Genomic DNA, 60948 nt, shown 5'->3' with positions numbered 1-60948 from the left:
GGAATGGGTGTGTGGATTTGCTAGAGCCATTAGGCACACCGCCAATGTGGCAACGGAACTATGGGCATTGCGAGATGGCATTAATTTGCGTGTTGAGTTAAACTTGCCAAATGTCTTAATTGAACTAGATGCCAAGCTGGTGGTTGAGTTATTGCAGAAGGATGAAGGTAGTTCTAATAGCAATGATACTATTATGGTTGAGTGCAAGGCTGGTCTACAGAAGATCTAGAGAACTAGAGTTCTTCACTGCTATAGAGAGGCCAATAAGTGCGTTGACGCTCTTGCTAGAAGAGGAGCTCTACTTGCCAATGATTTTGTAATTTATCATACCCCCTAGTGATGTTTCTCTTTTGCTCAGCCTAGATACTGATGGAACAGTGTATGAGTGTAAATGCTCAGTTGTTGATGTTTTTTAGTTAATGATATTATCCTGATTACCCAAAAAAAAAAAAATTACACACATATACACTTAAATTGTGTTTCGTTTTTGAGACACATGCCTAGTGTACAATGAAAAGGACAAAAAGAACCCCATGTACCCCATGTATTTACTATTTAATGAGTATTGAATTAAAAATCTACTTTATTTGCTAAGAATTTTGGACAAGATGACCAGATAGACTTTTTTTGACAAAGTGCTGGACTAAATTAACCAAAATAAGAGTTGGGTTAGAGGAGTCGTGATTGAACCTAGTGGATATCTTCTCTCTCTACAACCAGTTGTTACACTTTCCTTGCACCAAGTGGTTACCATCTATTAAAGACTTTGGTAATTTGCATAATTCTCATTGAGTTTTTTATTACTATTTTAAATTAAACCCTAAATTTTAAATGAAAATTTTTAACCAAAGTCCCAAAAAATTTAAAATACCACTTCATCAAAAACTCAATTATTAAGTTTAAAGAAATCTAGAAAAATTTTAATTATTTATTTTAAATTAATTTATAATTCATGAGTTTTTTTAAACTAAAACTTGGTCTTACCCAATATAAATTCTTCATGTAGTTTGAGGTACTTTTGTTCTTTTATTTGTACCATCTATTTTATTATTTATCTTTAATTTTATTAAAATATTTTCTTTAGTTTATATATGATTCTTGATTTGCATCTCACATATATGATTCTAGAAATATATTTAAATATAACCTTAATAAATAATTACAACTAGATTCTAACTACACTATAATTTTGTGTCAAGTTCCTCTCCAATTTAAAATTACTTTAGCTCATTCCGCTTTAACCTCATTAACTCAAACTACCTTGCCAAAACTTATTATTATTTAAAGTATAAACGTGAATGAAAAAATTACCATATTCTAAAATTTGTATTCATTTTCAATATATTTTTATAATAAATCAATCTTCATATATTATTTGAAAAAAATTAAACATTATATAAATTCATTACATCACCATAACCAAAATTACGTTAATGAGTACAAATTAAATATATACTTCTTCTTCTTAACTAAAATGGATCAACAAAAAATGGATGATTTGCATACTCTACTAAATATTATCCTACAATCTCTTATCGATACTATTAAGTTTAGGTACAAATGCTAATATGTATCTAATTGTGTTTATTTTTAAATGCATTCGTGTGTATCAAGGGATAGAAGGCAATTACAAAGAAGAATCTCTTGAGGGTGGCTCAGATATACTAGCTAAAGGTTTTGAATGCTAATTAGAGATTTCAAACCTAAGATTTCATAGATCTCAAGAGATTTTGAAAACCACTATCTCAACATCTCAACCCCTTGCAGTCATGAATTCGATACACCTAATTCTTTTTCCTTTCCTTTCCTTTCTATTGATATCAATAAGAGATTTTATTAGTCGAGTTAACAAAAAATAATCTTTTATTATTTCATATCAAATATGTAAAAGCAAATAGATTTTCACCATACAATAGTAATCATCTAATGATTGATTATTACCTTATTGATCAGGGCAACAACAACCATCATTATATTCTATCACAGTTACCATTCAAATAATTGTTTTTCCCTATAAAAAAAAATAGTTTTAGACCTCTTCTAAGCCTATGATTACTTAAGTTTTATCAAAAAAAATTTCATTCTAAAAAATATCATTTCACTTATAATTTCTGTATGGCCTAATAGCATCATTTCTCTTATAAAATAAATTATCTTGTTAATAATAATTTACCCTTGCAATTAATATAGCAATAATAGTATTGCACAACTTGTTGCGAGTCCCCATATATTTTTTTTGAAGAGAGTCCCCAACTCCCCACAATTAATTATGATGATTAAACGGATTTTTTTTTTTTTTTTGGCCATAAAGAATCCAAACAGTACACCCAATAATTCTAATTTGTCAGAATATTTTTAAAAAAATTATAATTTGTCAAAAGTTATTAATGCAACTCATAAAATAATGATTTTTTGTAGTTGCCTTTAGGAAATTGGTTTAGAAATTATTTTTAGAAACATTTTGTTGTTGACAATTTTTTATATTTTTCATAAAAATAACATAAAAACTTTTTTATTACAGTATATTAACAATTGACCTAAGGTGATTCATTAACACGACTATCTACGGTAAATCTCCGTTCATGCCTTGAACTGCGTACACATCTTCAGCCTTTTGCTGCAACCAAAGCCCATTCAAAGTTGTGCTGTGCCGCAACATTATGGGGTTACCTTATGGCATTTCTCACTGGCAATCCAATCCAACCTCCCTTATCATAAAAGCTTCTCTCTTCTTCTTCTTCTTCTTTCTTTTTTTTTTTTTTTTTTTTTTTTTTTACAAGTTAGAATTCTCCTCTAGTTTAATCTAAGTGTATATGTGTGTGAATATCCTTCCTAGAGACTTGAACCCCAACCCTTTCTCTTCACACTTCACAATCACTTATACTTTTTTTTTTTTTAGAAAACACAATCACTTATACTTGGGAAGTGACTATCGCACCAAAGGTGTATGGTGGTCATAAAAGCTTCTTTCTACTTTCTCTTTTATTTATCAAACAAATTTCACAATTTTTATTTATAATTATTAAGTTGAAACTTAACAATTATTTAAAAAATAAATAAATGTTGTAAATGATGAATAATAAATCTCATATGAATGTGATGTAATACTAATTATCATAATTTATCATCTTAATAAAAGTTTAACTGTTAAAATACGAAGAAATTTATAGTGTTATATAACACATTAAATTTATTTTTCATTAAAATTTGTCATTACTTTTTTTTTTTTTTTTTTGGAGAAACAAAATTTGTCATCACTAAATATGTGATATCATCCTTATCTTATCAGATAGTGCCTTTTCTTTGTTGGTGGGGTGGGACATATAGTTTGGACTTTGGAGTAAGGGACGGTAAAAAGAAAGAAACCAAGCATACCCAATTATTATAAGCAAACCCAATAAATTATATCCCACGTAGCCACATTCTTGACTTGACCCTTCACTTCATTTGCTCTTTCCTTTTCTTTACACTTCACCTCTTGAATTCTCTCTGGGTATAACTCTGATTTCCTTTGTTTCTTTCCAAACAAAGGGGCTGATCCTCAAATGGGTTCTCTTTGAATCCCAAAACAATCACTGGGTTTTGATTGAACATTGAACAACCAAAACAAAGAGAGAGAGGCTGAGAGGGAGAGGCAATGGCAGTGCCATGGGCCATGACTCTGTGGATGGCAAAGATGGTTTGGATGGCTCTGTCTGGGTGGGTGTCTTCCTGTTTGACTGTTGCTGATGAGGTTGCTGGCTCTCTTAGAAGCGGTGATATTGGAGCCTTCCATGTTGGCTGATTGGACTGTCAAATTCACAACTCCAAAGCTTTCTGGTTTGTCTCTAAAAACCATGCTGATCATTTGTGATGTACTGTAATATATCTTTCTCTGTCTCTTTAATTACTATTGCACTTTTTTGATCCTTGCAAAACTATAATTGTTTGGTTATTACAATTTCTTATATTTCTCTATCATGCTGATTATTTGTTGTGTACTGTAATATATCTTTTTCCGTCTCTTTAATTCCTGTTTTACTTTGCTGATCCTTGCAAAACTATAACTGTTTGGTTAGTACAACCTCTTATATCCCTCTAAAGTTGTGGGCTTTCCCTATAATTGTTGTTGTATTTGTTTTTTCCTATGATGGGTTTGTCGAATTATTTATGGATATGATCATCTCATCAGTTCAACAGCAGTGGTTTTTGACTTTTTGTCTGGGAACTTTGCGGTTCATATATGGGATTTGCTTAATTGCAAGGAGCAAGTGTTTAGATGAAACATAAAAATTTGGAAAAATTGTAAGCTTTCTTCACTTTTCAATGACATCTTGGTAACTAAGTGGAGCTATACAATCAATTTTTTGTTCTTGAATTGTTATATTTTGGACACAGTGACAACTAACATATCTTAATGACAAAGGGAAAATAATACCAACCCAGAAAAGAAAGGAAAAGATTGAGTGAAATAAAAAGAAAAGCAATGAGCAAAATGTTGATGACACCTAAGAAGAAATTTTAGTGGAATCCTTAGTAGTGCATGAAAGACAGAATCTAAAGGATGTAGGTTTTGTTGGAAATGAAAGAATTGACTATTCTTTTACTAATAATTTTTCATGCTTATTGTTGATTGTGAAGTTTGGCAAAGTCATTGTTTTGAACAACTCTGGTTTTTGGCTTGTAACCATTACTGATGATACGCGTGTGCTTAATCAATTGGAAGTTTTAGATGTTGTCGGCTTTGTAAACTTTGAGTCCTGTAGTGGGAATTTGAAATTGGCTGCTGCCTTCTTCAATAGGCAGTTCTTGAAATTGCATGATGATTTTGAGGTAAGCAAATGCTGTGGCAACAACTTTATTGTAGGAGATTTTAGATTCAGAGACAACCTTATTTTTTATTTGTGAATTGCTCAAAGAATAATGATTCTTTTGTCCAATACATGAAGTTTGAGTTTAATTGTGCAGCAGCACTAAAAGCTGTCTGGGCATCAGGAATGATTGAGATTAATCTTAAGAATAAGCATAAATATACTTATGCAGCCATTGGAAATAGATATAAATTGAAGAGGGAAAAATTGGAGATACATTATTGCTGTTGTATTATTTGCCAATGGTTGAAAATTGTAGGGTACAGGGTACATTAGTGGTGTATGTTCCACGGAATACTTTAATATGTGTCCATCTGATATAGGGCAAAATCTATAGTCTGTAACTGTAAAAAGTACTAATTCTACATTATGGTAATAGGTACCTTAGTGGTGTATATTCCCTGGAGGACTTTAATCATTATCTATCTGATAAAATGCAAAATATATAGTGCAATTATAAACAGTACTCATTCTATGGGTTTTAACTTTTGAGAGACAATACAATCTAGGCTAATGAATTAGAGTATGGTCTAGACTTGTGGGATAGAGAACTATCAATCAATTTTGTTGTGATAGACAAATATTCTACAAGTTACATTCGCCCCTTTATTTTTACACTCTCAGTGGCATACACACACTTGCTTCATCTATAATAGTATATATCGGGATTCTTTTATGTTTTGAAATTCTATGCTGCATGAGAGATGATTTAGTGTGCTACCAATTGATGTGGTATGAAATTTTTAAGTACATGTCTTCTTGTACATAGTCTACCATGTTGAGGTTTGAAAAGGATAAGAGCATGTTGGAAACTATGACTTTTTTTTTGTTGCATTATCCAGCTTAAAGGCATTTGATATAATAAAATCAACACGGAGGATTGAAGGGTGTGAAGGAGATTTCAGTATGCATATTTTGTTGAATGCTTAATGTTTAGGTATGTGCAAGAATGCACATTGGCTTCCAGTTATGATCGGGTAGGTAAGAATTCATTTGTGTCCTAAGTTTGTTAGCTTTATGTCCTCTTTGTTTATTTATTAACTTTCTTTTTGAGAATGCAACTACCACCCCTGTGGTATAGAGGTACCCTATGGTATGTTTGTGATACTTCACTCCCCTATGCTTAGATCCGTTAGTCAGTTTGGTTAACTTAAGTGAAATTTGATGATGTGGCAAGTGCTTGAATCCCTCGTGTTATAAGGGCATTCCATGTGGCAAGTGCTAGTGATGCGGGAGACGCAAGAAGATTATTATTTAGTATTATTTATGTTTGCAAGCCAATTGTATTTTTATGTTTTACGTCCTATTAGTTTATTGGGTTATTAGTATTTTAATTTAAAAGCAAGATTATTTTTGTAATAAGGTAATTAGGGTTTCCTAGCCAATTAGAACTAGGGTTTAGCAATTCTTTATAAGCAACCTATTGTACTCCTTGAGGGAGAGTTGATATTTTGATGAATGAAAAAAAATGGCCGTTTGGTCTTTCTTTGGTCTGGTGCCGACTCCAGGTCTACCCTAGGTGCTGACTCCTAGGTTATATCTCTTTATTTTATTGTTGTTTTAGTTTTGTTCTGGTTGTCCTGCGTCATATTTGGTATCAGAGCAAACATCGATCTGTTGAAGTATCGCCGCAGGAAAGAATTAGAAAAATCACACACACCCCCCCAAAAAAAATTCCCATCACTGCCGTGTTTTTCACCACTAGAAAGTTGTCTTTGTCATTTTCTTGCTCAGTACCAAAAAGTTGTCCTATAGTTGTGCTACCCATCATAAGACTAGATATTCATGCCAATCAAAGACTCCAATCCAAAATCCCACAATCAAGTCTCCAAATCCCTTGCAACCACAAAGACAAAGAGAAGAGAAATAAGAGCCCATTGCTGCAATCGTGCCACACTACCACCAACAAACTACCACGTTCAGATTGGGTTGAATCCTTTCACGATAGTTGCTATGCATGCCACCACCACCACCTCCATGAGCCGCCGCTTCAACTAGTTGTCCTCACCATCACCTTTTTTCCGTGCCACCATGATTTCAGTTTTGCCCAATGTCACGAAACTGCAATCTAATCAGTCTCCATCGTTCAGATGTCATGAGGTAACCCACTAGCCTTGTCTAAACCCATTCTCTTTATTTTTTAAGCCATCAAGCTAACCCGACCCACTTTTATAACCCAGACCATTACCTAATCTGGCCCATTTATTAACAAGCCTAAAGCCCACATTTTACAACACAGGTTTTCTTTAAAAAAAATACAAGACCCAGCCCAGGAAATCTAAACCTGTCAACCAGCCCAGTCCCAGCAACTATTTTAGAGAATAGTCTTAGAAGCCTATTCCAACGATCTGTTCAGAGAGCATCACAGCAACCCAGGTTCTTGTTCCAACTTCCAACTATTTTAGAGAATTATGGTAATATTAGAAGCACCTTATTTTGATGGTTGTAAAACTAATCCACGGGATTTTGTCAACTGGATGACTGGGATGAAGCAATTCTTTAAGCAAGCAAATTTTGCAGATAACAAAAAGGTTAGGTATGCAAAGTTGAAGTTAAAAGGTGGAACACAAATGTTTTGGGAGAATCTTGAATATTTCCGCCATATAAAGTATGAACCTACCATTAGTGTGTGGGAAGATATGAAAGAAAAGTTTCGTGATGAGTATTAGTCACCATACTTTCGAGCTAAGTATCTACCCTAATCTCAGTGTGGCACTTTTCAAGTTGAAGCAAATACGATGAATCCTCATCCCATTTCATGTCCTCAGCGCTCTTTTGAACAATCTATCAAGGAATTATCTACCAAGGAATTAAAGAAATTATCTGTAAAGCTCATGAAAGATGTTCAAGACAGAATTGCTCAGATGAAGCAAACGAAGACTCAAACTGATTCAATTGGGAAACCAAGGGTAATTGATCACAATGAACTTATTGCTGCCCTCATAGAAGACAAAATTGATGATGATATCTTGGTCGTGGAGAATCCTCAAGCAACACCAAAGCCTAATGTTGACATAGACGTACATGCCTCGACAAGTGTTGCTTTAACATGCGTGCAAGGAAATGAATTTATTGAAAAGCAGCAAGGTGAAGAGATGGTTTCTAAGGAGAGTATTATGTTAGAGGTGCACATGATGTGATATTCGAAGCTAATGAATCTACTTTTGATCAGCCTTCCATGGTGCATTTCCATGGTGCATGAAGACAAATAGTTTGCTAAAGTGGAGCAAGTGGATAACATAGTACTTCCAATGGTTCAAGATAAGATTACGTTGATTCCACACATTGATTTTGTTATTTCAGAAGAGTTTGCAATGATGGAATTCAATATTTTTCTTTTCTCTACGCTCCCTAAGGTGATTCCAGACTTGAAGCAAGTGTTACTTGTCAGCATCCTAGTCCTTCAACACTTTAGAACTTGAGGTCGAGTATTCTCCAACTAGAGGAGAATGATGCGGGAGACGCAAGAAGATTATTATTTAGTATTATTTATGTTTGCAAATCAATTGTATTTTTATGTTTTAGGTCTTATTAGTTTATTGGGCTATTAGTATTTTAATTTAGAAGCAAGTTTATTTTTGTAATAAGGCAATTAGGGTTTCCTAGTCAATTAAAACTAGGGTTTCCTTTATAAGCAACCTATTGTACTTCTTGAGGGACAGTTGATATTTTGATGAATGAAAAAAATAGTCATTTGGTCTTTCTTTGGTCTGGTGTTAACTCCAGGTCCACCCTAAGTGTTGACTCTTAATGATTTCCCCGCTTGGTACTGACTCCAAGCAAGGCCTAGGTGCTTACTCCTAGGTCATATCCCTTTATTTTATTGTTGTTTTAGTTTTGTTTTGGTTGTCTTGCGTCAGCCAGTTTGTGGTTTTGTGTGTTTCATCATGAACCCTAAGAACTAAAGATCAGTATAAAAAGGCAAGAAGATTTTCAACTTATTAGTTTTATTGTCACAATATATTGAGTATAGCTTCACAAAAGGGGGCTCTGATCACGTGATCTTACATCTTATGTTTGCTTCTTTAGTCTTGAAGGACTTTTGTCTGCCCCTACAACTTTGTGTTCATGTTAGCTAATAGTCATACTATTCAATCTTTGATGGTCCTGATAGCTGCCTTTTTAAAAGTAAGAATGTTAGCTGGTCAAAAATCATTACTGATTTTGGCTTTCAGTCTTTGTGGCTATTATGTTGCAAGACAACTAAAACTTGTTTTTTGCTTGAACAAAGTTAACCTCTAATAGTGCTTAATTTTCTCATCACGGTCTCTTACAAAATTAGCCTGCAGTATACTTCTGAACCTCATAACACTCTGAAATGTAGTTAGTTATGACTTGAAAAAATAGCTAGTAAATGCTACTTGGTTTAAAAGACAACTTGGGCATAACATTCATTTTCCATCTCTACTATTTTTCTTTCCTTGTACTAGTCCCATTATTTCTACATCTTATGACAAATTGGTCCCCTTATACATTAATGCGTCCATCCTAGATGCTACTCATACCTCTTTAATATGCACAATAAAACAATTTCCATTTTTATATGATCTTAAACATGTCTTCTCATTGATGAAAATGAACTGTGTAAAAGCATACTGGCTTGGTTGAGATCTTATACAGTTTTATTGTGAAAATGATGTGAAAGGGATGAATATTGAAAACAATGCACGTGCTTTTTATGTTTCACAAATTGAAAAATCTGAGGATCTTCTTGTATGGCCAAAAACCGGCCTTAAGTTGCTTCACCCCACTACCTTATTATATTTTGATTTTAAGTTACATTAAGCTTCCTCCAAATAAATCATATTGAGAAGTGAAGTATTATTTTGTTTTAAAAAAAATTTCGGTATGAGTTACTATGACATTGTGTGCATGATCTACAATATATTTGAATTATCCTCTCTGTCCTACGATGTAAAGACAGAATAGTTCATTGTCTTTCTGATTGATAGCCAATAGAAATGATTGGGACAAATGTGAATTTGGATTTATTATCATTGAAGATAGAATGCCATCGTTTAGAAGATTCTTTCAACCAATAACTGTACTTGTATATATGCATGCCTTATCTTAGTTATATGAAAATTTATATCCTACTTATTTTTTCACTCCCCATAAACATGTTTATTTAAAATATGACTTATAAATTCTAAAGTCAAACTTACGGTTGCTGGTTCTGTCATTAGCTACTTAGGCATAATGAAAGGAAAAGAAGGTGAATTTGCTACATGGAAAAAAACTACTCTCAGTATTTATGACTGCCTATAGTGATTAAAAAGGTTTTGCTGCTAATATTCTAGCTTTCTATAGTTCTGTTGATTTAGTTGAAATTTGAGATGACTGATTGCATTAAGTATAATATTTTCCCCTTTTCGTGGACAGATCAGCTGAGGCTAGTTGGAAACAAGAGAGGAGATTGAATACATGGTTTGGGTTTTTAAAGCCCTCTCTAAGTTCAGTAGTTGAATACTCTGTGCAAATCTTCTTAAATGGTTTATGATTCATTTTCCATTTTAAAACAAATTGTAAAGCTTTGACATACTTTATACAAGAGGTTTGATATTTGTTATTGGGATGGGGGAAAAGAGGGAGAGAGAGAGGGGGGGTGGGTTGGTTTGAATTGGTGTGGTGCTTTAGGTTTGACAAGTTCTGTAAAATTGACAAGGTTGTATGATAAAAATGAAACATAAATGTTTGGATTCCAAATAAAGGCCTAATCCTTGTTTTTAGTCATGTTTGATATTTAGGGAATGAAAGTAGTTAGTATGCCCTTTTTTTTTGAACGCAGTTAGTTTGCCCTTTTTAGGCAGGGTAGGCTCGCCTTTTCCCTCATTTTGGTTAAATTTTTATTGGCTTTGGTGTTTTCACAATGCCTTGATTAATAGCTTTGATCATGTTAGCCTGAAGTGGTTAGGAATTATGGATTAACATTGGGTTTATGCACTGACTTCCTAACATAATATTTCATCTCTCTTAAAAACAATTCTACACAACCATGGAAGAAATGCACTTGACTCTAACAAAAAACAAAGTAAATCATCATTCTAGGTCATTGATTCTTTTGATTAAACCTAATACTTATACCACCTCTAATGCTTCGTTACTCGAAAGAAAGTACAAGCACTACCAGTATAAATAGCTGCGCCCAATGGATTTGTCAACTATAATATATAATTCAATGATGATTTCATAATCTACATCAACTTTCTTTGAGGCCGAGGCTTCACAAAATGATACTCCCTAAAGTTTGAACAAACGTGATACTTTTTCCTTGAGGATTTTAACTTTTTATAAATACACAATGAGATTTCTTTAGCGAAATATTTAATTAAAAAATAAATAAAATACTCTCTCTCACTTGTATAAGGACTTAGTTTAGGTCTAGTGCAGCCAGTATACTAGACCCGGTCAGATAATGACACGTGTCTAAAAATGGACACATGTCATCATCTCAATGGGTCCTTCAACTTCTCAATGTAAGATAAAAGATTGTATTTCAAAATTATTTATGTTTAGTTTGTTTTGATGAAAAATATTTCACAAATTTTACTATGTTTGTTTAAGCGTAAATCTGGCCAACTGTAATTTTTTTTACAGTCAAAAGGGGTAAAATTTTACACTTTTTTTTTATCTTTCATACAACTCTCCCGCTCTCTACGACAAACACTGCCCCCTCTCTCACTCTTCGCTCTTCCCACACAAACCAGACCACCAAGCCACTCATCACCGGCCACCCATCAATTCGTCGAAGACACTCATCGCCTAATCCACCTCCGCCATAGTGTGCTCCACCCACACAATCTCGGTTCGACCCTCCGTCAGTTTTCTTCTTCGTTTTTGGATGGCTTTCGGATTGCGGTGGGTGGCTGGGTTTGTGGGTTGCAGTGGGTGATTGGGTGGTTTGTGGGTTCGCAACGGTGGCTGGGTTCGTGGGTTTGTGACTGTAAATGAAAATATTTTACTTCGTAACAAACAGAGGAGTTACTTTTTGCTAAAAGCTTTGTAGCTTGAAATGTTAGCATTTTTTCATGGGATACAGTAATAGGGATTATTAGTTTCTAGCTTGAAATGTTAGCAATTTTTCGAGTATCAACCAATGTGACAGTGAGACAATTCAGCAATATCCTTAGATCACCCATTTTCAACTGTTGTGTCCAATATGTTATTCCATTACAGTGCAATCTTAGTATTTTTTGTGGAAGACCCAGAATTGATCTTTATCACTCGATGAATATGCCTGGAATGGCCAAATTTGAGATACCCAGAAGAGATTCTAGTGCCAATTCGTATTTGGCAAGGACTAATTGGCTGATCACCAAGTTTTTTAGAGAGGGAAGAATTGGGGATGCACGCCGAGTGTTCGATCAAATGTGTGAGAGAGATGTGGTCACTTGGACAACGGTGATCACGGGGTATGTTAAGCGTGGGATGGTTGAGGAGGCGAGGAGGTTGTTTGATAGAGTGGATGCTAAGAAGAATGTGGTTACTTGGACTGCTTTGGTTGGTGGGTATGTAAGGTTGAAAAGGTTTAAGGAAGCTGAGAGTTTGTTTTATGAGATGCCGGTTAAGAATGTGGTTTCTTGGAACACAATGATTGATGGGTATGCGAGAGATGGTAAAGTTGATTTGGCTTTGGACTTGTTTGATAGGATGCCAGAAAGGAATGTGGTTACGTGGAATACTGTTATTACGGTGTTGGCGCAATGTGGGAGGATTGATGAGGCACAGAGGTTTTTTGAACGGATGCCTGAGAGGGATGTGATTTCATGGACGGCAATGGTTGCGGGTTTGTCAAAAAATGGTAGGATTGAGGAGGCGCGGTTACTTTTTGATAGGATGCCTGAAAGGAATGTGGTTTCATGGAATGCTATAATTACCGGTTATGCACAGAATAAGAAGTTGGATGAGGCTCTTAGCTTGTTTGAGAGAATGCCTGAGAGGGATATGCCCTCATGGAATACCATGATTACGGGATTTATTCGGAATGGGGAGTTAGGTAGGGCTTGGAAGTTGTTTAATGAAATGCCCCAAAAGAATGTCATATCTTGGACTGCGATTATCACAGGGTATATTCAAGATGGGCAAAGTGAAGAAGCCTTGAAGATTTTCTCCAAAATGCTGGAGGCCAATGGGGTGAAACCTAATGAGGGAACTTTTGTAACAGTTTTGGGTGCTTGTAGTGATCTAGCAGGTCTTAGTGAGGGACAACAAATTCATCAGATGATAAGTAAAACAGTCTATCAAGGTTGTGCATTTGTGGTATCAGCACTCATAAACATGTATTCAAAGTGTGGAGAGTTGGGTGCTGCTAGAAAGATGTTTGATGATGGGCTGACAAGTCATAGGGATTTGATTTCTTGGAATGGCATGATTGCAGCTTATGCGCACCATGGATGTGGCATAGAGGCAATTAGTTTGTTTAATGAAATGAGGGAATTAGGGGTCCAGCCTGATGATGTCACCTATGTGGGGTTGCTCTCAGCATGTAGCCATGCTGGTTTGGTGGAGGAGGGGCTAAAATACTTTGATGAGCTTGTGAAAGATGGGTCCATAATCGTGAGAGAAGATCACTACACATGCTTGGTTGATCTCTGTGGCCGTGCAGGGAGGCTTAAAGAGGCTTTTGATTTTATAAAGCAGCTAAGGAACAAACCATCAGCATCTATTTGGGGGGCTCTACTTGCTGGATGTAATGTTCATGGGGATGTGAACATAGGGAAGCTAGCTGCAAAAGACCTTTTAGAAGTGGAGTCAAAGAATACAGGCACTTATCTATTGTTGTCTAACATATATGCTTCAGCTGGGAAATGGAGGGAAGCAGCCAATATGAGGTTGAAAATGAAGGATAAGGGGTTGAAAAAGCAACCTGGGTGCAGTTGGATAGAAATTGGGAATAGACCATATGTGTTTGTAGTTGGTGATTCTAATAGTCAATCTGAGCTTATTTGTTCTTTACTTCATGATCTTCATGGAAAAATGAAGAAGGTTGGATATGTACCACATGATGATTTGATAGTGGATGAGGATTTTGCAATAACATAAGACTTGAATTGGCATAAAGTTTGATGGTACTACTATAGGTGACATGTAGAAATGATGCTTAATTAGGAGCATCTACCTATTTGTCGGCCATATTCAATTGGATGATGCTCTGTTCATCTAGGATGATTTATAAGTTAAAATGAACCAAAAATTGGAGAGAGAAGGGCAATGTTGTACTGTTTTTTCACTTTTATGGGCCAAAGTCCCCTGCTTTCATTTATACAAAACAGTGAGAGAGACAATGGCAATGCCATGGGCCATGACTCTATGGATGGCAAAGACGGTGTGGGTGGCTCTGTCTGGGTAGGTTTCTTCTTGTTTGACAGTTGCTGATGAGGTTGCTGGCTCTCTTAGAACTGGTGATATGGGATCCTTCCATGTTGGCTGATTGGACTGTCAAATTCACAAGTCCAAAGCTTTCTGGTTTGTCTCTAAAACCCACGCTGATTATTTGTGATGTACTGTAATATATCTTTCTCTGTGTCTTTAATTCCTATCGTACTTTGTTGATCCTTGCAAAACTATAACTGTTTGGTTATTACAATTTCTTATATTTCTCTACCATGCTGATTATTTGTGATGTATTGTAATATATCCTTCTCTGTCTCTTTAATTCCTGTTTTACTTTGCTGATCCATGCAAAACTATAGCTGTTTGGTTATATCACTCTAAAGTTGTGAGATTTCCCTATAATTGTTTCTGTTTTTATTTTTCCTATGATGAGCTTGTTGAATTATTTATGGATATGGTCATCTCATCAGTTCAAAAGCTGTGGTTTTTGAGTTTTTGTCTGGTAACTTTGTGGGTCATATATGGGATTTGCTCAATTGCAAGGAGCAAGCGTTTAGATGAAATATAAAAACTTGGAAAAGTTGCAAGCTTTTCTTCACTTTTCAATGATATAACTTAAATCTATGTCCATCTGATATAGGGCAAAACCTATAGTCTGTAACTGTAAAAAGTACTAATTCTACATGTACGGTACTAGGTACCTTAGTGGTGTATGTTCCATGGAGCACTTTAATCATTATCTATCTGATAAAATGCAAAATCTTTAGTGCAACTATAAACAGTATTCATTCTCTGTGTTTTAACTTTTGAGAGAGGCTAATGAATTAGACTATGGCCTAGACTAATGGGACAGAGAACTATCAATCAATTTTGTTGTGATAGATATATATTCAGCGAGTTACATCCGCCCGCCCCTTTAGTTTTATACTCTCCGTGGCATGCAAGCACTTGCTTCATAAATAATAGTTATACATTGGGATTCTTTTATGTTTTAAACTTCTATGCTGCATGCATGCCTTATCTTAGTTATATGAAAATACATATCCTACTTGTTTGTTCGCTCCTGGTAAACATGTTTATTTAAAATATGGCTTATAAATTCAAAGTCAAACTTTTGGTTGTTGATTCTGTCATTAGCTACTATAGGCATAACGAAAGGAAAGAAGATGAATTACTACAGGGAAAAAACTACTATCAGTATTTATGACTACCTAGTGATTAAAAAGGTTTTTCTGCTAATATTCTAGCTTTCTATGGTTCTGTTGATTCAGTTGAAATTTGAGATGACAGATTGCATCAAGTATAATTTTTTTTCCCTTTTTGTGGAGAGATCAGCCAAGGCCAGTTGGAAACAAGAGAGGAGATTGAATACATGGTTTGGGGATTTAAAGCTATCATCTAAGTTCAGTAGTTGAATGCTCTGTGCAAATCTTCTTAAATGTTTTATGATTCATTTTCTATTTTAAAACAAATTGCAAAGCTTTGACATACTTTATACGAGAGGATTAATTTGTTATTAGGGTGGGGGAAAAAGAGAAGGGGGGGTGGGGTGTTGAATTGGTGCTTTCGGTTTGAAACCAGTTCTGTAGAGTTTACAACAAGGTTGTATAACAAATAACTGTGACGAGGTCTTGATGCTCCAATTTGGTTGCTGCATGACATTGTGTTTGGTGGTGTTCTGAAGACTCACCATTTATTGGGGGATTGTTATTCAAATAGATAAAAAGAGAAACATAAAAGTTTGGATTCCAAATAAAGGTCTAATCTTTTTTTTTGGGTCATGTATGATATTTAGGGAATGAAAGTAGTTAGTTTGCCCTTTCTAGACAGGGTAGGCTCGCTTTTTCCCTCATTTTGGCAAATTTTTTATTGGCTTTGTTGTTTTCAGGATGCATTGTTTAATAGCTTTGAGCCTGAAGTGGTTTGGACTATGGATTATCATTGGTGAATGATACCAACGTCTCTTGAGATTTTATGAAATGATACCCTTTCCAAATTATAGACAAAATAATATTCCCTCCTTAAAAGTTTATATAAGTACGACATATAAAAACAACAGTTTCAGACGTTTCTATAAAATCTTCTTAATTTCATCCTAAAAAAAGTACTACATATAAGTTTAATATGAGTTTATGCACGACTTCCTCGCATAATATTTCGTCTCTCTTAGAACCAATTCTATACAACTTTGGAAGAAATGTTATGACACTGCACTTGACACTAACAAAAAACAGAGTAAATGATCATTCTAGGTCATTGATTCTTATGATTAAACCTAATCCCAACTCTCATCCTTCCTTACTCGAAAGAAAGTACAAGCACTACCTGCATAAATAATTGCCCACGTTGGATTTGTCAACTATAATATATAATTCAACGATGATGAATAATCTACATCAACATTCTTTGAGGTTGAGGTTTCACAAAACGATACTCCCTATAAAGTATGAACAAACCAGATACTTTCTCCTTGAGGTTTTTATAAACACAACAAATAAGTCATATACCCTCTCACAATGAAACTTCCTTAGCGATTTTAATTTTAAACAAAAATATTCCCACTCATTTATACAAGCCTTTATACAAACCTCAAGGAGGGAATAAACAAGCCTTTATCTCTTTTGCTACTTTCCTCTGCTTCAGTTGTCAACTATTACTGGTAAAGCTTTTATCCCTCCTGTTGTTCATTTTGTAATTCATTTAAACCTTACGTTGTACTTCTTTTTGAGATTCTCTTGTATAATCCTTGTGTATTTGAGTTTACCTCCTCTCACAAAAATTTTACTACTTGTCTCCCTATGGAAAAAGAAGAAGAAAAAGATAAAGATGCAGCATGTATTGCTAAAAACATGCACAGGCAATCGAGCATTCAAGGAAGCTTGAGGGGAAAAGGCAAGCAGCTTTGTTTCTATGCTTTGATAAGCTTGCTTACTAATTTGAGATATATGATCAACTAAATTATATTGGGGGTACGCTACAGTGATTAATTATCCTCCTTACCAAATGACTTATTACTTATTTTGAAGCTATGGTTCATCGGGTGGGAATCTGAGCAACTGTAAGAGTGTAACAACTACAATCATTAAGGTGCTTAAAGGTTGGAGAATTAGCCTTTTCTGCAATTCTAAAAAAAGTTTATTCAAAGGTATATCTCTTCTTTTAGTGGGGTGCCAAAGGTTGCTATTGTAGCCACTCTTGCTATTAGCATTTTGAGATTGGGCTGTGATTACGCTCTGTTTGTTTCAGTAATAATGTTTTCTAGAAAATGAGTCATTTTTCAAAAATCATTTTCTATAAAAATATCTTATTTTCCAATGTTTGGTAGCAACTTTAAATGAGTTGAAAAATAATTTCCTAACTTCCCTTATTTAGCTTGTTGTGAGATAAAGTTGTTTTTCAAAAAAATTTAATGGAAAACAATATCTAAAAATAAGTCATACTTTTTATGTTGACCAAAGATAGTTTTCCTTTGACTCATCTTTTTTTATGCTACCAAACACTGAAAAATACGGAAAACTATCTTTACACAAAGTTTTCTATCGAAACAAACGGAGGTTTTTTGGGTTTTATCTATTGCTCCTTTCTTCTTATTCTGTAATTTTTAAGCAATGGTGAAGCTAAGGTATACAAGACCACAAATCATCCTACTTTTCTCTTCTATATTATAATTTGATGTATAAATTATATTGCCAGAATGATATTGAAACTTGGAACATGTTTTCAATTTCCATATCATTTTTTTTAAAGGCTCAATTGCCATATTGTTAAGTACCTATAGCACCATGCTATAGAATATGAAAAAGTATCTAGCGTTTTTTTTTTTAAGGCTCAATTGCCATATTGTTAAGTACCTATAGCACCATGCTATAGAATATGAAAAAGTATCTAGCGTTTTGAATGCATATAGCATCATACTCACATCGTCTAGGCCCACACTCGTCACGAATGTGATATTGCATGCATCCCAAACGCTAGATATCGTCTCTTAAATACAACCTGAACAAACATGCCAAACCAACATTAATTGTTTTTTGACTATCATGATCAATACAAATACGTTAACCAATCTAGTGCTTGCTGGCTTCACTTGATAATGACATTGACCAAGTCACTTACCACGCAAATCTTCCAAAACTAAGCATGAGCTTGTTTGTCAGCATTTGATAATTAAAAGATGCATTTGGCTCGTGAACATGGTGTGTCAGAAGCTGAATATGATGTACTACTTGTGCATGTAACAATTTAGATATTTCCTTCGTCCCTTCGAAGACACTCGAGTGGTGAGCTTAATAAATTTAAAGGACATACTATAAATCTGAATATTTCAAGTTCTATTTACCACACTATTAGTTAATCCACACTATTAATCAATAGAGTTTCTGGGGTGTTTTATGGGTAAAAAGTGAAATAGTCTAACTACTTATTATACATGTTAAAAAAAAAAAAAAAAAAAAAAAAACCCTCTTTCGAAATTTGAAATAGCATAACAATAAAGTGGGTGCGATCATGACTCTCTTGGTACCAGAGGCCTGAGCAGCACATTGAAACAAAAGAGTCATTGTCTGGTCTGGGTGGCATTAGGCCTCAATTGGTGGTGGTCCAGCACCTTATCATGTGTCCATTTCTATATGTTAATTGGGGTGCAAATGATGGCAACCTTTGCATATTTATTCGCTTCGATTTCATCATGTCTTTCTGCTTTTCCTTTTATTTTGCCAGATAAACTGACAAGGAACTATCGTTCTTTCATTACCTAATAAGCTTTCAGCTTTGTTTGTATACTGAAACGCGGAGAAAATTAAACCAAAAAAAGAAGAAAACTTTTGTGGTTTTAACTTTTAAGTTTTAACTGTTTCAGCTTTCTGGGAAAAATGCACACACTTTCTTAGAACAATTATAAAGTACCAACTGGATGGGTACGAAATATGAATTAAAATCCTGCAAGCAGAGGAAATTTTGGAAAAAGAAATCTAAGATTAGTCTAACCTAATAGATTTTAGTTTTCCTCATGTCATGAATTCTGAAATAGTTTTGCCTAGCCTAAAGGTTAAGCTTAACATGATTAGACTAGTCTTCTAAAAAATTGCATTTGTTCATTTAATTTCACTATAAATTCTGTGTTCTAAGAAACTAAAAAGAGTGGAAATAAATTAAAAAAATAACAATGATTATAAAATCATCTTTTATCAATAACATAATAAATTAATTTCCTTTTTGGTTTTGTACTTGAAAGTTGACACCGTAATTTATAAGATTTATGTAATAAAATTTGTAGCATACTTGCATTACTCGATTTTCTATCTATAGCATTGGGGTGGATAATTTCTTCTTAAATGGTAATTATGTGTTGGTGTAATTTTTCAAGATTTCAATGAGTTTATTTTTTTTTTTCCTGCAAAGTTTCAGTAAGTTTGACATTTTCTTAAAAAAAAAAATATTAATGAATCCAACAACCCTGTTACAATTTGCAACACGAATTAGACTTGACTAAAGTATTCTTCTTTTTAAATAATCAATTAAGAGAAACTTTCAGTTCATGTCCAATTCAATCCAGCAAGGCGTTAGCTAGATGTTGTAGGGAAAATTAAAACTTTCATGAGAAACTGTTCCTTGCTTTTACTTCCATGAGCGCCCCTTTCTTTGAGAACAGATGGCATAACACATTAATCATTTCCACGAGAGACATTGCCAAAAGGATGACAATAATTTCTCATCACAAAGTAGTTCACAACAACAAGGTCATGTTAAATTGGGTTAAATGTTTGATCTCACAATTATGTAATATCGAAAGTCATAACATGATTTTGTAACTTTACATCAAAATTATTCTTATCTTAAGTGTACAAATTGGAACCCAAGTTTTCTTTTTTTGGCAAACTAGCGAGTATCACTAAATCACAAAGATATTGAGTATCACTAAATCTCATACATATTGACATTTCAAATTACTCATTTAGTTTAATAGAATGAGATAGGTAATAAGATAGTTATGGGAGTGATCTTGATGTATTAAGTAGTAGCCAATGGCTTTTGGTCCAAATGGAACTTTCACTCCCCAAAGCATTGTGTATTGGGTGAGAGTAAAGGTTAGGATCATGCCATAATCTTATGGTCACATTTCTCTTTGTTTAATGTTCACAATTTTTTTGAGTGGGTTGGATTTAAGCTAATAATTTTTTTTTAAAGCTATTTGACCCAACTTAACATATATAAGTTTATTTTATTAACCTTTATTTATATATTTAACTTATTTTGATTTTTTGATTCTCTAAAAAAAACATTTTTTGGTATTTTGATAAATATTTTTGACGAATTTGGAATATAGTTTAGTCGTATCATAATAATGTATTGAAAAAAGAAAAAAAAATTATGAAATTCCAATTTTACAAGGCATGAAACATTTATGCTCAACTCGAATAGTATGTGTTGAGATGGTTTCTATACATGTAATTGGTTGGGTTAGATTGAGAATTCTCAACCTAAAAAGATTAAATTGAGGTGAAAAATCTCCAATCCGAACTTTGCACTCTAAAACTAATAGGGTGATTTTGTTTATAGGAATGCTAAGTTGGGCTCAACTGCTACCAATCAGATATGCTTGAATAATGAACAAGCCAATTAGAACAGAGTTAGAAAAGCAAAATCTAACAACATCCACTTATAAAATAAATTTGCTGTAACACAATCTGCCTTTTGCTTATTTTTTAATTGCTTCCATTACGGAGAACAGCATTTAAAATTCACGTGATTTTTTGCGAGTAACTTGAAGACAAAATCTTCTGTGAACAGTGAACTTGACTCCTTCTAACCAAAAGAAGACTTAAAAAAACTAGAAATAGAAATAAGTTATAAATTTATAATTTTCCTGTTAAAAAAAAAAAAACAACGGCATTTGCACAATGCATAGTGCATATATCTTCATATATTTTAAAAAGAGCCAAAATTAGAAAAACTATGACTGAGAGATGTGTAATTTTTATATCAAGATGTGTAATTTTTTTGTCTTGAGAGACAGTTTTAACTTATCAAACCATGATACCAATTGATTTTTAGTATAGTTATTTAGGTAGAGTTCAAGTGTAACCTAAAACATAATTATGAAATTAGTATAAAAAAAAAAAAAAAACTATAAGACTTGCTTCAATTTTTTATGGAATTGAGTAATTCATAATATAAAAGAAATTTATTACATTTGGTAAATTAAAAAAAAGTATCAAATAGCTTTCAAAAAAAAAAAAAAAAAAGAGAAAAAGTATCAAATACTCCATTCAGATCTGAGCAAATTAAGTATGGTTTGCCAAGTATTCATAGGTACAAAAATCGAAACAGAAAAAGATCTTTTGCATTCTTTCCGCAAAATATACATGAATGTTGGTTATTTCATATTTTCCACAAATGCCAATCAAGGTTTTAATGTTTTATATTTTCTTGCTCCAACTCTGTTCCATCTATTTTTTGAGAAAAAAAAATTGTTTCATGTGAGTATGACATACCAGCCAATTTTTTCAACCGTATTTAATTCTTGGAACTTTCCGAAAATGTAAATATTATTAGAAAGAAAAAGAACACATTCTTTGAAGCATTAACCAAAAACACCATAAATTCAAATCTTTCCAATCTAATAAGTAATAATAATGCCCCAAGAAGCAAACTTAACCGTCCGTCAATTATTGATTTCATCAAACAGATCCTTATAACAACATTGATTTCATCGAATCCTCCCACCCCCACACCCAACCCATCTTGAAAGCTCCTTATCACCAACACACTATCCTCTCTCTTTCTCTCTCTCTCTCTCACTTTCCCTCCAATCCTTCCCTCCATGTCTCCAAAAGCAGTCCCATCTCTCTCTCTCTCTGGAGATCTCTTCTCTTCCTAACAGCAATCAAAAAATTCCCACAAAAAGGCCTTTTTCCAATTTCCAGAAGAGCACACTCCCAAAACCAAACAAAACCATCCCCTCAAAACAAAAAGCCTCTCAAAGGAGACACAAACCAAAAGCCAAACCAAAAGGTTTTGAGAGAGAAAGGCAGAACACACTTTTTTGGAGTTTTGAGTTTGAGTTGACCACTTTATCTCCATTTTTTCTCTCAATCACTCATTCTTTCATTCATGGGTTGCTCTTCTTCAAAACACAACACCCATTTCTCAGCAGAACTCCCATCATCTAACCCTTCACCATCATCATCCTCATATTCTGCCTCAGCTTCACAATCACACTCACACTCTTCAAATTCATCACCACCAGTCCCCAGACCTCTCTCTCTCCCAACCTCACTTGTCCACCACCCACCTCTCAGAAAAGGTGACACCCGCCACCTTGTTTCTCTCACCTCCACCACCTATGGTTCTCTCCTCCACATTGACCCACCTAAACCCCATCAAAATCCTACCTTTAAAACTCCAATCCCACAACCAGACCCATATACAAACCCAAACCCAGAAGAACAACAACACTCATTGTCCCCTGTCTCTGTAATCAACACCTGGGAACTCATGGATGGTCTCGAAGACGACTGTGAACTCCCCAGTTCTTCAATTTTCGACCGCCCAATTGTGATACAGAAAAAACCCAGTTCGTGCAGGTACCCTAGCTCTGATGGGTCAGTGCCAAAACTGTTTGATTTAATTGAATCTACGAAAAAATCTGAACTTTTGTCTCTGAAGTCATCGTCTCCAGTGAAACCACTTTGGCAGCATTTGTCTGAGGAAGCTTTGCTGTCTAAAATGGACCCCAATGTGGTTTCTAGCTATAGGCGTGCATTGTCATCCAGGCAATTGAACTATGCTACTTCCCCTAAAGATATAGCAAGATCATTGGGGTCTAGTCCCATGACTGGTAGTTATTCATTTTCCAATAGTTGGTATAGTTTGCCTGGCTGTGAAGATAAGGTTGTGATTTACTTTACAAGTTTGAGAGGAATTAGAAAGACTTATGAGGATTGTTGTTCGGTTAGGATGATACTTAGGGGCTTTAGAGTGCCGGTAGATGAGAGGGACATATCAATGGATGCAGAGTATCGAAAGGAGTTGCAAAGGGCTCTTGGAGGGAAAGCAATGAGCTTGCCACAAGTGTTTATTAGGGGGAAGTATGTTGGGGGTGCAGAGGAGGTTAAGCAACTCAATGAAGTTGGAGAATTGTCTAATCTTTTGGAAGGGTTTCCTATGAGGGATCCTGGGTCTGTATGCGTGGGGTGTGGAGATGCGAGGTTCGTGCCTTGTCCAAATTGCAATGGCAGTCGGAAGGTGTTTGAAGAGGAGGAAGGAGAGTTGAAAAGGTGCCCAGATTGCAACGAGAACGGGTTGATACGGTGCCCAGGTTGTTGCTGCTCATGAATGTGTATGGATGCCAATAAGTGATGCATATATTGTTAGGATTATGTTTTGAGATTCTATAAAATGTTACTATTTGTAGTGCTACCACTAGATTGCCATGAATTAATATATGTTTAGGTTTTGCTTTGAGATTTTTCTTTTCTTTTCTTTTCATCTGTCTATATTATTTTGCTTTTGTTTTCATCGTTAATGCTCTTTCTGAACAATATTAATAGAACCTGGCATTTTTGCTTTTAAAATTTAATTATCCAGTTGTTTGAGTTTGTGAAACTTGTCTGTATATTTTAAGGTCTTTGTGGTTGTTTCTTTATCTTTACGGGAGCAGAAATTGTATTCTGTGTATTTGATTGTTAGACTCTTGATTGGAATTATTTAGTTGGCTATATTAAAAATGGACTCTTTCATGCTGCATTTTGCACTTTGGTAATTTTGTTGCTAAACTCAGAAGGCTCTTCATTATCCATTGGAGTTATAGTAAAGACTGTTGAAGCATTCCTAAATATCATAGACAGGACGTAATAACTAATAAGTTTAGAAGAGGCCAAAACTTATGAAAGCTTTCGAGAGTGTCTCCCCATGTGCATTGCTGAAAGCTTTCCTTATTTATATATACATTCAATCTATTATGAACAGTGAACACCCAACAAGTGTGTGCGGTTGTGTTTCAGTGCATTTGTCTCTGCACATACTTTAGAGCTTAGTATAATGCAATGGCAATAATTGTCAGGTGCCCCTAGGATTGTACTATTGATTCATCAAACTCATTCTGAGCATGAAGTCTTCATTTTGACTTTTCCCTTTAGCATTTAACCAACCTATTATATCCTAGTAATCATCTAGTGTGAAACAAAGGGACTAATAGTCAATTACAATTACTTAAAAAGAGTTCCAAATAACTGATTAGCAAAAGATAAATAAATAGTCATGGCTTTCATTGCTCACTTTTCTTGACCTTAAATTAAATTATACAAGCAAAAGTTGGATACTCACTTTTCAATGTTTTCATGGCTTTCATTGCTCAGTTTTGCAGAGTCTGTCTTTATGTTTGTTTATATGTGAAAGATTCGTGTAATTTTTGTGATTGATTTTATGGTCCCCGGCTGTACCCGTATACTTGGGTGATTCTCTTTTTTGATATCAATAAGAATTGCATTACTCGTCAAAAAAAGAAGGTGGATTTTATACTGTGTTGCTGTGAAATGTCAAGTCATTAATCATTATAACATGTAAAGAGTTCAAGCTGGCAATTGTCTGTATGTCTCTTGCATTTAACATTTCCAAGAATCCCATTCTTGGTGGTTATATTTGACCTCAAAGCCAAAGGACCATGTGCTCTTGGAAATCCAGTTGCCTCCCATGTGCTGTTGTCATGTTAATTTGCAGCGTTTGGTAGAGAGGTAGGTGCTAAGTAGTCATAGCCAAACCAAAAGCAAACTTTTTGGTAGTAGCTGGAAACCTTGATTTTCTTTGGAACTGGCAGTGATTTAATTTTTTAGTTGTATTATGTTGAAAAAGAGCTACTTTTTTGTGTGTATGTATTAGCTGTACCATAATATCTGGTTTAGAAATTTTTGCAATGAAAAACCTTAAGAGCTAAACCAATTCTTCATTTCTAATATGCCCTCATTGCGAAAATAATCTGGATTAACTTTCCATGGCCTTTGAAATTTAAAGACTTAAAAACCTGTCTGGTTCGAAAGACTGGATTCAACTCTTGCTTAATGCCAACAACAGGCTTGGCCTCTTGAATGAAAAAAGCAAGCAACCTTCTTCTATTCTCAGCCGTATTTTGTGATTAAATCTGGATTCTTTGAATTAAATTTTTTTAGTAGAACATTTCGAACTCTCAGAAGACTTGTCTTTAGCAGCAGATATCTTGGAAGCTTACTTCTTCCATTTTTAAGCTTGAAACTTGGGACCCAAACACCATGATAAAATACTAAAGAAGAAAAATTGATTTATGAAAGTTTAATTCCTAAATCACTTCCGAATGGTATGCTTCTAGCATGCAGCTGTAGAAAAGCCTCATCTAATCTTATAGCAATAATGATCTCATCTATCCAATACATATATCAATACATTAATACGTGGGATTTACATGCTCTTACTTTGGGGCCTCCTCAAAATTAATATGTGGGATTTACATGCTATAAGCTATAAGAGGAAGGATGCGTACTTGTCATACATGAAATACCTTCTTCCTGCTTTAGGCTGCCTCGCCGCCTCAAAATCAGTTTCGACATGGCAAGGCACCATGCCAGAATCATACCGCCACAAAATCAATTTTGACACAGCAAGGCAATATGCCAGAATCATGTCGTCGTCTAGCGACGATCTGCAGAAATCATGGGGACATAGTGAATAGTTGGATTGATAAAGATCTCCCAGGTGATCCTATCTGGGCTGAAGGCTGAAGCAAGAGTAGCCTTAATGGATGTTAAATTGAATTTGCCAGCTATAACCCTGGAAGGAGATGCAGTCCGCATCAATCATTAACCCAATTCAAAGCATCAATTGCAAATCAGATCAACTAATAGCTCCAATTATGACACCAATTGAATGCGAAGTCCATGACCTACTGGCTCCTCATTTACTATGGTTTGTTATCAATATTATTGCAGCCTTTAAAAGGATAACGAAAAACGAATTGTGGTGATTCATATGGTCCGTGTAACAAACCGTTTAATCCGACAAAACCACTCAATTCATTCCGCTCGGCACTGCCCTCATATGGACATGATATTTATTTTCAAGCAAGTTGGGAAGGTTCAATTATTAAAGTGACTGATGGATTTTTTTTTTTTAATAATCACGAAGACTCGACCCAACCACCTATGTATATGTGTGTATATATATCCATCTATTTTTAGTCTTTATCTCATATCAAATTTAAAGTGTATTTTTTTAAAAAATTTACTCCATGATTTATACATGTCAATATGAAAAATGTGATACTTTTTCAACTTATTTATAAAAATACGTAATGACATGGATATGGTAAGAAACTAAGCATAGCTTCTTTTCTTTTTTCTTTTCTTTTTTTTTTTTTTTTGGAGAAAAAGTTAGAAAGTACTCATACCTTAAGATGTGAGTATTTTGATTTACAAGAAAGTGGACACTTCTTATGATTTTCTTTAATAATTTATATTTTTGTTGCAAGTTCTTCAATGGTTTATAGGATTTAGAGAAAATAATTTTTAATTTTTATTTGCATATGGTAAAATAAAATTTGAGGTGTACGCTTTGCTTATTTTGCTGTAAAATGTTTTCATTAAAAACCTTTTACATTTGAAATCAACTTTGATAAAATATTTTCAGGTTTTCGGTGCAATATGTAAAACTTGCTAAGCATAAACCACCAAAATTAATGACTAAGCCACTAGAGCTGCTAGCATCGGCTGCTCGATTATTGACTTCTATCACTGAAGACTTAGACATCTAGCCACCAGATATTTTTTTTTAGGGGGGTGGGGTGGTAGGGCCACTGTGTGTTTTTATAAATTGTTTTACCTTTTCTTTTTATGTTAAAATGTTTTGCAAAAAAATTTATCAACATAAAACATTTTCAAATTTAACCAAATTATACAATGAAATAAATACAGTAAAATGTTGCAAAAATGTCTTCTGTAAAACTTTTTTTTTTTCAGCGAATAAATGGACCATAGTTAATATATAATACATAACTAAAACTAACTTATCTAATTTGCCCAATTTATCTAGTTGAAACCACCCAAATTTTCAATTTAGCCACCATTTTCGTAGGTTGATGGGTTGCCAATGGTTTGAAAATTTCCAACCTACCAATGGTGAATTAGTAAAAAAAAAATCGAAAGAAAAATAGCCAATTAATTCATTACGGAAAAAAAAAAGTTATTGAAATATACTTATATGATCCTAATAAATTTTTTTTTTAAAATTTTTAATTTGGGGTCATTCTTTGAGTGTTTTGCTCACAAGTAAGAAAGACTTGTTACCGCTGGATTTGTTGTTGTTGTTGAGAATCACTTGAAAAATCTAGGAATACAAAAATGGTATGTTGGGTTGATCCAACAAAGAAAGGCGTGAGAGTGCTCTTCAGTACTTAAATAATTTTATTAGCTAAAAATTGAACAAAACAAAACCAATGAACAGTTTTACTAGTACTCATTTTCCTTCCATGGTAGTATCATGACTCACCTGTACCAAACCAATGAATAATTGACTGTTTTATATTTCATCACAAAAAAAGAAAAAAAAAAGATTGTTTTATAAGACACGACATACGTAATATTTTCAAATCTTTATAATAAATTCTAAGTAGTAAGTTACACTGTTATTAGTTTGAATTTAAAAAATTAATTTCTTGACCATAAGTAAAAAGTTATGACAATTTACTATTTAAAATTTATTATTATTTTTTTCTTTTGAGAATAAGGTAAGTCAATTTTATTTCGACAAATCAGACGGAAAAACATCATCCAAATCCTGTGGTAGTTCTTTTAACCAAACATCTATATCAACAGTTAAAACTGCTCTTCTGGCCAGGGAGTGGGCTAAATTGTTACCCCCTATTAACATGGCAGAAACTACAAGCTTGCAAATAAAGAGTAACACTAAAATTTATTATTTAAGTGTTTAAAAAATAGTGTGAAGATAAAATTTTTCTTGTTTTATTTATTTAATAAATCGGACCAATTAACGCAAAAGTAGAATGAGTAGGTGAAGCCCACCAAAGATCAATCCAATTGGTGGGCCGGTCATTTTGAGAGTGGACATCAGTGAGGCAGTTGATGTACATGTACCACTTGATCCAATCCAGCTATGTTGACATGAGTAATTTGACGCGCTATATTGCGCGTGGAGTTCGATGAAAGCAGAGACAGAAATATAAGACAAAGTCCAAAACCCAAGAAAGTGAAGGTAACGCACGCACCACGAGCAGTTTTTTTTTTTTGAAAGGGACGAGCAGTTAGTGTTACGGTCAGTAAAACAGTCAATTCCTTTGCCTGAAATAATTTCATAACCTTTTTTACATGACTTAACTAACTAGTTTTACCGTCATAAAAAAAAAAAGAAAAAAAAGGAAAAAAAACTAACTAGTTTACCCACTGTACAGAGTCTCTGTCATTGGCCAATACTATGCGGCAATACTCCCTTCAATTTTCAGACACCACAAGAAATCCCTGAACTCCATTTTACTTTTTCAGTTACCAACTGAAACGGTAGATTCGAAACATTAAAGGAAAAGTCAGTTTGTGACTTTGCAGACCAGAGCTCCTATGAGACTCTTTATAATTGGAGGTTTTTTTTTTTGGGTGCTAAAATTCTAATGTATGGCCTTGGCTCCATTTTTCAATATCTATATTTTTTATTTGATAATAAAAAATTTTATTAACTGAGTTAGCTAAAATTTATTTCATAATTGAAGTTTAGTTAATAATGTATTAAGTTTATAAATTAAATTCAAACACAAAACTGTATTATTTTTATTATCATTGAAAAATATAAAATAGAATAGAGCTATAACAAAATGGAACCGATTGAGTATAAATTTGTTGGAATGAAAATTATTAGCATTTTTTTAAAAAGAAATAGAGCATTTGTTTAGTCCTCCTAGGCCTTATTCCACACAGAAAATTATTGTATACTCTAAATGCGTATTTCTTCTTTCTCACAAATGAATTTTGAGTCCCACAAATAATTTAATTAGTGAGATCTATAATTACATAAGAAGGAAGAGTATGCATTTATGATACTCTGGGAGTATTGTATAATTACTCTTTCACCGTATCAAAAAAAAAATTTTACTTTTTCACATGCCGTCTAATTACATAAAATAATTTTTTTTTATGTGGCCCTAAAATGCTAGTTAAAAATTTCGAATCTACGAACTATTAGCTAAAAGTTACTATAACTTTTACTACACTTAAAAAAATAACAATAATACTACAAAATTTTCACACACATATTCTTGTGGTATATTGTAGTAATCTGTGTTCACTTCAAATAGGTCGAAATTTTCAACTTGTTTGTAATTTTATTTTATTTTTACTATTATTCATAAATCTTATTACACTTTTTGATATTATTTTTGAGTCATATTGTACTATTTAGTTTATTTTCCAAATTTTTTTTATACTATCAACAAAATTTTTTTAGTTTTAATTAAATAAGTTTTTTTCAAATAAACCATTTGTTATTAATAAATAAAAAAATATTAGAGCTCATGATAAGGTTGGTGGGCTTGCCCTCGTTGTAGTTTTTTCCCCCCCAAAGTATACTGTGGTTATAGATTGGTCATTTTGGTGAGACATAGAAATACAGACAAAGGGAGCTTGTTAGGCTTTTTTGTTCAGAAAGAGAAAAAGAGAGAGAGAGTGAGAGAGATGGAGGGTGCTGGTACTGAAGCTGAGGGGCAGGGTGAAATGAATGGGGATCAGGAGATTCTAGGACCTTGTATGAGCAGCTATGTGGACCAAGAAAGCACAGAGAGTCACAGATACTACCTAGCTCGCAGAACTGTGCTGGAAATGATCAAGGATCGAGGCTATTCTGTACCCACTTCAGAGATCGAGCTCTCTCTCCAAGACTTCAGAGCCATTCATGGCCAAACTCCCGACATTGAGCGCCTCCGCCTCTCCGCCACTCATCGCACAGACCCTCTCAAAAGAGTAATAATGCTTTTCTGGATTTGTCTTGGTTTTTCCAATGAATCAAGTTTTTTTTTTTTTATTCTTTGTTTCTTGTGTCTTGGACTAGCAAATAGTTATAGCAGTAAGCTTTTTCTGGGTTTGTCTTGGTTTTTCGATTTAATGAAGTCTTGGACTAGGAAATAGTAATAGTACCGTGCTAGAAATATGGTTCAGTAAGTTCAGTTTCTGGTGTTTTTTGTTTTTTGTATTTTTTTGGGTGCTAAATGTTTAGTTTTCTGTGTAGGCTAGGCATTTTGTTTCTTCATTAGGTGAACTTATAAATTTGCATGTATATTCATTGGTAAAATAAAAAATAAAAAAAATATAAAAAAAAAAAACCAGAAATTTGCATGTACTAGTAAATACTAAAATAGTAATGGTGTACTAAAAATACGATTCACTTTGTAAGTTTTAGCCTTTTTTTTATTTGCGTTTCTGATTGTTTGGTTGCTGTGTATGCTAGGCACCTTGTTCTTCATTAGGTGAACTTCAAATTTGCATGTACAAAATAGGTTTTAGTTTGGAGGATTTAAGGATGAAAGGAAACTCCAGATTGTATTAAAAGCACACTCAGCTCAGCTAAATTAGTATTTGTTTTCATGTTCATGTTGAGGTTTGTTGCATTAGTCATTCTCACCCTCTATTTAATTTGCCTGCACTTTCTTTAGCCGCACTAAACTCTTCCTCTCATTTTGAGCCCAATTTGTTGTACCTTTAATTTGGCTAGAAGCTAATTTCATCACCTTTCACGCCAACATGCAGTATGTGCCATCTGTTTCTTGTGGTTATTTTTTATAAACTTCAGTATGGATTTTCATAGTGCATTTGTTTACTTTGTTTCTGATATATGGTACAGTAAATATAAATAGCATTTGATCATGGTGCAAATTGGTATAGATTTTGTTGTTAATTCTGTTATTGGCTAAGATTTTCCTGCTTAATTTTTGAGCTGTGTTTCGTTTTAGTCTTTTTCTTTGGGTGTAAGTACTGGTGTTTGATGACAAAATGTAATGCTAGATTGTCTTGACATGAGAATTTTTATTGAACAGAAATGAATTATTGATAGGCTTAACACGCCATTTGTATTAATAGAAAACCCTATGTGAAGATAGCTTTCCGCATTTTTCTGTATTTGGTAGTATCTGAAAAAAGGAAAACTATTTCTTAATTTCCCTTATCTAGCTTGGCATGAGATAGAGTTGTTTTCCACTAAAATTTTTTGAAAAACTATTATATCTCACGCGAAGCTAAATAAGAGAAGTCGACAAATAGTTTTTTGACTCATTTTAAGGTTACTACCAAACATAGGAAAATGAGATAGTTTTCTAGGAAATGCTTTTTAAAAAATGATTAATTTTCCAGAAAATATTAAAGTCGAAACAAACAGAGTGAAGTGTCAGAAAAAAAGGCAGCAATAGGAAATGTTGTGTTATTTATTTTTTGGCACTTTATTTGCTTTTGAGATTTGATTTTAGTTATACATCAAGCAGTCCTTATTTGATAAATCTAATGATGGTTTTTATTTTCATTTTTAATTGCAGATTTTGGTCATTTTTTGTGGCCCAAGTATGGTAAAAGTTAATTCGATCCGTCTCATTACAAGTCAGATTGCCAACAAGGAGACTTTAAGTGGGTTGATATTAATAGTGCAAAACCATATAACAAACCAAGCTTTAAAAGCTGTGGATATTCTTCCATTTAAAGTTGAAATATTCCAGGTTAGTTAGCCCTTTGCCTTTTAATATGCCATCTAGTGTCTTGATCTACTTATCCTTTTTCCGTGGTCTGGTTTCAGAAAACTTAGGTTTTCATGGGTCATATGCACTGTTGTTGTGTGTACACACTTAAAATCTGGTGCTTTCTTTATCACTAAATGAGAGTATATGATATAAAAATTTAATGTAAAATTTTATTTTTTTGACCACGTAGAAAAAGTTGTCTCCACATTGTGCCTTCAACAATCTAGAAAGATACTTTTTCTAGAACCAAATCTTCTATTCTTCAAAGTAACATAGAGTTCCTAAACTACTGTTGGGCACCTCAGGTCAAAAAATTAATTGACCAACTTGTTCTTCTTACAATGTACAGTTATGGATGTTTAAGGCACATATAGATCCCTGTCTTTTTTTTATTTAAGACCGAAAAGGACCGCATTATGTGGCTTTGCGTACATGAAGTTCTTTTGAATATTCTCACTTTTATTAAACTTGTTTACTAATCCTTGAGTCTGAAGTTAATAATCTAATACTTCCAAAAGCTTGAGTTGATGGGAAATGTTAAATTTAATCATTTATTGATCTCATTCGTCAACATTTTCACGATGGGTTTGTTTTTTGTCAGATCACTGACATGCTGGTTAACATTACTAAGCATGTGTTAAAGCCAAAGCATCGCGTTCTGACTGACCAAGAGAAACAAAGGCTCTTAAAAAAGTACAACATCGATGAAAAGCAGGTCAGTTCTTTATTTTATTTTATTTTTGGACAATAAAATCTAGAAAAGCACTTAACAGTAAAATTAAAATAAAATCTAGAAAAGCTACAGGGAAGATATCTCAGGAAACAGAGCTTGTTTGATTTCTTTGGTAAATCTGGCAGTGGATTATTGCTTTGTGTGTGTTTATAATCAAATTATTTTTTACATCAAATGTGCTAATAAGAGCATATGTGCATCCAATGTACTTGTATTGATACTTTGATTTCTGGAATAGTCATGCAAATATTTAATGCTTCTTCAAGACTACTCAATTCAACTAACTCTTGATCCTAAGCCCCATGTAAATGGGGTTGCCTTTTGGAAGGAAGTGGATTAATTTTCATCATCTAATTTTTTTTCCACAATAAATGGATTGTATGGTGTGCCTAAAAATTTTTGTGATTCTTTGGTGGATAGGCAGGGGAAAATAAGAGGAAGACTTAAGAATTGTGGCTATCATAGGTGTATTGCTTTATCTTAGTTTAAGAAATTGTTGTATTATATATATATATATATATATATTTATATATATATATTAATTGTGGACTTGTTTGGAAATTTTTAGAATTATGAGATGGTATATTATGAATTATGCTAAAGCAGGAACAACAATTTAGCATATGATAAATCTGAACTGCAATTTGCATTTCTCATGCTATAAGGGTTTGTGGTACAAAAAAGTACATAGTAATGGTACTTAGCTGTAGTCATTTGATTGACAATAGGACATAAATTTTAGTGACCTCATATGGTCTCAATGGTGCTATGCAGAAATTTCATATTTCCTGTCAATGTTCTCTGTTTGTTTGTGAAGGAAGAACATTTTTACTATTACCAAACTTTCAGATCTGAAAGATCTATCTCGGTTCAGGATTTCGCCCCAAATATATGGCATTCTCAATGCTTCTACCCTTTCAAGTAAAATATACAGTATGTTACTTCTCGGGGTGACCATGTATATCACAAATCTCCTGAAGTGCTTTTAAATAATGTAAAGAGTTATTTCTATTGTTTCATTCTTGCTATCCTTTGTTGGAAATGTGATTCAAATTTCATATTTCCCTCCACGACAATTGCTGAAAACCTTATTGGGGTATTTCCATCTTAAGCTACTCTTTTTATAGAATTTATGCTTTTGAACCGTGGAATGAAGTAACTGCTACAACTGCTATATAGCAGTATGTTGGCTTGGCTGGGTGCACTACAGGATTTTATCGTCTAAGAGTGGGGTATTGCCATCTTGATCTGCTCTTTGTACCATCTACAAACCATAAGCATAGCACAACTGAAGGGTGAAAATTGATTCTAATCCCCAATAAATTAAACGTTTTCCTCTTTGAAGCAGGAAGCTAAGAAATCGATTCAATTTCCATTCTTTGGGCTACGAGAGTTTGAAAACTTCCATTATGTGAGGAACTCAAATACTTGGGTGCATTGGTATTGCATTTAGATTTGAGGATTTAAAATCAAGGAAATCATTTAACCATATTAGTATAAATTGCTTCATCAAAATTCTAACGACAAACATATGATGGATTTAGGTTACGAAGGTTTGCCTTGATTGTATCATGAATCTGAACTAACATCTCATGCCTGATCATTTCAAACTCATATCAGTAAGGCATAATTCTATCCATGATAAAATCAATGGAAGAATCTTAGAGTTTTCTTACTCAAATGAAACCATTTAAACAGATAAACTAAATTCAAACATTCTGTTATAATAGTTTCCTAAAAGGCCTGACCCCCCCAAAGAGAGAGAGAGAGAATACATATAAGGAATGTTACTTCTACTATTTTATAATGCTTTCTCATCATGTAAAGTTGGTTCATGGTTAAGTTGTTTCTGTTTTAGCTTCTTAGTTTGGGGATGGAATTGATAATCCTTGAGCTTTCTTTTGTCTGACAAGATAGAAATGTTACAGTTTCTTCTTAATGCTGATTTTGTTTCTTCTGATGGTAATTGATAATAAAATAAGGCAATGAACTTATGCCTTTAGGTTGTGAATGTCGTTTGTTGGCCAACACAAAGTTGACATTGGTATTATTAATTTAGCCAGCATTTAATTTGTTGTCTGCAGTGTCTTGATATTTGTAGCCAATAGATTATGCCAAAAACTTATCACTTCCCATTTAAGGCATATGAATTATGATTATGTGTTGATTTATTTAAATTGCTCAAAGTCAGTGTTATATTTCACTTTGGTTTTCTTTCCTCAGCTTCCTCGAATGTTGCAAAAAGATGCAATTGCAAGGTACTTTGCCCTTGAGAAAGGGCAGGTGGTGAAGGTTACCTATGGTGGTGAAATCACCCAGTCGCATGTTACTTACCGATGTGTCTGGTGATGCTGATGGCTTCTTTAATTCAGTTTTCTTATGTATCTTCCTCTTTAAGTTCTCTTGTATCATCTGATATATGCTTTATGAACGCTTCAGGTCACACTACCTATGATGCTTGGTAGTGATGTGTGCTTTATGAAACAGTTTGGGTTACTATGATCCTTTGTAGTTCATTAACAGTCTTATTTTCATGTCAATTTGGATCTCTTAATATGGTTTACTGCTTTACAAAGATTTTGCATCCCCAGTCCTAGCTAAAACGCAAGGCATAGCAAATTGAAGAAAAATACTATATATATTGAAGTTTTTAGAATGTCTGTTAAATGATTAAATTGATTATTTTCTAACCATTCCAAAATCAACCATTTATGATTTTGGAATGGCAAAATGCACCCATTGGTCTAAAGATAACTGTGAACATATTAAGCTTTTTTGTTTTCTTTTATATTATAATTCAGTTGTTAAATTGGGCATAATGATCCATGTTTATTCCCAAATGGCAGGACCCATTCTGTTCTCTATTCTCAGTTCAGCTAATGAAAAGATTTAGCAGAAATTTGTAATGTGAAGCTTTTTGAGATAAGACAAAACTTAGGTACAATTTTTTAAATGTTTTACTTTACATTTTTTTAATTAAATTTAATCACATAGTTGTAATGGCCATTGAGTCATATAATTGAATTTAACTGTCTATGAGCAAAAATAACGTCTAATACTGTCATATGGTTGAATTTAATTGGTGAAAAAAATTAATGCTTAAAAAAATTATATCTAATTTTTGTCCCATGAAATAATCAATGCTTAAGAAATTATATTTAATTTTTGTCTCTTTACTTTTTTTTCTTTTTTTTTTTTAATACAATGGAGCGTTCAAATGTAGAGATGTATTACAATATTTTTTTTTTTTTTTTTTTTTTTTTTTTCTTCTTTGGGTTTGTAGCTTAATTGGCACATTTCCATGTATAAAATGCTTAGGGATCTAGGGTTAAAAGAGTTCAAGATGTGGGGTTAATAGCATATTTTAATTATCTAAAAAAAAAATGTAATATGGTGTGTTATAAGATGCATTTGTAGCAAGGAATCTATATGAAGGAAAATACTATAGAAGATAAAAAAAAAAAATGGCTTCAGCTAGTACAAAGTACAAACTAGAGTAATTTTTTTTGCTTCATAGTTCATATCCCAGCTGAACATGGCATATGACCTGATTTAGGTGATGGTCTCTCTTGAACAAGTTTTTAAATTTAAGGAATCATCAAACTTGGCTTGTGCATTCATGAGTTGTTTATATGTCATTATCAGAACGAAAAGATTTCTGAGATACTTTTCTTACAAAAGAATCTATCCATAATGATGTAGAATACTTATATCAAGAGATATATGCAACGTATGCATATTTTGCAACAGATGCTGCCACATGATCCCGTTTGGTCATGTGATTTCACATAGAAAACTAAGGGGCTGTTTGGATGAAAAAGAATGCTCACTCATCACTTATCACTGAAATATCATCACTTATTACTCATCACTTATCATTAGGGGTGTGCAAAATATCCGCTTAACCCGCCAACCCGTCCGACCTGCAACCGACCCACCCGCCATGTGCGGGTCATTAAGTTAGGTGGTTTGGGTTGGGCGGGTTAGACCCCAAAAATTGCGGATTGGATTGGGTTATGGATTGAAAAATTGCCAACCCGCTACAATCCAACCCGCCCGCTTAATTAATAATTTTACATACATAAAAAAAAAATATTAGTTGAAATTGTTAAGTATTTAAAGTTAATCAATTCACCTAATAAATTTTTATAGCTAATTAATCATCAATTCCCTAAACAGAATTAGCCTTCAAAAAATTCCTTAAACAAAATCTGAAAAGTCAATATTGAAACCCTAAACACTCTTACCTACCACCCACCCCATTTACTTCAGCCGTATATACATTATATTTATACTATTGGTATTTATACGCTCTAAGTCTCACTTTTTCTTCTCACTGCCTACACCTTCAGTTCAGCCACTGTTTTGCCTTTTTTCTTCTTTAACCTTTTTGAAACTTATTTTATATCCTTTCAACTCTTCACCGATAGCACAAAGGTAATTGCTTATTTGCTTTCTTGTCTTGTATTGTTTAGTTTTTGTGTCTTTCTTATTTCAGTTTCCATCATTTGAAATATATATAATATAAAAAGTGATAATAGAAACCTATTTTATATCCTTTCAACTCTTCACCGACAGCACACTTGATATTGCCAATTTGCTTTCTTGTCTTGTATTGTTTAGTTTTTGTGTCTTTCTTATTTCAATTTCCATCATTTGATTAATTTATATAATATAAAAAGTGTTAATATATTACATGCAAAGCCATTCTATTTCTGGCAGAGGCAATTCATTGTATATTCAAGTATTTATTGTTCATTGTATATTCAAGTTAATATGTTATATTGTTATATATTACATATTCTTACGGTTCATCTTATTCTTTGTCTTTGTCTAATTTTTTTAATAGGTGAGTGGTACCAAGCTTGAAGTTGATTGATGAAGTCTATTTTGTGAAGAACTTTTGTTAGAATTGAGTTTATTTTCAGTGGGTTTAATTTGATTACATTATGGCTTTTGAGATCATACCATTTTGAAGTTTATTTGTTATGTTGGTATGTTATTATTTTGAATCCTTGATGTGACTTTGGGAATGTTAAGACTTTGAGTTTGTTGATTTAATTATACTATTTTTAAATTTCCTAAGTTGTAAGGCAGAGCCTACTTTTGTTAGAGATGATATATCTCTTTTTCATTGACTCTATGTTTGTGTTGGAATTGAGATTATTCAATGAAATCTACCTTTAGTTTTTTGTGTGCATTAGTTATATTTTGAGATTATCAATAACAAATTGTAGTTTGTGATAATTAAAAAAAAAAAAAAAACGTTGTTAATGCCAACTGGCCTAACCCGCCTAACCCACTGAGTTGAAACCGCCAAAATTTGTAACCAATCCGCCGGATTTAGACTTTGGTGGGTTGGTGGTGGATTGGAATTTTCCCAACCCGCTAGTGGCAGATTGGATAGAAATATTGGCCTTTACCCACCCAATCCGACCTGCGCACACCCCTACTTATCATTGAAAAAACCCCCAATTCCCTAAGGTGGCATGTTTGGCACTTGTTTCCAACTTATGATGACTTAAAAATTTTTATTTTTTTGTGGGACCCACTACCTGAGCACCTTGTTAGGCTCACGGTAAGCATACCCGCGTAACACACTAGCCCAAAGCCATTTCATTTATTTTTCCCCTTCAGCCCTATTATTCTCCCAAAACCCTTGACGAACCTAGTAAAGGAAATCCACCATCACCCAACATCGATCTCCACGTCACCTAGCATTGCTTACCTCGTGCCCATTGTCACCCAACGCCGCAAGATCTCCTCCGACATGTAGCAACAGCACTGATCTCATCCATCGTGACCCAACAAAACCGATCTCTTCCAACATTTAGATTTCTAAGGGGTTTGACTTGATATGTTTAGATTTCTAAATTTAATTTTACTGGGTTTTGTTAGTTTCTGTTTAGTGCTTAATCTGGGTTTTTTGAGACCTAAAACATTAAAAAATGGCTTGAGCTTGGGGTGGCGTCATGAAGAACGGTCTAAGTTTTGGGCGGCGTGGGTTGGCTAAGGTGGGGCTCGGTGGGCGTGGTTGGGCTAAGGGTGTGCGTGAGGAGGAATGAGTGTTGTGAAATTTTAAAGTACTCGCAAGTGTACGAACCGTACCGAGGTATAGTTGGATAAGAACGAGGTCGAACCTACAGGGACTTGTATGAATGTAGGAAAATTAATTAAACCTTAACCAAATTAATCCTAATCTAGTTTAAATAAAAATTGGTTGGTTGCAATAAAATAAACTGAGCAAATTATAAAATTAAGCAAATAGTTAAATTAAGCAAAAGATATAAAACAATAAAAAGATGTAAACAATCAAGAGAAAGGAATTAAGGTTTTGGAATCCGCTTTGTAAGTCATATCAGCATATATTTATGATCATTAATTTTTCCCAACTCACTACATGATAATCTAGAAATCAATCTTGTTATCATGGAAAATATCATCATTTAAACCCTTATTTTAAAAATCAAAAGCATGTTCTTCTTCGCTTCTTAAGTATAAAATCAAATCATAAATTGTATCCGTAGTCAAACAAATCACAAGATATATCCGATTTTATAATCAAGAATTAATAAACCAAACATTCAATTAATTAAGACAAATCCTAAATCATGAGAAAAACATGATTGAACTCATATCTAGAATCCCATCTTAGTCAATTGATATGAAGCAAGAACAATTTAAATCATTAAAGAACAATTATTGTGAGAAAAATCAAATCACATAAATATTACCAATAATCCTTAACAAGGTTTCATCCTCAACCCTAATTATAAATTTAACTACTCATAGTAATTGAAAGAAAACATAAAAATAAAATACTAATCATTAAACTAAACAAATAGAATAGAGAAAGAAATAGTCACAGTGCTAGAGAAAAGCCATAGACAAAAAGAACATGTTCTGCTCCTACGCACCAGTCCTAGCCGCAACCTCTACATGTTCAGTCCCCTCAGCCCTAGCACTAGCCTCCCTGAATTTTGCCCTAAAGAACCTTTAAATAGGTTAAGGAATCCTATTACAAGTTGAATTCCCGTTTGGAGAAAATCCTAGATTTTTAGGCTTCACTTAACCGACTATTTGGGCCCATTTAACGTCAGAATTTGGACTTTTGATGAACAACAAAGTTGTAGCCCTTTAAGTTATCGTTCCAGCCCAACTTGAATCATCTCAATTGGACATCTGAGCCGAAAGTTATGCCAAAAATACTAACTGATGCGCAGTCTGGAATCCTAATCCGAATTGGACTTGGATTTGGCGCAAATTTCCTTTGATTCCTTACTCCAATTGGACTTAAATTTAATTGGGTTGGTCTTTTCTTGAATTAATGCCTGGCTGGATGTAAGTTGGCTTGATTCAATTGGCCTAGCCCCACTTTGCATGTAAAGCCCTTGTTACCTACAACACAAAGATATTATATAATCAGTCATATAATCAGTCACAAAATAACATAAAAGTAAGGCTAAATATGTAGATATGTGAGTACTTTATTGTATATATTTCATACACATCAATGAGGTTGGATGTGTTTTGTGTTTGTGTGGTTTGGAGTTTGTGGTGTGAATTACAAAGGAGTTGTGGTGCTGAAGGAACCGTTGGTGGGGTTGTGAAAAGTAGTGCCTGGAAGTGACAATACTCTAACTGTGGGTCCCTCATATGTGTGTATTTACAAAAATGCTATCATAACTCAGTTTCTATAACTCAAAAACACCTAAAAGTTGTTTTCAGTTTTGCTAACTCATTACTCAAAAATTAGAGAATTGAGTGATGGAAACAAAACTTGAAAACAAATCCAAACAAACTTTCTCTCCGTGAGTCTTACCATTTTTGAGTGATGAGTGATGAAAATAGGATGATAAGTGATAGAAACACCAAAATCCAAACAGCCCCTTAGTGATTTTTTTTTTTAAAAGGGACAAATTTTATCTCCTCAAATCCACCATATGACAAACCTTTTGTTTTACATTTTTCTTTTTTAGAAGACATTGTATGGAAATTCAATCAAGATTATTCACGCATATTTTTTGTAACATGAGTCATGTGAATCACTTAAATAATTTGACCTTGTTAGTTTTATGAATCTCTATGTAATGAATTGGACAAAAATTCCTACAAACCTATTTAAATGGAGCCATATACACTTTTTTTTTTTAATTATTATTAATAATATATTTTATACTAAACCCGCTAAACTATCAAAACACATGATCAACCTCCCAATTTTCAAAATATGTTACACTTAACCCCCTACCACTTGTTTACTATTAAGTTCGATGAAATTTTTAGTCATTAAAACCAATTTACCTTTGCTGGTAATTTTTGGTTTTTAAAGGGGGTAAATTAGATTTTCAATACAAAATTCCATCATACAATTTTTTTTTTTTTTTTTCATTTAACCTTATTATTAGAAGAATTTTGTTAGTTGACAAATTGAGAAAAAAAGTGGAAAACTAGCATCTCGAGTTTTTAAAACTCGAGTTCAATAGCAAATCGAGTTTTAAAAACTCGAGTTACAGAGTTCTGAGACAGCTGATGTGAATAAAAATTCCACGTGGAATCTATGTGGAACTCGAGTCTCTAAGACTCGAGTTCTAGTCAACCCCACAAATGTACCTGACTTTAGAAAGAAGAAGCTCTAATCAAGAACCAACCCATCAATTTCCAACAAATGTTCAACCCTTCAAAACCCAAAAAGCAACAAGACCCTTTTCAATACAAACCAAGACAACAAGACCCTTTTCAATACAAACCAAGACAACAAAAAGCAAGCAATGCCCACATAGGTATTAGACCAGCCGAGGCAATTTTGGTTGAAAAATCAACAAAAAGTCTCAATCTTGTTCATCTCTCTTCCATAGCTTTTTCTTTCAAATCATTCACATATTTAAGAGTTGTGTGTAATTTGTTCAGATCGTTTGCTCGGTGATGGAGATCGTGAGCTGTACCGTAGATCGACGATCGGGATGTGCTTGATGGAGATTGGATTTGTGTGTGTCGTGGGTCTTCTTCTTTGCTGTGGATCTTCTTCTTTCTTTCTTTCTTTCTTCTGGGTTTCCTTCTTTCTTCTGGGTTCTTTCTTTTTATTTTTGTTAGGTTTGAACGATTTTTATATTTGTTTGAAATTGAGTGTAAAAAACTTGAGATTCATTTTTTTAAACTCGCCTGTTAAAAACTCGAGATCTATGTGGCATTAATGTGTCCAACTTAGCAAATTCAGCAAGTAGGAAGCGAGTCTTTAAGTCTCGAGATTTATATGGAACTCGAGTTTCTAAAACTCGAGATGCTAGTTTCCAATAATCTTTTAAACTTGTATTAACTTACTATATTCTATCCCTTCACAATGTTAGTCTGCAAATATCCCCCTAAAATTGATGGTAAAGGAACATTGAAACATGATTATAATTTTGGGGGAGGGAGGGTCAATTGTGCATTTCGATAGTTCAAAGATTTAAGTGTTTTCAGTGTGAAAGATTAAGATGAAAAAGTATACTTTGCCCCAATAACTATCCTAACTTTTTTTTTTTTAATTGAACTATCCTAAGTTCCTAATTTAATAATTTTACTAACTTAATCAAGTGTTTTGTAAGTCAACCAGTTGACACTTCATAATATTTTTAATAGAGACCTCCATAATTCAAATTGTCCTGTCCAATGTATACCAAATAAATTTAATTTAATACCAATCAAGTTTAATACTTTTCAAAACTAACTAGTTTGCTCCCTAAAACCAACTTAATCCCTACACCGTTAGTTTTTTTTTTTTTTTTTTTTTAATTTTTTAGGGACTAAACTGACTTTAGAAACCAAATTGGTTAGTTTTAAAAAATTTTAGACCTGATTAACATTAACCCAACCTCAGTGGTGTAAATGAAAATTTACCCTTTAATTTAATTATTAAATAAAAATAAACTATCCTTTAATTAATTAATTTATTATTTTATTATTTTACAATTACGTTAAAGAAAAAGTTCTGACCGAGTCACATTCAAAAACATCTCGAACTCAAAACTCAAAAACGTACTAACGGTTCACGGAATCGACTCAGCCAGCTAACTATCGAAAGGTACTCTTCTTCACCTTCCATTTCCTCTTTCGATTCCAATTTAAAATCGAAATCAAAAATTTATTATTTCCAATGATTAACTCTGCGATCGAATCAGAATCAGATCCCACATTTTTCTTGAAAAGGGATGAGTGAGAGCGAAACGAAGAGTGGTGGATCCGATGCGACGCGAATATCGGACGCAGAGAAATGGCTAGCTGCTCGATTCGGCGATGCCGGCAAAGAAGTCCCCGATTTCGAGTACACTCCCAGAAGTGTCTCTTATTTACACAATCTCATCACCATCTCCGAAGCCAAAGAAAAATCCGCCCATATTGTCGCCAAAGATTTTCGCCGAAAAGCCGCCGAATATCGCTCTCAGGATCAACCTCTCTCCCTCTCTCTTTTGGCATTGATGCTTAGAATAGTGAATTATCATCTTAGTCCGGTAAGTTTAAATTTTGTCATTTGAGCTGTTAACTTTGAAAATTTGCTTTTTTTTGTTTTTGTTTTTTTGGTTGTTGCTACTAATAATTATATCTTTTGATAAACGCTATGCAAATAAGCTACTGGGAATTACAGGGTACCCAAATGGATGCTCTGTTTGGAAGCGGCTTACTTATTTTGCTGTATTGTAGATAAAAGATAAAAGTTAAATAAAATAAGTAGGTAACTTGCTTGGGATTTGCAAATAGTAGGTAAAATAAGCTATAAGCTTACTTATAAGTGTATCCCAAACGGGCATTAGTTTATCCGTTCATTGCCATTTGAAAAACATTGTTAACTCTTTTAAGATGACATCGTTTTGGATCATTTTTCTATATTACAAACTGAAAAGACGTCACTTTAGGAGGAGAAGTTAACGAGATTTTTCAAAGGGCAAGAGAAGGAATGACTAAATGACAATGTTGACAAGGTTAATAGACTAAAAATGACAAGATTCAAACCTAGTGGACTAAAATGACAAGTCGCCAAACTTATAGGGTGTAAATTGTAATTTTGCCTAAGATTTAATACTTGGAGTAGCAGTTTTTCTTGTTTTTTCTTTTTACTTGGATTTCTTGTCCCATAAAGCCGTTGTTTTGTTAATATGGTTGTAGCTGCTAGGATCAGGGAGATACTGGAGAGTGTGGGGTTGGCGCAGGAGAGTTTGCCATCGAATGTGGTTGGGTCCGCCCAAGTTCTTGCAAATGTGTCTAATTTGTTGAATATAAGAGACACTGAACTAAGTAGGTGGGTTTTCTTTGTTGTTTTTCTGTAAGTTTTGTTGTCCTTTAATCTCTGCATTTATTTTTTGGAGATTAACTAGGAGAAGTGTGTTTTTATAGCTTTCTTGTAGCAATGGGGGATATTTCTTTGAGGAAGACTGGTGTGGAGGAAAAGAGGGCTAAAGTACAAAAGGAGTCCAAAATTCTTCTTGATTTTACTCGAAAGGCAATATCTAGGCTAACTTATTTGAAAAGGTAAAATTTTAATGGAGATACATATTTATATGTTTTCTTTAAAAGCATTGCAAGTACTGTTCTTATATTGTTAAATTTTATGTGGTATTTCGAAAAATAGTTTCACTTTATGAAAGTGATGTTGATTTTCTGTTTTATTTTTAAAAACCATTTTTTTTAGAACGCTGGCACAGCTAGAAGATGATGTAGCTCCATGTGAGGCTCAAATGGAAAATTGGAGGACAAACTTGCAAGTTATGGCTGCGAAGGAGCGGCAATACCTGCAACAGTGTGCCAACTACAAGGTATTTAAGTATTATAAATTTAATACTTTGTTCTCAGTATTGGTTTTTTATCATGAAAAAAAAGGGTAAAATACTATTTTGGTCTCTAAACTTTATCAAAAGTTTGTTTTTCATCCCTAAACTTTAAGAATTTCTTTTTTTGTCCCTAAACTATTGAAAAGTTCATCTTTCGTCCTTTAACTATTGAAAATGTTTTATACATGTCCTTAAACGTTACCAAAAGTTTGTTTTTCATCCCTAAACTGTTAAAAAAGTTCTTTTTTGATCCCTATTTTTGTCTCTAAATTATTGAAAAAACTCTTTACAAAGTTTAGGGATGAAAAAAGAACTTTTTAAAGTTTAGGGACCAAAAACAAACTTTTTGTAAAGTTTAAGGACCAAAATAGTATTTTACCCAAAAACAAATGTTGGTCACTATCTAGGGGACATTAAGTTTCATAATTAATGACAAAAAATGTGAGTCCTTCGGTGGTATGATGCATTTACAAGAGGTGAAGTTTCATGCGAAGCCTATGTGGATTGAGTAATATCAACAGAAATTCAAGTGGTCCAAAACTAGTATGAAATGTGAAGGTAAAATAACTTAAGGCACCATTCTGAGTGCAGATTTAACTTCAGATTTTTTGTTTTTGTTTTTGTTTTTTAAAATTTATTGATGAAACTGAATGTAATTGCATGGTCAGTGAGTTGTTAAACTATCTGTATAGGGTTGTGATGAGCCCATTGGTTTTTGGATTCAAACTGTGTGTGTTCTCTAACTCTCCACATGATTGGTTGGATGAGATTGTAGAACTGAACTTTTTGTAAAAACTAGCTATAATAATGAGTTCCTGTTAAGCTTTTAGCCAGTCCTCTACTACTCCTAGCTGCCTTATGCTCTTTGACAGTGTTTTGTTCTTAGGCTGATGTATTATGTCTATGTGGATGATTCTGAAATGGCATAGGACTCTTTTCAATATTTGTAGAGGTACTCTTGTTTGCAGACATTTGGGATGCAAAAATGGGGTGCCATTACACTTATACTCGGGCCTCAGTTAAAAAGCAAGGTTATATGTGAAACATACTTCATCAACGATAACAGCCTTATTTATGAAAAAAAAAAAAAATTAACATAAAAAAAAAGCGGAATAGGAGTTAGCCTTTTGTGATGCGTTGGTTACAAATTTATGAGTCCAAAGAATGGAGTCTGACAGTTAGAAGTAGGCCTATTTAAAAATTAGGTGAATATGTTGTGTGTGAATGTTGGATTTAGTGGTGGAATTCCTTCATGTTTTGAAATCCAATATCCCTTCTACTGAGAATGGGGATCACATGGGATGGATGTTGAAGAAGAATGGGGAATTTGATATCCGTTCGTATTATAATGAGTTGTGAGGTCCTTTCTCCATTGTATTTCCTTGGAAAGGTATTTGGAGAGTTAAGGCCCCTCAACAAGTTTCTCCATTGTGTTTTGTTTGGACCACAGCTTGGGATAAGATACTCATGGTTACAATTTGAGAAGTAGGGTTATCGCTTTTGTGGACTGGTGTGTCATGTGCCATTGTTGTGGGGAGACTGTGGATCATTTATTGCTTCGCTGTGAGAAGGCTCATCAGTTGTGGTGTTTTGTCTTTAGATCTTTTGGTGTTTCGTGGGTCTTACCAAGTATGGTATCAGATATTCTTTTTGGTTGGGGAAGCACTTGTTAGACATTTGGAATTTAGTTCCGTTGTATTTGATGTGGTGTGTATAGAGGGAACATAATAGGTGGACGTTTGAGGATGTGGAGAGTTTGGAAGACTAGCTGCTTGCTTCTTTTAGTAGTTCTTTGTTTCATTGGTCTCGGTCTTAGGGACTCAAGTCTAGTGATTCCTTCCCTTGATTCATTAGTTCTCTTTTCTCTGGTATTTAATTTTCTTTTCTTTTCTTTTCTTTTCTCTTCTTTCCTCTTTTCTTCTTTGTACATTTTGCCTCCTTTGTGCTCTTTTTTATGTGCCCTTTTTCCATAAAGTAGCTTAATTAATACAATCTTTTCTTACTTATCAGAAAAGAAAGAAAGCTTGTTCTAGGTCCAACTTTCTTTCTCTTGATCACATTGTTCCCTGATTTAGAAGCAAAAATACTTGATATTGACATTATTTATGCCTATTTGGAAATTGTGTTGACTCTTTTTAGTATTTGGTTGAATTGAAGAATGCTGACTCACTGCGGAACTGTGAATGAAGGTTATGCCAGTGATCTCTATTGCAATATCTAGGCGGAGATGGATTTTAGGTATATTCTTAATAGCATTGGTAAGTGAATCTATAAAAATTTTAGAAGGGATTCAAGAAACTTCATACAAGTCAGCCACTTCATGTCTGGAGAAGTTCTAGTTGAGTTGTGGGAGTACTTATTAATTATTATGCAACATTACAGCATTGTTTCATAGTATTAAAAGGAGTCCATGGCTTCTAACTGCTATTGGCAATAGTTTATTTAGAAGTGCAGGTTTGAGGATAAACTGTTTAGCCCGTCAGGGGTGAAAGGCCCTAGATTACCCGGTAACTGGTTCTGGTGGGTGGGGTCAGTTGCCCGTAGGAGTTTGATTAACAGTGAGGATTGTTGTACAGTATGCTCTGCGACGTGCAACTAATCTGAGTGAAATTCTCCTATGTCATAAAAAAAAAAAAAAAAAAAAACAGATGAATGTAGAGGCTAAGATATTGATCAGAGCTCGGTTAGGGTTAGGGTAGTTTGGTGTTTCAAGTGGGTTCTTGAGGTGAAAAGTGTTAAGGGTATGTGTGTGGAATTTCTAGTATTTTGGTTATGTCATGGGTTCCATGAGAGTTTCAGTGGAAATGGGCTTAGGTGACTACTTCAAGGGAGTTGAAACCTCCATAAGAAATTGAGAGGAGAAAGAATGAGCAAGACTTAGATAGAATGAGACTTAAGCAAGAAACAATGCATCAATTTTATTATTCTTCATTATGACTAGTACATGATTACAATGCTCTATTTATATACTTTCATGCCCCATTCCCATTGGCTATTACATGCTTCATTCCATTTGGCTTATGCCAAACTAACTCATTAGACACGTGCTTGAATGAATTTCCACATGTCAATGGGTTATATATGCAATGTCTTACTCCTAACTCACTATAAGTCTATAGCTCCTAGCCATTTAGACGTGCTAAATTTTCCCTAATCAATTACAACATGTGTTACAATTCCAAATCAAGTACATGGCTGTTATTAGAAGCTTCCTGTGTGCAAGGAGTTGGCATGAGCTAGAGTATTAAACTGTCAGCACTTGGATAACAACAAAATGCCGATCGGAAGCTTCTGCTGCCTATTAGAGCAAACGGTTTCCTGATCGGCAGTCCACCTTGGTTAGGTGTTTTCGATTATTTGTTTTGGCTTTGTTTGGGCTCCTAACAGACATGTTACCTCTATGTGAGTTCTTTGGGACATTAGGAGACAGTCACTGTTTTTGTTGATGAAAATAAGTAGATTGGACTTCAAATGAGCTTTCTCATCTGATATTTATTTTGAATTTGATTTATCTACATATTTTGAGGATGCTATTGTTTGGTTTAACCCATATTTTTCTTCTTTAAAGTCATTTTGTTTGTGACTCATGTTTAACACTTTTTGGGACAGTCTGTACTCAATCGTGTGGGCTATGCCCCAGAAATTAGCCATGGGATGCTGGTTGTAATGGATGAGCACAGGAAGGAGTCGGAGAAGAAAACGAAGCCCATACTTGAAACCTTGAGGAGCTACCAGGACTTGCCGCCGGTAAGTTTCTGTTTCAGTAACAAAGAACAGTTGGCATGTGTTGGATTTCTTTTATTTTTGGAAAGATTGTGAAATTTTAATTTGTTTTTATTATGTCATACAGGATAGAGCTTAGGTTGCTTTGGCAATTGAGGACAAGAAAAGGCAGTATGCTGCTGCTGAGAAGTATCTTGAAGATGTACTGCATTCAGCTCTTTCCACTTCAGAGTAAATTCACTAAGGGATAGCTTTTGTTATTATTTAATTGTGGCTTATATCTGGACAATGGATGAGTATATTGTTGATCTGATGATTTCTACTGAAGGATGTTGCCTTGTTGAATTTACCCGATTGTCTTTGGCTTCTAACAATGAAATTTTCATTATTATAGATTTAGTGGAAGAGAAAAACTGACGGAGACTACATTGTATCTATTATAAGTTATAACAAATTGTTGATATTTTCCTGAAGAATTTTGAACCATTTTTATTCATTAAAAAAAAAAAAAACCCACCATTTTTGGCTTATTAAATTCGTACCATATCAAGTTTCCTTGAATTAACGCTATTCATTTCAGTCAGGGCATGTAATCTGAATGCCTCACAAATGGTGCTATTTGATTAAAAGCCAGTACTTACTCAGTTAAGAGCTTTTTTGGTTTCACTGAAAACACTTCATTTTCAGGTTTCATTTCTTGTTTGCTGTGAGCCCCACCACCTCAATGTTTGTATGGTTTCATTTTAATTCTCAGGGTCCGTTTGGATACAATTTATTTGGCTGAAAACTGAAAACATTGTAGTAAAATAATTTTTAAATGTGTGAATAGTGCCATAAGACCTATGAACAGTACGTAAACAGTGCATTTTGTCTCCTGCATAATGAATCCAAATGATGTTACTGTTTATACGCGTTGGAAAAAAAAAAAAAATGCAAAAAATGCAAACGTGAGCCAAAAAACGTGAATCCAAACACTCACTCAGTCTTTGGAACCCATTACCCAAAAAAATGAGAATGAGAACAACATTTTGGAGTTTTCAAAAGTTGAGAACTGAGTTAAGTGTCATTTTTGTAGTACATACACCTGTGCCATTAATTGAGCCTAATGGATCTTCTTATTTTTATTTTTATTTTTACTTCCTTAACAGTTCTCCCATCTCTCTCTCTCGGTTGAGTTCACATCTCTCTCTCTTGGTTAAGTTCAATTGGTGGTTTAGGTGTGGTGTGATTGTGGCCGTCTGTGGTGGGGTTTGTGTAGGTCTTGCCATTTGTGGTAGTGATGGGTTTGCTGTTGGGTTGAGTTTTGAGTGGGTTTATGGATGGTTACGTGGTTGTTGCTGAGTTTGCTGGGTTGTCCCTGTAGCTTATGCCAAAGTAATGAAAAAGCTCAATGTTTGTAGTTAAAACGTTGGGATTTTACAATAGGTGCTGCCAAATCCTGTACTTAAAAGAGGGAAAAATTCGCCTCCAGCCTTGTGCCTTTTCTTGCTCTCCTCCCATTGGTTGCATTTCAATCCCTTAATCAAGTATGTTGTAGAATAGGGGTGGAATTTTCTTTTTTCCCATTGGTGTGGGTGTGGCTGGTAGTGCTTAGATATGTCAAAATGGGTTAGAATTGGTTGACTCGACCTTGAAAAACACCTAACCTAAACCTGAATTTTTTGATCCAAAGCAAAAACGGGTTAACCTATGACCTGATCCATTTATTTAAAAAAAAAAAAATTCACTAAAAAATATTTAGACTATGCCATGGGTACTAGTTGCACAAAGTACAAAGCATGGCTAGTTAGCAACCTACTGCCTAGTTAATAGCTAATAAGAGTCACATGACAAGTTGACAACCCATTTATTAAAAAAAGAGCTAAAATGAAAGGAAAACCGAAAACAAGACATTTGATTTGACTATACATTAGTTTAACACTACTAAGTTACTTACACAATAACATTACTTGTCTACTTACACAAAGTGACAAAACAAGTTGAAGCTACTAAACTTAATTAAAAAAAAAAAGTCCAAACAAGCAAACCTAACATCTAATCTTCAGACCACGCCTACGCCTCCACCAAGAGAGCACTATTAAAATTTTCAATATCTTTGAACCCTAAACCTCCCACTTCCTTGGCCTCTCATAATCTTTCCCAACTGACCCAATGCACTTTCCTAGAGTCTCCACTATAACCCCACCAAAATTTGCGAATAGGGACTTCAATTTCTCTAATCAAACCTTTTGGGAGTTTGAAGCAACTCTTCGTGTATGTCGGGATGGCTTGGATAACAGACTTAATAAGGACTTCCCTACCTACTTGGGATAACAATTTTTCCTTTCAATCTTGTAACTTCTTCCACACCCTCTTCTTAACGTATATGAAGCTTCATTTTTTTGCCCGCCCCACTAAAGCTGGCAATCCTAAATATTTCTAATATTGCCTAATTGCCGAAACTCCCAGGAGCTATTGGACCTAGTTTTGGAGTAGAGAGGGGGGGGGGGGGTTGTTTGAACTAAAGATGTCCAATACATGTTGGAATTCCGTTTCTGGGGTATGACAAAAGATCACACTATCATCCGTAAAAAATAGGTGAGATACTTGAGGGCCATTTCTACAAATAGCGACACCCATTTCTATAATTTATAATGTATTCAATTTTTTTTCTTTATTCTCCTATTTAATTATTTTGAGGAAAAAAAAAAAAAAAAAACAAGTATACGGCTTTGTTTGGTGTAGACGCGTAGCTACTATATAATATTATTGTCAACCAGCTATGCACACAACTGAGGTTTCCTTACTCCGTACTCTTTATGAATCTTCATGAATAGAATATAACGTGTATTTCTATCGTTTGTCTCAAAAAGAATACAACGTGTATCCTTACCTTAGCAATATCAAACCTAACTACTATACCAAATATATATACCTCCTCGCCTTCCGGCTCCGCCTATGTTTATCACATGGGCAATGTTCTGTACGTGATGCACTGTCATGTCCGTTGATCGATTACCACGATCATTAGTCTTTTGTTTCACATAGGTCAACATCCCTGTTATACTCGTTTTGGCCAGCTACTGCAATCTACTACCTAACAAAGCATTTAATGGGTTGACTTACTTTAAGAATTAATGTTTTGGTTTTGTAGGTTGGTTTGTAATTAATTTGTTTTCCGTGGCAGGGAGGTTCCTTATGCTGGTACCTTCTTTGGTTTTTAGGTTTTTTCCGTATGCTGGTACCTTCCGTATGAATCTAAGCTGAATTACCAATAATAATAATAATAATAATAAAAATGGATTAACTTTATTTATATATTTATTTAATCTATTTTCGGGTAATGATTTTTCCACAACTTATTTTATATCTACTCTTTCATGTTTTGAATGTGGATATTATCTTTTTGTCTTTTGAAATATGTACATCAATCAAGAGCTGGGGGAAATTAAAAGATAATTTTAGAAGCAAAATTGATCCAAATAATATTAGTTGACCTCAATAAAAATAAATAAACTGTTAAGTTTTATATGTTGGCAATTCATGAGAAAAACATAAGTCTTAGGTGCCTTTAAAAGTTTATTTTTGAAGATAAGATTGTTGTAAAGTTTTGCAATTTAGAGTGCAAAATTTCAACCAATCGAAAATCGCAAATCGGATCAGTTTGCAAATTTCAAGCCCAAGTCCATTGTTCAATTTACTAGGTTTTCATGCCACTTATTTTACACTATAAAAGAGACTCTATAGGATGAGAGAGAGAGAGAGAGAGAGAGATGAGTTTGTTTTGAAATAAAAAATAACAATTTTATGGAAAAATTGAATTTCAATTGTTAACATAGTTTTTATGTTATCTCTTTTTCCTTTTTTTTTTTTTAATATATGTTTTAATTTTTAAATATAGCATGTTTCACTTATTTATTTATGGGAGTTATTTTTTTAAGTATAAATTTAGTTTTTTTTTTTTTTTTTTTTTGGAAGAGGTAGAACTTTATTTAATTATGAGAGAAAAAAAAAAAAAAAAAAATACAAGTATACTGCTTTGTTTTCTGTAGCTATATCATATCATGCATATTATTGTTTTCCTAAAAAAAAAAAAATCATATTATTGTCAACCAGCAATGCACACAACACAGGGTGTCCTTACTAGAACGTGAATCTGAATGAATTGAATACAGCGTGTATCTTAGCAATTCCACAATTCCAAACACACCACCTTGCCCTCCGGCTACGCCTATGTTTACGATCACGTAGGCAGTGTTCTGTGATGCACTGTCATGTGCATGCATGTTCTCCGGTGTTCTTTGAGGGTGCGAACGTTGTTAAGTTGGTTAGATAAATTTACCAAAAAAAAAAAAAAAAAACAATTTCCAGAAGAAGAAGAACCAAAAAGTAATGGAGGGATTGAATGTGGTTATGAAAAAAATAGTATTTTACTATATTTTTAACAACCAACGTGTGGGCTTTGTTGTCTTATTCCTGAGAATATACTTTCTTGTCTTATTACATATAGGCATATTAAAAAAAATTAAAATTAAAATAATTTGCGGTCGTTTCGCCCATCGAGTTTTGCAGCTCTGGATGTGAAGATTGTTTTTTTTTTTTGAGGGGGATGTGAAGATTCTCAACAATGAAGAAGAACTCTTAAAAAGAAATAATGACATAATTTGCTTCCAGACAGTAAGGAAATGACAAATATATTCTTAAAAAACAAAACCCAGAAAAGAATTATAGAAACAGGGCATAAGGTTCAACTTTCAAATGTCACCTAAATGTTTGTGATCTCTAAAAAGCCAATTGAAAAACTTGGGTCAGGAATGAGAAAACCAATTGAAACACCAGCGTTTGAGTTCGATAACAATATGAATCAGAAAACAACATAAAGAACACAAACACTTTTATGCGATCGAGCAAGCAAGCTTACTGTGAGCAAAAATAGTTGGAACTGATATCAAACTCACGATCAATCAAACTGCTACATATAGAGTTAGAACAAACATGTTATAATTGTCATCAATGACATCATGTAAAAACATCACCTGGGTAGTATCTATCTGGGACTGAAATTCTTAACAAACCAAGAATATTAAAAAAAGAAAAGAACCAATTCACACCGCAACAACAAGAAAGAAGACATTTTTACTTAAATAGAAAGCAATGCAATAAGACAGACCCACATAGCAAAAACGCTTCTGATAAAGACTGATTCTACTAAGCAATGAAAATTCAACAGTTTATGCATGTATTCCAATCTCTGGCCTAAAAAATCGCCGAAAAAACTTCTTGGAGAAGATCATGATCCAGGTCAAAGACTGCAACAACCGCACACTGCTCCAACATCTACGGCTAGATCAAGCCTGCCATGTGTGTTGATTTCAATCTTTAGAATTCTAATCTTTTATTGTCATGTGATGGCGACATGTTTCGATTCAAAATAAATAAATAAATAAAAATCTATCCTTTAAAAAACATTCACAACTAGGCAAATATAACGTCATCCGTTAGCAATGCAAATTGAACTTTTGGTTCGAAAATATTGCGTATGTTTCCGTAAAATTGATATGGAAACGGGAAATGCGAGTTTCTTTAAATTTTTCGTGCTAACGTGCATGTATTGTACGGGTATATTACGTGTAATAACTAACTATGATTTCTACTGGTAGCTAACTTGTGTGATGTACAATATAATTTAATTATTTGTTTTGCTTGAAGGGAAAATGACTTAAAAATAAATGAGAATAAGTAATTTAGATATATATATATATATATATATAAAAGTTTGGTAAAAAATACAAATTTCATCCTGTTGAGAATACACTTTGATCATCAAATATAATTATGTAAGAATTATAATTAGAAAGAGAATTAATTAGCCTAATGCAATTCACCTCAAAGTAATAGACTTAAAACAATGGTGACTACACAAAGGATAACATTTTTATAAAGCAATCTATATGCTTGGAAAGACTAAGAATGCGAGAAGAATGTAATATTTACTTCAATGACACATTCACTCTTTTGAAGCTACGTAAAATACTAAAATTCTCAAAATTTTGCATTTGCTCAATAGAGGCTCACCAAAATAGGAAGTGACACACAATTCTTGAATCTTTGGGTTTGTCTCTTTGAGTAGCATTTATTATGAAACATGTGAGTTCAAATTCATGATTTTCAAATATATTTAGAATTAATCACTGCACACCCCTGGTGCGATGGTCACTTTACAAGTATAAGTACTTGTGGGATGTGGGGGGAAAGGATTGAGGTTCAAGTTTATAGGAATGAACTTCACACACATATATACTTAGATTAGATTAGAGTAAAATTTATATCTTGTATATAAAAAAAAAAAAAATTTAAAATTTGTGTATGTTGCTTAAAATGCAACGTACACAAATATATATATATATATATATACACACACACACGTTGCATTTTAAGCAACATTATACTTGAAATATATATATATATATATATACTTGAAATATATATATACATATATGAAAATAAATGTATTTAAAATTATTTAATAATAAAAGAACTTTTAATTTAACCATCATGATTGATTTTTTAATTATCAAAATACTCTTGAATCTTGATAAACATTTGACTTGAATGAAAAATATACTTGGAAAAAAAAAAATCCACTCCATGTTTAGATAATTTAGGGGAGAGTTGTCATTTGTTAGTACGTGGTGGAGTTAAAAATTCCCACGTTTCACGGGTATAGTTCGGTGGTTGGCGTAGTCTGTAAGTTGTTATTGATCTTTAAAGAAATAATAGGAAGAGGTAGTAAGCAGGTAAGCAGTTCTTCAGTGAAGGTGTTTTAACTCTTTATAAAAGGGGGTTCAATGTGATCATATCTATCTTCAAGCGAAAAAAGAAAAAAGAAAAAAGAAAAAACCTTCTGGCAATGAAATCTGTGCTCTTTAGTGAGGATGAGTTACCAAAGCCTTCTGGCAACGAAGACTACCCTCCTCCCAATTCTGGTATCCTAATTGAGAATAAGTTGAAAATGAAAGAAAAAAAAGTGACAAATAACGCTAAACCTGTTGTCCTAAGTCCTTATGATGTGGGAAATATAGAGAAAGAGAAAAACGAAGCAGTTACGGCTATATCTCTCGTAAGTCTCAGTGATATTGGACGCACCAACAATTGACGAGCCGCAGCGAACAGGAGAGGAAGAACCGGGTAAGAAAAATAATTGTGATGGCTCATATGTATGAGACATGCATGCATGCAGTCGTGGCTTCTCGATCGACTCACATGATGACTTCATTTGGGTTCGTATCTTTCCTAGGTTATTGTTGCAACTGTTGTCGTTCCCTTGCCGTATTTTATTTTTCCTTGTTTTCTGCTCAATAACCCTACTCCTACGATAAGTAGGAGGAATGCTAGTTCTGTATTTTTATTTCCTATCATGTTATAAATAAAACTACATTTCAATCAAGAAAAAATACTCCATAATTTAAGCCACACAATACTAGCATCTAAGCTGCGATCTTGTTATCCTTGGCATTATGAGATATATTAATTTGATGAAGATTTGGAATCAAAGGGATGTGCTATAGCCTCGGTTCCTGAATCGTAATCCCTGACATCAAACCCTCATTGCTTCACAGTAGACAATATATTTTCTAACATCTTTTCTTCTATAGATATGAATGATAGATTTTCAATTTATGAAATCTACTTGATGATAATTGCGCGACTTTGCTAATTGAGTTAACTGGTACTATATATATATTTTCTAATATTAAGACATATATATTCCTCGTCGGTGTGGAAACTCTTATTGCATATCATACACTATCATGAAATTAAACCATATATGCTTTTTTCGTTTAAAGTTGCAACAGCCTAGTGCAATTCCATATTCTAAATACCAATTGATGATGCACGAAAATCAGTAGACTGGAATGCTTCGAGTTATAGTGATGACTTTTTTGTCTTGAAAAGAAAAGAAATAACTGTCAAGGGTAACCGGTGTAACTCGACCAATGATCCTCTGACTGTTAAGTCAGTTTTTTCTCTAGAACACAAGGATGAAAAACTGTGAATGGTAAAACTTACCTTAGGTGAATGGGACTTGTTCATTTTATAGAGAGTTAGAAGTAGGTCTACTTGTTTGAATCCACCACCATCATGGGTGATGTGTGTGGTTAATGGAGATAATGGGGTACGTACGTGGAGTAGTGCATCATGGTCTGACTATATGGAGCTCTTTTTAGAACTTTCTCGTAGAATTCACTAAGTGTCTTATGGTCGTCCATGCTCTTGGGTCATGGATGACCTTCTTGAAATTGGATGACTTTATTACCTATGAATGAGTTGTATTTCCACCTATGATGCTCACCCTGAGTTCTTTTTTCTCCACAAAGCTTTTTGGACGTGGTCTAGTTATGGACGACCACTATGGACGAGTTGACCTTAGATTGTTCCCCATCACCAATAATCTTCCTTTTGATTAATCAACATTCTTTTTTTTTTTTTTTTTTTTTTTTGTGAGAAGGGATTAATAAACATTCAAGATTCAAGAATGAATTATATTTTTTTTGCTAAGATGAACATTGCATGTAGCCCAATAGATTTGGATTCTACTAAGCACATATTGAATAATTTGAACAAGCCTTGCAATGAAGAGCTATTTTGGCACCAGTCTTTTATTGCAGAATTTTAAAATATCAGTTATAAATCATTCATAAAACCTAACGGGTGTCATTATTCCACTGTATTGTATGCCTTTGTTAGGTGAAACGCAAGAAGGAAAAGATATTTTCAGAAAATTTAGATAGAAAATGAGAATGAAAACATTAAAAGTGGATTATGCCTCGATGACTAAATACATCATTGTAGGTACAATTGTGAGGCACACGGACGAACTTAGTTTTGGAAAGGATTAATTAAACGTCTTTTACCAACCTGATAAGCTCAAAAATAGCTGTCCCTCTTCTACTGAAAATTTTTGTAAACCACAAACCAAGGTTTCATTACTATGATGGATAAAGTTTAGTTACAAAATTAGTTTTAACCTAAGACTACAACCTTACTCAATATCATTTTATTGGAGGTAAATTTTGAGAATTCTATCATTGGATTACATCTTCTTCTTATATCTTTTATGCTTGCAAAATTTCAAGAAAATTAAAAATGAATAGCTATGCCGTCAATAAATTGTTTTAATTGTTAGTTTTGATAGTTTAAGATTATGCATAAAATATAAGCTTATAGATCATATACTAAATAATATCCGATTGACACAAAATTTGACATATGTATTAAGAGTGTAAAGAATATGCAATTCAACGGTTAGATTTTCAAAATATGTAGCAATGTTTATTTTATTGAATAAGATTGTAGTTTTAGGTTATAACCAATTTTGTAACTAAATTTTGTCCTACTATGATAGGATTAAACTATATATATATTGTATCACTTGTAGATAGCCAACCGCTGAATCACCAGATATCAAAAAGACCAGTCCTCTCTATAGTTTCATTGTTTCAGCCAAAGCATATTATCTGTAAATAAATAAATAAACAAATACAGACAGATCGTCAACAAGGAAATCAATATCGTACTAGTCATTAAAATGGTACCAATACTCCTTTAAAATGTATCAAATAAAATACTGCGTTATACCGGTCTGTACTAGCTGTACCAGTGATTTCTGGTGTTTTAGTCGGTACAATAAAAAAAATTAAAATAAAAAATGTTAAAAAAAAGTTATTTAAAATTTAATCTAATACATTGGGTTAATGTTCTTACACTAATATTTAGCTTATTAAATATGTGGATTTTTAATTCATGTTGATAAATATAAAAATTAAAAAATAAATATACATAAATAAACACACACACACACACACACACACACACACACATATTTACAAATATATAAATAACTGTAACCTTGAAATGGTACACCAGTATGAATCGGCATTGAAATTTATCATTTCCTATGCCAATCAAAATAGGCTCCGATATAAAATTGACTCTCTTGATCTTTAACCTAATAATTGCTTTGTCTAATGGTATTGGCTTAAGCTCAAGGGTTTTTTTTTTTTTTTTTTTTGGTAGTTCCTAGATCTCAAGACATCCATAAAATCCTAGATTCAAAACCTCTAGCTTCTTAGCATCTTAGAGCCACCTTGAACCTATTCCTCCTTATAATAACTTAGCATGTGTAGGACAGATCAGGGCCTATACATACATGAAAGAGCGTTCGATACTTAAAGAGATTTGGATACTTTCGTTTTAAAAAATAAAATAAAATAAACAAAAAATTAGCTCGCAACAATGCATTGACTTTGTGTAACTAACATGGAAACATAAAAGACTAATCAATTAGCACATCACACATATAGTGTATCACAAGTTACAACACTGCCATAGGTGATAAATGAAGCTTGATTACTACTAATGGCTAATGTAGTTAGGGAAAATTATTATGTACTCTAGAAGTATATTTCCTTCCTCTCACATAAGGGTGGGCCCCATGGTGGGTGGGACTCACCCTTTTGTGAGAGGGAGAGAGTATACCTTTGGAGTACACAATAACAACCATGTAGTTAGCGTCCATTTATAATCGATGGTTTGAGGTGTTATGCTTCAATTATTGTGTTCTTATGTCTCTGCAAAAACTAAAAGGGAATAAAAACCAATATGAATGTTAGATAAAAATTGTGTTATGAAATTAGAATGTATCCTAATGTTTTAAGAAACATCTCAAGTGGTTTAGTTGTTGAACATAGCATTTTGTAACAATCAACGTTTAGTAAGAACTTTCAATATCTAGCCTAATTTTCAAACATATTTTTTCAATAAGTAGCTTAACCTACATATATGACAGCTTGGCAACTGAGAGAAGAGTTCCACTAAAACTTTTGTGGCACCATCAAATGCCAAACTTTTTAACATGCGCTAGTAGCTTTAGAACACCTGATACTAGTACTTTAATACTGGGCTGACTAGGATTTTTTATTTTGTTTTTGTTAAGTTTTTTAATTGAGTAGTTACTACTTGGGTTTGACTAATTAAAAGGGAGAGGGTCTAAGTTTTTGGAAGAGGGAGGCAAAACGCTATAAATAAAAAAATATAACCAGTAAAAAAATTTTCTTTTTTTCTTTGGGCCAGGGGGGCCCAGGACCCCTTGGGCCCCCCTAAGTTCGTCCCTGCTGAGGATTTTTTATTTTTTATTTTTTTTATTTTTTATTTTAAGAATCAAAGGACTTTTCTTTTATGTTTGCAGAAGTTAGTACTAAATTGGGTTATTAAATTCCCATTCATGACATTTAAATATTGAAAACACTCATTGAATTGAAGACAAAAATACTATATTTTCCAGTATAATATTTTTGATTTTGCACTTGTAAGAGCATTCACATTGGTGGAGTTATAATTTTAGTTATTTGGCACCACAAAAACTACTTTATCTATTTTACCTTCTCATTTTACAAAACATCCAACGTCATTGGTTTTATTTTAGCTTTCAACACAATAAAATAATATAAATAATATAATAAAAAAATATATCCACTACAATAAAGATAAAAAGAAAGAAAAGAAATCAGTAAAATAATTAAAGTAGTGTGTGTTAGGACATATGTGATTCACTTGTTAGGAACATATGTCACTATTTTATGTAATTGGTTAATCCTTTGACAAAACGCACTTTACTTGTATTTGAGTAGATCTAGGATGTGTTTAATACTTCAAGAAACTTTGTTTCAAGATTAAGTGTTGAAGCCATGCAAGTCTGTCCCAGATTCAAGCTGAAAAGTGTCTGTCATTAAAGCTCAACAGCTAGCTATCTATTGAGCTTAAAGAGCTATTCAGCCCCGAGGCTCGACAGCAGCTCGACAGATAGGGTATCTGTCGAGGTTTATGAAAAACAGATTTTCAATTCTGTTTTGACTCCAATTCGTGTTTATGTGTTTAGGTTTTTTTTTCACACAACCCTAGACATATAAAAAGATTATTTTTAAGGACCGTCAAAGTGTTCACAAGTTGCACAAGTGTTGAGCAAAGTGTGTTCAAGCAAATTATGACTGGAGACACAGTTTTGCCCTAGTTCATTGTTCTTGTGAAGAAGTTGCTGTGTTTGTGCACCGTAAGGTTTTGTGACCAAGTATCTTCTTGATCTTCATCGTTGGGATGAACTGAAGAATTTTGTAGCCAACAACCTTCTCTAGTTGGTGATTAAAGTCGCGTACTGAGATCCGCGCAATTAGTTAGTCACGTACTGGGAGCTGTGCATCAAAAGGAGAAATTGTCACTGTAGAACAAGTCCAATTGGGTATTGAGATAAGGGTTCAACTGTAGGTTGATATAAAGGTTCAACTGTAGGTTGGTATAAGGTACTGAGATTCCTTTACTTGTAGTTGCTTGTTGTGATAATAGTGGAATTTCGGTAGTGGTAATAGTGGAATTTCGGTAGTGGTGACCTTAAAATCACCTGGTGGGGTTTTTGCTATGTTGGTTTTCCCCATTCGTAAACAAATCACCATATTATTTATTTTCTGCTACATATTTAGTTTAATTGGTGATTTATTTGTGCTACCACCTGTTTGCATGTTAATTTGATTAATTAATAAACTTGGCTAATTAATCAATTAATTTATCACAAGAGGTCGATTCGTTTTTGGCCTATCAAGTAGTATCAAAGAAGGCACACTCTGATTAGGGTTAATCTTTATGTGTTGATCCATTCCTATTTGTCATGGATAGAGGACAATCATTAATTATACCTCCTTTATTTGATGACACTATTTATACATACTG

The 60948-nt window shown here is 33.6% G+C and overlaps 4 protein-coding genes and 1 pseudogene across 9 annotated transcripts; all 5 read left to right on the top strand.

The window, feature by feature from the left end:
- Positions 1-3540: 3540 nt before the first annotated feature.
- LOC115952708 lies at positions 3541-15594 on the top strand. Of its 5 annotated transcripts, none has more exons than XR_004083518.1 (3): positions 3541-3819; positions 10037-10129; positions 10233-10414. XR_004083518.1 is itself a non-coding variant. In XM_031069923.1 (2 exons), the coding sequence occupies exon 1, from the start codon at positions 3638-3640 to the stop codon at positions 3782-3784; it is 147 nt and encodes a 48-aa protein (XP_030925783.1). In that variant the 5' UTR covers positions 3541-3637; the 3' UTR covers positions 3785-3819; positions 15514-15594. The 5 variants fall into 5 exon arrangements, 2 of the variants coding, with proteins under 2 accessions (XP_030925783.1, XP_030925782.1); XR_004083517.1 differs by lacking the exon at positions 10037-10129 and adding an exon at positions 5693-5831; XR_004083519.1 differs by lacking the exon at positions 10037-10129 and having other exon boundaries at positions 3541-3859.
- Positions 11474-15606, top strand: LOC115952707 (pentatricopeptide repeat-containing protein At2g35030, mitochondrial). 2 transcript variants are annotated; one of them, XM_031069921.1, is made up of 3 exons: positions 11474-14315; positions 15321-15409; positions 15514-15606. In XM_031069921.1, exon 1 carries the CDS (start codon positions 11919-11921, stop codon positions 13890-13892), a length of 1974 nt encoding a protein of 657 aa, XP_030925781.1. In that variant the 5' UTR covers positions 11474-11918; the 3' UTR covers positions 13893-14315; positions 15321-15409; positions 15514-15606. The 2 variants fall into 2 exon arrangements, with proteins under 2 accessions (XP_030925781.1, XP_030925780.1); XM_031069920.1 differs by lacking the exon at positions 15321-15409 and having other exon boundaries at positions 15514-15602.
- A 6283-nt stretch (positions 15607-21889) lies between these two features.
- On the top strand, positions 21890-23655 carry LOC115954097 (uncharacterized protein At5g39865). Its single transcript, XM_031071966.1, has one exon. The coding sequence runs from the start codon at positions 22296-22298 to the stop codon at positions 23517-23519; it is 1224 nt and encodes a 407-aa protein (XP_030927826.1). The 5' UTR covers positions 21890-22295; the 3' UTR covers positions 23520-23655.
- Positions 23656-29794: 6139 nt separating this feature from the next.
- LOC115951243 (DNA-directed RNA polymerase V subunit 5A) lies at positions 29795-35239 on the top strand. Its single transcript, XM_031068428.1, has 4 exons — positions 29795-30169; positions 31732-31908; positions 32531-32644; positions 34886-35239. The coding sequence occupies exons 1-4, from the start codon at positions 29885-29887 to the stop codon at positions 35009-35011; spliced, it is 702 nt and encodes a 233-aa protein (XP_030924288.1). The 5' UTR covers positions 29795-29884; the 3' UTR covers positions 35012-35239.
- Positions 35240-42640: 7401 nt separating this feature from the next.
- On the top strand, positions 42641-48538 carry LOC115952370 (annotated as a pseudogene).
- Positions 48539-60948: the final 12410 nt, after the last annotated feature.

This window comes from Quercus lobata, chromosome 7 (assembly GCF_001633185.2).
Source record: "Quercus lobata isolate SW786 chromosome 7, ValleyOak3.0 Primary Assembly, whole genome shotgun sequence".
Taxonomy (NCBI): Eukaryota; Viridiplantae; Streptophyta; class Magnoliopsida; order Fagales; family Fagaceae; genus Quercus; species Quercus lobata.
This window is presented reverse-complemented; position numbering and strand designations above follow the sequence as displayed.

What these genes read in the sequence shown, in the direction of transcription:
- LOC115951243 (XM_031068428.1), top strand. Translation starts at nt 29,885, where the DNA reads ATGGAGGGTGCTGGTACTGAAGCTGAGGGGCAGGGTGAAATGAATGGG. An exon ending in GCACAGACCCTCTCAAAAGA is followed by an intron (nt 30,170 to 31,731) that starts GTAATAATGCTT and finishes TTTTAATTGCAG; the next exon opens with ATTTTGGTCATTTTTTGTGG. An exon ending in ACAACATCGATGAAAAGCAG is followed by an intron (nt 32,645 to 34,885) that starts GTCAGTTCTTTA and finishes TTCTTTCCTCAG; the next exon opens with CTTCCTCGAATGTTGCAAAA.
- LOC115954097 (XM_031071966.1), top strand. Translation starts at nt 22,296, where the DNA reads ATGGGTTGCTCTTCTTCAAAACACAACACCCATTTCTCAGCAGAACTC.
- LOC115952707 (XM_031069921.1), top strand. Translation starts at nt 11,919, where the DNA reads ATGTTAGCAATTTTTCGAGTATCAACCAATGTGACAGTGAGACAATTC.
- LOC115952708 (XM_031069923.1), top strand. Translation starts at nt 3,638, where the DNA reads ATGGCAGTGCCATGGGCCATGACTCTGTGGATGGCAAAGATGGTTTGG.